Source organism: Oncorhynchus mykiss, chromosome 8 (genome assembly GCF_013265735.2).
Source record: "Oncorhynchus mykiss isolate Arlee chromosome 8, USDA_OmykA_1.1, whole genome shotgun sequence".
In the NCBI taxonomy this organism is placed as follows: Eukaryota; Metazoa; Chordata; class Actinopteri; order Salmoniformes; family Salmonidae; genus Oncorhynchus; species Oncorhynchus mykiss.
The window spans coordinates 77,073,977-77,145,172 of record NC_048572.1 but is presented as its reverse complement, the minus strand read 5'-3'; the positions used below and the strand labels follow the sequence as shown (position 1 = coordinate 77,145,172).

The 71,196-nt window shown below is 44.1% G+C and overlaps 4 protein-coding genes and 1 long non-coding RNA gene across 9 annotated transcripts in view; 3 read left to right on the top strand and 2 right to left on the bottom strand.

Moving 5' to 3' along the window:
* slc25a12 (solute carrier family 25 member 12) overlaps positions 1-17,687 on the bottom strand; it is a 28,079-nt gene extending 10,392 nt beyond the window's left edge. The window contains exons 1-10 of one of the 2 annotated variants that reach the window (XM_036986302.1): positions 17,504-17,687; positions 16,686-16,739; positions 13,276-13,421; positions 4,815-4,930; positions 4,235-4,374; positions 3,964-4,110; positions 3,728-3,866; positions 2,919-3,012; positions 2,695-2,779; positions 288-372 (exon numbers count right to left, since the gene is read on the bottom strand). In XM_036986302.1, the coding sequence (XP_036842197.1) occupies positions 288-372; positions 2,695-2,779; positions 2,919-3,012; positions 3,728-3,866; positions 3,964-4,110; positions 4,235-4,374; positions 4,815-4,930; positions 13,276-13,421; positions 16,686-16,739; positions 17,504-17,515 (1,018 nt within the window). In that variant the 5' untranslated portion in view covers positions 17,516-17,687. Of the gene's footprint in view, positions 1-287; positions 373-2,694; positions 2,780-2,918; positions 3,013-3,727; positions 3,867-3,963; positions 4,111-4,234; positions 4,375-4,814; positions 4,931-13,275; positions 13,422-16,685; positions 16,740-17,123; positions 17,476-17,503 lie in introns of those variants that run through there. The other variant, XM_036986303.1, reaches the window with a different exon arrangement.
* Positions 17,688-25,440: 7,753 nt separating this feature from the next.
* Positions 25,441-29,783, top strand: metap1d (methionyl aminopeptidase type 1D (mitochondrial)). 4 transcript variants are annotated; one of them, XM_021613887.2, is made up of 9 exons: positions 25,441-25,691; positions 26,638-26,798; positions 27,180-27,329; positions 27,467-27,616; positions 27,698-27,861; positions 27,956-28,053; positions 28,316-28,363; positions 28,966-29,044; positions 29,142-29,783. In XM_021613887.2, exons 1-9 carry the CDS (start codon positions 25,652-25,654, stop codon positions 29,239-29,241), a joined length of 990 nt encoding a protein of 329 aa, XP_021469562.1. In that variant the 5' UTR covers positions 25,441-25,651; the 3' UTR covers positions 29,242-29,783. The 4 variants fall into 4 exon arrangements, with proteins under 4 accessions (XP_021469562.1, XP_021469561.1, XP_036842199.1 ...); XM_021613886.2 differs by having other exon boundaries at positions 25,445-25,691; positions 27,425-27,616; XM_036986304.1 differs by lacking the exon at positions 25,441-25,691 and adding an exon at positions 26,370-26,521 and having other exon boundaries at positions 27,425-27,616.
* Positions 29,784-31,821: 2,038 nt separating this feature from the next.
* LOC110530662 lies at positions 31,822-33,995 on the top strand. Its single transcript, XR_002474567.2, has 2 exons — positions 31,822-32,804; positions 33,015-33,995. It is a non-coding gene; the product is annotated as an uncharacterized LOC110530662 (long non-coding RNA).
* A 21,872-nt stretch (positions 33,996-55,867) lies between these two features.
* On the bottom strand, positions 55,868-58,038 carry LOC118965635 (early nodulin-75-like). The gene is made up of 4 exons (XM_036986884.1): positions 57,952-58,038; positions 56,288-56,839; positions 56,125-56,153; positions 55,868-56,063 (listed from the first exon to the last, which is right to left on the bottom strand). The coding sequence occupies exons 1-4, from the start codon at positions 58,036-58,038 to the stop codon at positions 55,868-55,870; spliced, it is 864 nt and encodes a 287-aa protein (XP_036842779.1).
* A 6,727-nt stretch (positions 58,039-64,765) lies between these two features.
* LOC110530660 (integrin alpha-6) overlaps positions 64,766-71,196 on the top strand; it is a 32,070-nt gene continuing 25,639 nt past the window's right edge. The window contains exon 1 of the mRNA XM_036986299.1: positions 64,766-65,104. Within this exon, the coding sequence (XP_036842194.1) occupies positions 64,923-65,104 (182 nt within the window). The 5' untranslated portion in view covers positions 64,766-64,922. The remainder of the gene's footprint in view (positions 65,105-71,196) is intronic.

Below are 71,196 nucleotides of genomic sequence, written 5' to 3'. Positions count from 1 at the left end.
TCCCTTACCCCTCCCCAGTGCCTTACTGCATCACCCCCTCCCCAGTCCCTTACTGCATCACCCCCTCCCCAGTCCCTTACTGCATCACCCCCTCCCCAGCCCCTTACTGCATCACCCCCTCCCCAGCCCCTTACTGCATCACCCCCTCCCCAGTCCCTTACCCCTCCCCAGTCCCTTACTGCATCACCCCCTCCCCAGTCCCTTACCCCTCCCCAGTCCCTTACTGCATCACCCCCTCCACAGTCCCTTACCCCTCCCTAGTCCCTTACCCCTCCCCAGTCCCTTACCTCCAGCAATTGAGCCCAAGCTGAAACGGTAGGCTGACTCTGCAACCTGCAGCAACACTGACCTGGAACCATCACCCTGGCTCTGCTATAGAGGGACAGAGAGAGAGAGTCACACATGCATGCTCATTTACTTGAGCGCGCACACACGCGCGCGCACACACACGCGCGCACACACACACTATCACACCCACCCACACACACTAGCACACCCACCCACACTAGCACACCCACCCCCACACCCACCCCCACTAGCACACACCAACCCCCACTAGCACACCCACCCACACACACTAGCACACCCACCCACACACACTAGCACACCCACCCACCCACCCACACCCACCCCCACTAGCACACACACACACACAAACACACTAGCACACACACACCAGCACACACAAACTGAAAGAGCGAACCACTGCTTTTAATCAGGGCAAGGCGACCGGAAACATCACAGAATACAAACAGTGTAGCTATTCCCTCCGCAAGGCAATCAAACAAGCTAAGCGTCAGTATAGAGACAAAGTAGAGTTGCAATTCAACAGCCCAGACACGAGAGGTATGTGTCAGGGTCTTCAGTCAATCACGGACTACAAAAAGAAAACCAGCCCAGTCGCAGACTTCTATGTAAGAATGCTGTTCAGACTACAGCTCAGCATTTAACACCATAGTACGCTCCAAACTCGCCATTAAGCTCGAGAACCTGGGTCTCGACCCCGCCCTGTGCAACTGTGTCCTGGACTTTCTGACGAGACGCCCCCAGGTGGTGAGGGTAGGAAACAATATCTCCACCCCGCTGATCCTCAACACTGGGGAGAAGATGGAAAGTTAAGTTCCTCGGCGTACACATCACGGACAAACTGAAATGGTCCACCCAGACAGACAGTGTGTTGAAGGCGCAACAGCGCCTCAGGAGGCTGAAGAAATTTGGATTGTCACCACTCAAACTTTTACAGATGCACAATCGAGAGCATCCTGTCGGGCTGTATCACCGCCTGGTACAGCAACTGCTCCGCCCACAACCGTAAGGCTCTCAAGAGGGTAGTAACGCATCACCGGGGGCAAACTACCTGCCCTCCAGGACACCTACACCACCCGATGTCACAGGAAGGCCATAAAGATCATCAAGGACATCAACCACCCGAGCCACTGCCTGTACACCCCGCTATCATCCAGAAGGCGAGGTCAGTACAGGTGCATCAAAGCTGGGACCGAGAGACTGAAAAACAGCTTCTATCTCAAGGCCATCAGACTGTTAAACAGCCACCACTAACATTGAGTGGCTGCTGCCAACACACTGACTCAACTCCAGCTCACTTTAATAATAAAAAATGTGATGTAATAAATGTATCACTAGTCACTTTATATAATGTTTACATACTCATCTCATATGTATATGCTGTCCTCTATACCATCTACTGTATCTTGCCTATGCCGTTTGGCCATCTCTCATTCATATATTTTTATGTACATATTCTTATTCATTCCTTTACACTTGTGTGTATAAGGTAGTTATGAAATTGTTAGATTACTTGATAGATATTACTGCATGTTTAGAACTAGAAGCACAAGCATTTCGCTACAATCACATTAACATCTGCTAACCATGTGTATGTGACAAATAAAGTTTTATTTGACACACCCACACACACTAGCGCGCACACACACACTAGCGCACAAACAGTAGCACGCACACACACACACACACACTAGAGCACACTAGCGCAAACACACACACACACTTGCGCACACTAGCGCGCGCACACACACACTAGCGCACACTAGCGCACACACACACACACTAGCGCACACACACACACACTAGCGCACACGCACGCACTAGCAAGCACACACGCACGCACTAGCAAGCACACACGCACACACTAGCAAGCACACACGCACGCACTAGCAAGCACACACGCACGCACACACGGACAGTGGCGCGCGCACACACGGACAGTGGCGCGCGCACACACGGACAGTGGCGCGCGCACACACGGACAGTGGCGCGCGCACACACGGACAGTGGCGCGCGCACACACGGACAGTGGCGCGCGCACACACGGACAGTGGCGCGCACACACGGACAGTGGCGCGCACACACGGACAGTGGCGCGCACACACGGACACTGGCGCGCACACACGGACACTGGCGCGCACACACGGACACTGGCGCGCACACACGGACACTGGCGCGCACACACGGACACTGGCGCGCACACACGGACACTGGCGCGCACACACGGACACTGGCGCGCACACACGGACACTGGCGCGCACACACGGACACTGGCGCACACACACGGACACTAGCACACACACTGACACTAGCACACACACTGACACTAGCACACACACTGACACTAGCACACACACTGACACTAGCACACACAGACAGGTCTCTTACCTGTTTCTGTATCTCAGCCAGGTGATAGGGCAGTGCTCCCTCCTCCAGTGGGGCTATCCTCTCAATGTCAGAAACGTTCAGACGTCTGAGGCAAAACACAGCTCCATTACCAGACAGTATACAATAAGCTTGCCCCAGCATTCTGAACAGGTATGTTTGGTAAGGCACACATACATTATGCATACAGTGCAAGGCTGAAGAGCGATACTCATGCATGTGTTTACCCAGAGTGGGAGTGAAGGCCTGATAACTGGTACAGGATGTCGATCTCCATGGGAGAGATCTGGCCAAACTTGTTAGCAGCAAAGATAAACTCCTCTAGAGAGAGGGAGATCAAGAGGGAGGAAGAGGGGAAGAGAAACAGTGTGAGAGAAAAAGAGATGGTTAACAAGTCTGCATAACACAGACATACTACATAGAGATTGAGAGAGCTCGCCAAGACTCTTCAACATGACAGTTCCTCTGCTGGCAGCTAACAGATGACTGGGAAGGGTGATCCCACTACTCCTCTCACATGTCCGGAACAGGGTACTCCCCAGGATTTTTTAACAAGGTGGTTCTGCTGAGTACGGCCGGGGAGGAGACCCAGAGGGTGGTAGTGCCCCCTTTGGACTAATTGGACTAAAAATTTGGACTAAAAATGCCTAATGAGAAAAACGCAACAAAAAAGCTAATATTAAATAAAAGTAGTTAATTTTGTATTTGTTGTATTACATAGTGGAGCAGCCAGTCCACAAAGGTGGAGCAGTGCCTCTCGCATTCTTTGGGGAGAACCCTGGTGTGTCGGTACAGTACAGTGTGTGTGGAAGGGTATACGATTGGTATGGATGGGAATACGTGTTACCCCTAGTGACCAGTGTGTTACCCCTAGTGACCAGTGTGTTACCCCTAGTGACCAGTGTGTTACCCCTAGTGACCAGTGTGTTAACCCTAGTGACCAGTGTGTTACCCCTAGTGACCAGTGTGTTACCCCTAGTGACCAGTGTGTTACCCCTAGTGACCAGTGTGTTACCCCTAGTGACCAGTGTGTTACCTTTAGTGACCAGTGTATCCTTGCGGCTACCGGCCAGTGTGCTGTAGATCTTGCGGATCAACTCCATGTTGTTTAGGAGAGAGTTAAATGCATTGAAGTAGGAGAAGCTGACCATGTGAGAGGTGCTGCCCCCCGCAGCCTGGGAGAACAATCACACAGAGGAGGGTTAGAACAGCCAGGCCTCCCCCTGACCTCCCCAACACACCATCACATTTACAGTACACACACGCTCTTACCGAAACCAGGTTTTCCTCCACGAACGGTGTGAGCACGTGGTGTCGGATGGTGGCCATGATGTCACTAAAGTCCATGGCAGAGATTGTGCCGCTTTTGTTCTTGTCCTTCTGGGCAAAGGCCTGGCGCGCATGTTCCAACTGTAACTCCTGTAGACAAAGAAGACTGTGTGTGTGTATGTGTGTGTGTGTGTGTGTGTATGTGTGTGTGTGTGTGTGTGTGTGTGTGTGTGTGTGTGTGTGTGTGCGCGTGCGCGCGTGTGTGCGTGCGTACCTGTAGGAACTGGGTGAACTCGAGGTAGCTAAGGCGTTTTTTGCGATCGTGTCCAAAGTGCAGGCGGATGAACTCACAGTCCCAGTTAAAGGGGATGTGGTGGTGCACTGTGGTCTGGCTGAAGATGTCCCGCACATTCTCTGTTAAAGGGGAGGATAAAGTGAGAGAGAACCATAGAATTGGAATGAGTAGAATGGGCTTGCCATTGAATGCAATGTTGTGTTGGGAGAAAAGGCGGCCATATTGGGTGTACCATTTTAAAATGTCTTCACATCTCAGAAATCTGTTTCTTTCTGTGAACACAGGGACAATCTGTTCTACTCATTCTGATTCTATGCCAGATTCATCAGATTTAGAATTACAGTAACCTTTAGGCTGAGTGAGTATACTAACAATTTGTATTAGGCATGCCAGGCACACACACCCCCTCTCAAGCACTAAAAAGTGTGTGAGAGAGTGGTTTAGAGAGAACGTAATAGTGTGCTAAATCGTAATCCCATGAACAATTAAATTATTGCAACATTTTCTGGGCTGAAACCATGGGAACAGTTGACGAAAGCATGTACACACAGTAACGTACCAAAAGAGATGTCTCCAGTGCCAGTCTTGTCAAACAGCTGGAAGGCTACGATGAAGAGGGCATCCGGAACACACAGCACCGACTCAAATGCTAAGAACTCCTGGAACGAGATCAGCCTGTGTGTGTTTTGTGGAAAGAGAGAAAGAGAGGCAACATTAAAACACATTACACACATGAAGTCATGCAGGACAAAGCTTCAGTTACACAACATCCAATCAGAAGGAGAAAGGCTCAGCTTTCGCTGAAACATCAGAAAAATGTCAACAATGATGTAGGGTGAGATTAGACCATGCAGTATTTCTAAAAATACTGCATGGTTTCTCCAGACTGAACTAAAATTAGAAGGTTCATTGGGGATTTGCTGCTTGTAGGTCATTACTTTTAATCAGCTCTGAATGACACAGATGTGTGGTTCTGCACCGTGCCAAGCGTGTGCAAAGCCGCCATCAAGGCAAAGGGTTGCTATTTTGAAGAATATAAAAATATATATATATTTAGATACGTTTAACACTTTTTTGGTAACTACATGATTCCATGTGTGTTGTTTCATAGTTTTGATGTCTTCACAACTATTCTACGATAGAGGTCGACCGATTAATCGGAATGGCCAAACAATTAGGGCCGATTTCAAGTTTTTCTAACAATCGGTAATCGTCATTTTTGGACAATGATTATGACCGATTACATTGCCCTCCACGAGGAGACTGCATGGCAGGCTGACTACATGTTATGCGAGTGCAGCAAGGAGCCAAGGTAAGGTGCTAGCTAGCATTAAACTTATCTTATAAAAAACAATCTTAACAATCACTAGTTAACTACACATGGTTGATGATATTACTAGTTTATCTAGCTTGTCCTGCGTTGAATATAATTGATACGGTGCCTGTTAATTTATCATTGAATCATAGCCTACTTCACCAAACGGGTGATTAACAAGCGCATTCGCGAAAAAAAGCACCGTCTTTGCACCAGTGTACCTAACCCTAAACATCAACGCCTTTCTTAAAATCAATACCTGCTGTCGTGGCTGAATCAGAATTAGTTAGGTAACATAGATAAATAAGATGTTTTATCTTATTTTTGGACTATACTGGTAGTTGCAGTTCTCTCTTCTCCAGGGCTTAGTCACTAGGGGCCCAGAGAGGGGAGAGGTCAGGCTGGTCTTCATATGTCATTGTATCTGTTAAACCATGTGATGCTATGAAGAATATCAGAAGGGGAGGAAGACAGAATGGAGGCTTGTCTTCTTATGGGAATGTGTCTAACTATTGTATGTCCCCTCTGAGGTTGCCATTATCTTGATTTAGTTTATGACCTAAGATGCTCACTGTCTCTGTGAGCTTGTCCAGGAGGGGTTGTATTTGAGATGGGAGTATCTAGAATTGACAATTGATATATGCCATTGGATGAGGTAATGTTTTGGTCCTAAGTGGTACCAAGAACGAGATTAGAATCTCATCTAAGAGAGCAAACTGAACAATAATTTATAGCTAATGCTATCTAGCTATGGGATACTCCTCTCTCAAGTAAAGTCTTCCTTTGTAATGTTCCTAAGTGTTTCGTCATGTGAGTTCAGATGGGTGTGTCTTAGCTATAAATGATACTAAGAATTGTTTTGTAAGCACTCTCAGAGAATTCATTTATAGACACTGAATTGATCTGAGAGTCACAGGGCTATGGCGAAGCTCATATATAATTAAAGATGGACTTTATAATATAACTCTGACTTGTGTGGTTTGCTCGCTCAATGTTTAGTAATACAGGAAATTACCACGACACTGCATATTTAGTTAATATTGTCTGCTAACATGAATTTCGTTGAACTATGAAATTGTTTCACTTCTCTTGCGTTCTGTGTAAGCAGAGTCAGGGTAAATGCAGCAGTTTGGGCCACCTGGCTCGTTGTGAACTGTGTGAAGATAATTTCTTCCTAACAAAAACCGTCATTAATTTGCCAGAATTGTACATAATTATGACATAACTTTGAAGGTTGTGCAATGTAACAGCAATATTTAGACTTACGGATGCCACCCGTTAGATAAAATACAGAACGGTTCCATATTTCACAAAGAATAAACGTTTTGTTTTCAAAATGATAGTTTGCGGATTTGACCATATTAAAGACCTAAGGCTCGTATTTCTGTGTTTTATTATATTAAGTCTATGATATGATAGAGCAGACTGACTGAGCGGTGGTAGGCAGCAGCAGGCTTGTAAGCATTCATTCAAACAGCACTTTCCTGCATTTGCCAGCAGCTCTTAACTGTGCTTCAAGCATTGCACTGTTTAGGACTTCAAGCCTATCAACTCCCGAGATTAGGCTGGCAATACTAAAGTACCTATTAGAACATCCAATAGTCAAAGGTATATGAAATACAAATGGTATAGAGAGAAATTGTCCTATAATAACCTCAACCTAAAACGTATTACCTGGGAATATTGAAGACTCATGTTAAAAAGGAACCACCATGTTTCATATGTTCTGAGCAAGGAACTTAAACGTTAGCTTTTTTACATGGCACATATTGCCCTTTTACTTTCTTCTCCAACACTTATTTTTTGCATTATATAAACCAAATTGAACATGTTTTATTATTTATTTGAAACTAAATAGATTTTATTGATTTATTATATTAAGTTAAAACAAGTGTTCATTCAGTAGTTGTAATTGTCATTATTACAAATATATATAAAAATCGTCCGATTAATCGGTATCGGCTTTTTTTGGTCCTCCAATAAATCGGTATTGGCATTGAAAAATCATAAAATCAGTTGACCCCTATTCTACAATGTAGAAAATAGTAAAAATAAAGAACTACCCTTGAAAGAATTGGTGTGTCCAAACTTTTGACTGGAACTACTGTACATCAGATAGGTGCAGTGAAATGTGCGGTTTTACAGGGTCAGCCATAATAGTAGTGTGCCTGCCCCCTGGGGAATGTTAGGGTAAAGTGCTTTGCTCAAGGGCACAGGCAGATTTTTTTTTACCTTATTGGCTTTGGTATTTGAACCAGCAACTTTTGGTTACTGACCCAACACTAACTTCTAGGCTACCTGACGCTAGGCTACCTGACGCTAGGCTACCTGACGCTAGGCTACCTGACGCTAGGCTACCTGGAAACTGCTTGTGTCTGTGTAGCGGTATTGTAAGAGAGGGGTAAAGATAAATATTATGCAGGTATTAACCCTGCTGAAAGGAAAAGAGGAGGATAGATGGAGTACTGCTACCAGACACACATCAGCCGAAGAGAGGGTAGCCTGTTTGCCAGAAATCTTCTCTCTCCACTGGCTAACACACACGTCACAGCACAGGGGTAATCCAAACATTAATACCGCATACAATAGTAATGGCTGAGCAATTTAAACACAACTTCATAGATACAATGGACAAGAAAGAACCCAGTCATTAACATTAGAGGATTTGCAATATTCTGTATTACCTCACAGTGGGGGGATGTTCATAGACAAAACAAAGAAGGCCTTAAAAAAAATGTAATTACATTTCTTTTTTTTCAAAAGGAGTCTTGGCCAAATGCAAATAGTCCCACACGAACAGTGGGGGGGAAGTGACAAACCCTTCAACACCAAAGGGGCTGTGGTATTGATGGTACCCTAAATGAAATTATAAAATATACACCCCACAAGTTGGCTGTACTTAAACTCTTTAATATCATCCTCGGCTCTGGCATATTCTCCAATATTTGGAACCAAGTATTGATCACCCCAAGCCACAAAAGTGGAGGCAAATTTGACCCCAATTACTACCGTGGGATGTGTGTCAACATCAACCTTGGGAAAACCATCTGCATTATCATTAACAGCAGACTTGTACATTTCGTCAGTGAAAACAATGTACTGATCAAATGTCAAAAATTGGCTTTTTACCAAATGACCGTACGACAGAACAAATATTCCCCCTGCACACCCTAATTGACAAACAAACCAAAACAAAGGCAAAGTCTTCTCATGCTCAGTTGACTTAAAAAATGCTTATGACTCAATTTGGCAAGAGGATCTGCTATTCAAAAGTTATGGAAACTGGTGTTGGGGGAAAAACATAAAACATAATAAAATGAATGTACACAAACACAAACAATTCTTCCCACAAGGTCGTGGGGTGAGACAGGGATGCAGCTTAAACCCCACCCTCTTCAACATATATATCAATGAATTGGCGAGGGCACTAGAACAGTTTGCAGCACCTGGCCTCTGAGAAACACTTGCGGCTTGGTAGCTGATATTTGTGGTTAATTGTACCTAGCAGCTTTTTAAAGCCTGGCATTTCTACTGTAAAGATTGGAAGCATATCTTTCGCTATAAAATAGGTCACTGCATCCGTTATCTCAAATTTTTCTTGTCATAAGGGTTTACGTTTGAAACTAATTTGGGTATGGTAGTTTGTCTTTTAGCAGACATTTTGGGAATTGGGCGACTGGAATCGGCATAGTCTCACGCATTCCTCCCATTCCTGATGTAAAGGGTTTGTTGTACTTCTGCTTTTCGTAGCAATTGTCTTTCGACACATTTTGCACAGGACATTCGTTTGCTGAACATCAGACCCCTTAAACCCAAACCATTTCCATATGTCTGAAAAAACATTGCTGCCCTTTTTGGGATGATTTCAGCTTCACAAGAGGCTGAGCTGGCTTCCTCACTTTCCATTTTGGTGGAACTCTTACCGCCGCTACACTTCTCCGGTGTGGTTACGATTTGTGAAAGGCTGTCTAGGGTTGTGATTGGTGGATAACCTCTGTGCACGTGTTGTCAGGCAACTTGGACATGATTAGACTTTGGGCTGACAGAGACGAGACAGTGAGATGCTGCTCGTGCTGCTGGTGGTTCTCTGATCCACCTCTATGCAGACGACACCATTCTGTATACTTCTGGCCATTCTTTGGACACTGTGTTAACTAACCTCCAGACGAGCTTCAATGCCATACAACTCTCATTCCGTGGCCGCCAACTGCTCTTAAATGCAAGTAAAACTAAATGCATGCTCTTCAACCGATCGCTGCCCGCACCTGCCTGTCCGTCCAGCATCACTACTCTGGACGGTTCTGACTTAGAATATGTGGACAACTACAAATACCTAGGTGTCTGGTTAGACTGTAAACTCTCCTTCCAGACCAACATTAAGCATCTCCAATCCAAAATTAAATCTATCATCGGCTTCCTATTTCACAACAAAGCATCCTTCACTCATGCTGCCAAGCATACCCTTGAAAAACCGACTATCCTGCCAATCTGTGACTTCAGAAATGTCATTTACAAAACAGCCTCCAACACTCTACGCAGCAAATTGGATGCAGTCTATCACAGTGCCATCCGTTTTGTCACCAAAGCCTCATATACTACCCACCACTGCAACCTGTATGCTCTCGTTGGCTGGCCCTCGCTTCATATTCGTTGCCAAACCCACTGGCTCCAGGTCATCTCTAAGTCTTTGCTATGTAAAGCCCCGCCTTATCTCAGCTCACTGGTCACCATAGCAGCACCCACCCGTAGCACGCGCTCCAGCAGGTAAATTTCACTGGTCACCCCCAAAACCAATTCCTCCTTTGGACGCCTCATCTTCCAGTTCTCTGCTGCCAATGACGAACGAATTGCAAAAAATAAATCACTGAAGCTGGAGACTCATATCTCCCTCACTAGCTTTAAGCACCAGCTGTCAGAGCAGCTCACAGATCACTGCACCTGTAAATAGCCAATCCAACTACCTCATCACGATACTGTTATTATAATTGTTTTGCTTCACAGTATCTCTACTTGCACATTCAACTTCTGCACATCAATCACTCTAGTGTTTAATTGCTAAATTGTATTATTTCGCCACAATGGCCTATTTACTGCCTTACCTCATTTGCACACACTGTATATAGACCGTTTCTCTATTGTATTATTGACTGTATGTTTGTTTATTCCATGTGTAACTGTGTTGTTTGTGTCGCACTGCTTTGCTTTATCTTGGCCAGGTCGCAGTTGTAAATGAGAACTTGTTCTCAACTGGCCTACCTGGTTAAATAAAGGTGTTCTCAACTGACCTACCTGGTTAAATAAAGATGTTCTCAACTGACCTACCTGGTTAAATAAAGGTGTTCTCAACTGACCTACCTGGTTAAATAAAGGTGTTCTCAACTGACCTACCTGGTTAAATAAAGGTGTTCTCAACTAGCCTACCTGGTTAAATAAAGGTGTTCTCAACTGGCCGACCTGGTTAAATAAAGGTGTTCTCAACTGGCCGACCTGGTTAAATAAAGGTGTTCTCAACTGACCTACCTGGTTAAATAAAGGTGTTCTCAACTGACCTACCTGGTTAAATAAAGGTGTTCTCAACTGACCTACCTGGTTAAATAAAGGTGTTCTCAACTGACCTACCTGGTTAAATAAAGGTGTTCTCAACTGACCTACCTGGTTAAATAAAGGTGTTCTCAACTGGCCGACCTGGTTAAATAAAGGTGTTCTCAACTGACCTACCTGGTTAAATAAAGGTGTTCTCAACTGACCTACCTGGTTAAATAAAGGTGTTCTCAACTGGCCTACCTGGTTAAATAAAGGTGTTCTCAACTGACCTACCTGGTTAAATAAAGGTGTTCTCAACTGACCTACCTGGTTAAATAAAGGTGTTCTCAACTGACCTACCTGGTTAAATAAAGGTGTTCTCAACTGGCCTACCTGGTTAAATAAAGGTGTTCTCAACTGGCCTACCTGGTTAAATAAAGGTGTTCTCAACTGGCCTACCTGGTTAAATAAAGGTGTTCTCAACTGACCTACCTGGTTAAATAAAGGTGTTCTCAACTAGCCGACCTGGTTAAATAAAGGTGAAATACAAAAATATTTTAAAAATATATATAAAAATATGGAAAAAACTTGATCGCCCTAACTAGAATCTGAAGTCAAATGTCTACTGACATTTGACATCTGCCTGCATTCATTCAAACAGCACTTTCATGCGTTTTGCCAGCAGCTCTTCGCAAGCACAGCGCTGTTTATGACTTCAAGTCTATCAGCCTAATGGCTGGTGTAACCAATGTGAAATGGCTAGCCAGTTAGCTGGGTGTGCACTAATAGCGTTTCAAACGTCACTCGCTCTGAGACTTGGAGTAGTTATTCCTCTTGCTCTGCAAGGGCCGCGGCTTTTGTGGAGCGATGGGTAACGCTGCTTCGAGTGTGGCTGTTGTTAATGTGTTCCTGGTTCGAGCCCAGGTAGGGGCGAGGAGAGGGACGGAAGCTATACTGTTACACTGGCAATACTATAGTGCCTATAAGAACATCCAATAGTCAAAAGGTATATGAAATACAAATGGTAGAGAGAGAAATATTTGTATAAATACTATATTAAAACTTCTTAGCTTGGAATATTGAAGTCTCATGTTAAAAGGAACCACCAACTTTCATATGTTCTCATGTTTTGAGCAAGGAACTCAAACCCTAGCTTTTTTACATGGCACATATTTCACTTTTACTTCTCCAACACTTTGTTTTTGCATTATTTAAACCAAATTGAAAATGTTTCATTATTTATTTGAGGCTAAATTGATTTTTATTGATGTATTATATAAAGTTAAAACAAGTGTTCATTCAGTATTGTTGTAATTGTCATTATTACTTTTTTTTATTATTAATAATATATATATATATATATATATATATATATATATATATATATATTTTTATTTATTTTTATTTTATTTTTTTTTTTTAATCGGCCGATCCCGATTTTTGGGGGTCCTCCAATAATTGGTATCGGCGTTGAAAAATCATAATCGGTCGACCTCTAGTCCCAAGCTTGTAGCGTCATACCGAAGAAGACTCGAGGCTGTAATCGCTGCCCAATAATTACTTGACACATTGGGGGGGGGGAAAAAAGAAAAAAAATGAGTAAACTACAATGCTATTTGGCACAGAGAGTACTCAGTGTACAGACTCAGTGAGCTTAGCCTTGTTATTGAGAGGCCACTGTAGGCAGACCTGGCTCTCAAAACAAATTCAAGATTTATGACCTGTTGCCACAAGAAAAGGGCAACCAGTGAATAACAAACACCATTGTAAATAGAACCCATATGTATTTCCCTTTTGTACTTTAACTATTTGCACATTGTTACAACACTGCATATAGCCATAATATGACATTTCAAATGTCTCTATACCTTTGGTACTTTTGTGAGTGTAATGTTTACTGTAAATTTTGTATTTCTTATTATCTATTTAATTTGCTTTGGCAATGTAAACATATGTCCCATGCAAATAAAGCCCTTTGAATTGAAATGAGACACAGGAGAGAGAAATAGAAAGGGAAGGAGACAAGTCAGGATGCTTGAGCAACTGTTCCACAGAAAAGGAGAACAGAGAGAGAGAAGGGAGGCAGCTCTTTACCCATCTTTTGGTGAAGAGAGGGTGTGCGAAATAAAGATAGACATAGAGGAGGATGACAGAGAGAGGGTGAATGTAGGCAGCTCCTTACCCGTCCTTGGTGGTATCAGCTACACCTGCGATGAGCTGGACAGTTTTGGGGTTGTGATGGATCTGTGTGTGTAGGCCCAGGTATTTCTGCACAAAGTCCCCCGGGGTCATCAACTTCTCGCCATCTGCATCCACCACACTGGCATGCTGGAGGGGTTATGACAGAGTCACACTGGGTCCCTTCCTTGTACTGTTATAACAATCATAACCCTGAGCATTATCAACTCCTCTGTCATGCTTAGAAGGGTTACGACAGAAACCCACATCACGTCATTTTGAGTTTCCTGCTAAACACTGACATGTTGAGGGGGGTTAGGATAGAATGCATACAGGTGGAGTTTGAGTTTCCTGCTAAACACTGACATGTTGAGGGGGGTTAGGATAGAATGCATACAGGTGGAGTTTGAGTTCCTGACTTAACGCTTATCCAACACACTGGCACGCTAAGGTGGTTCTAAATGTGACGCTATAATGTGGCTCTTACTTCTTCCCGGGTAGACACACACGATTAGGGCATTGATTTTGTTAAGGCCTCACACTCTGGCAGTATAAACTGTGCACTGTGTGTAGACACTGTCTGAACAACTGGAAAGCCTATATATACATAAGATATACTCAATCAATGAGCATCACTCTCCAAATATAACTACGTATGACAATAGCCACAGAAAGTAGTTTGGGGGTGCTGCGATTTTTTTTCTTGCCCATGTCTTTATCAGACCACTAACACAGGACTAGCAAAGGCCCAGTGCACTACTTTTGTGAAAATAATTTAAACTAAATGTGTGAGTGTTTACCAGCATGTGACTTGAGTTTGATAATTATCTGTACAAAACAGTTAATATGAAAATACTTATGGACTATAAAAATACTTCCTTGAAATGTTTTCCAGTCTCTTGAAATACTTTGCAAATGCAACTTTTTCTACATTAAAATGAACATTTCAGTTTCCTTTACATTTTAGTAGATGCTCTAATCCAGAGCAAATAACAGTAGTGAGTGTATACATTTTCATACTGGCCCCCCATTGGAATCGAACCCACAACCCTAGCATTGCAAGCGCTATGCTCTACCAACTGAGCCACATCACCACAAACCACTTGATGTCTCAATGCACTAAATGTTTTTCCATCATGGTGATGGAAAGTCTACAGGTACAAACCAAGATGACCAGTCTATGTACAATACAGTAATATACATTTACATTTAAGTGGTTTGTAAGGATGGTAAATTAATACTGTACAAAGTGGTTGTTTTTCATGTTATTTGATCAAGAAAAATATTTAATTTGATGTAAATGTTTGAGAACAGGGTTTTGTTCTTTCTGGATTCCATTAGAATGACATCACAGATAAAGGGACAGGGCAACAACTCTTACAATTCCAACTATTGAATCCTGCAAGATACTGTTCTTCATTATACAAGTAACTTTCTTGCTAAAGCGGAGATTGAATGATTTTTTTGCTGCGCAACAAATATTGGTCTGCTAATACTGGTAAAGGCCCAGTGCACCATTTTTTTAAATACAGTTCATTTTTTAAATTCTGATTTTTCAGGGGGTGCTACAGCACCCTCAGCACACCTACCCGCAGTTATGCATATGACTTGACATGTCCGACTGACAACTAAAGGTGAACTAGCCTATTTACAAAGATTCCTTAGAGGAATAAGAACTTTGTAGAAAGTATTTTGTGTAAGGTATCTTTAACTAACCTTTCATTTTAGTAATTTAGCAGACACTTTTATCCAGAGCGACTGACAGGAGCAATTAGTGTTAAGAAACTAGCACAAGGGCACACTGACCAATTTTTCATCTAGTCGGCTCGGACTAGCTGTCGCCCCAGCTTTGTGAGCTAAGCCATCTTAGGCTTTATGTTATGTTTTCAGTAGCTCTATTAGCCCATACAAGGCACGGACTGCTGTTTCATCCACAGAGCCATGAAGGATCAAGCACAACAGTGTGCAACTGTGAATACACTTTAGAAGAGCCCTTATTTATGTTCAACATGGAACTCACAGCTTCAGCGGGTTCTGAGAAATTCTGAATACTAAATGCTGTAAATCTTTCAATGTTTTGACTAATACATGACCTCTAAACTCTCACATGACATACAGTATGTAAAATGTGTATAACCCCCTTTGTATAGCCTAATGTACCATCGGCTAACTGACCAGGTGAAAGCTATGATCCCTTATTGATGTCACTTGTTATATCCACTTCAATCAGTGTAGAAGGAGAGGAGACAGGTTAAAGAAGGATTTGTAAGCCTTAAGACATTGTGTATATCTGTGTCATTCAAAGAGTGAATGGGCAAGACAAAATATTTAAGTGCCTTTGAACAGGTTATTAGGTGCCAGGTGCACTGGTTTGAGTGTGTCAAGAATTGCAACGCTACTGGGTTTTTCACATTCAACAGTTTCCCGTGTGTATCAAGAATGGTCCACCACCCAAAGGACATCCAGCCAACTTGACACAACTATGGATACCATTGGAGTCAAGATGTGCCAGTATCCATGTGGAATTCTTTTGACACCTTGTAGAGTCCATGCTCCAATGAATTGAGTCTGTTCTGAGGGCAAAAGGGGCGCAACTCAATATTAGGAAGGTGTTCCTAATGTTTTGTACACTCTGTGTATAGGTGCCCTGCCAGGAAGGGAAACAGGCAGAACTGACAGCCCTCCCACAGTGTGAACACAGGCGTTTAGCTTTGTAATTCAGCCGATAGATGCTTGCTTACTCCATCACAGAATGCCTGCCACATTCAAACACAGGCAAATGTCACATGACTCAAGCTATGGCAGAGGGATTTCTTGTGGCAAGGTTAACTGACACTGATGTTTGCTACCAGCCGGGCACTCATGCCATGCCCATACATGTTACAGCCTACGCTTCTCAGTGATTTAATGCATAGGGTGCATTAATACTCTATAGCCTCTTGTCCATGTAGAACAGATGAAGTGGAAACACTTGAGATACACCTTTCACCATGAATGTGTATGTTGTGTGTATTTTGGTATTTTATTAGGATTCCTATTAGCTGTTGCAAAAACTGCTGCTACTCTTCTTAAGGTTCACACAAAACATGTAATAATACTTTACATTAATAGTCAAGAACAGCTCAAGGACAGAACTACATAAAGTGTGTGGGTTGGTCTTTAAAGAGCATGGTGACACAGCTCCCCACAAGATTCCCTCAAGCTAAATCATGACTTCAGTTCACCCTGGGGGGATTGTGACCCTAGATGTTTCCCCAAGGAACTCCATTTCGCATCATCTTCCTGATGGCGGAGGTTAGGATTTAGGGAGGGTAGCTGATTCCAAGCTGAGATTGTGAGTCACTTTGCATATAAACTGTGCATAGTGATTATTTGAGGCAGGCTAAAAATTGAAGGACAAATAGTTGTTCTTACCTTCTGAAAGATAACCTTCAATTCGCTCGGGTCTGCCCGTTTGGTGGATTGCACCTGCCAAGCAATATGATTAAGATAAAAATGTTAAGGTAATGACTCGTTCTGCAGAAAGTACACAGCGACTAGTTACATTTACATAATGTAAACGGTTAACTAACTAGCTGTTTGGTTTTGTAATCAATACTAGCTAGCTGACACTGGGATAAAGTGTGTCTCCTTGCAATTTGAAATTTCAAATGAAAAGATTCCAAAAGCAAAGAGGACTTGAAAGACTGCTAACCTACAAGACATATAATTATTGTCAAAACGAATGCTAATGTAAAGTATCACACCAACTGTTCCTGCAGGTGAGTTGACCAGGAAACACTGCTACTGCTAACTAGCTAGCTACTGGCTAGTTAGCTACAGTAACGTTACTCAAAAGATGAAGACACAAACCCTTCTTCAAATGACTCGTTAGGTTTAAAACAGCAAAGAGCAGAACGGATAAGAGGGTATTTAGACACACGATGGTAGTTGAGTGATGCGGTTGTCATTATTGCACAATCTTGTGAGTTCGTAAATAGCTAGTATCGCAATGTTAATCAGATGTAGACGCTAGCCTTATCGCTAACTCCGCCTTGTGGATATTCATTCAAGGCCAGAGACCGGGCGTTACCGCAGTGATGCACGGAGCAATGAATGCCCTACACCCGACAAAAAGAGACTCAAGTAATCCTTTAAACGATATAGTCATATACCCAATACAAAACAGATCAAACATGCAGACAACATTAAAAGCGATTTCTGAAACGTAAAGCAAGCGATGCCGAAGTCACCTTGACCGCCATGTTGGTTTTGACGTCACGTACAGTTAGCTGGCGCAGGCGCTTTCACTGCAGAATTCCAAATAAATTAATTGAAAAGCAAACTCCGGTCTAATGTGAGACGGTTGTATCAACCCCACTATTCTAGTCTAGTGCGTGTCTGTTCTAAAAGTGGGTGTGTGTGTCTCTTCGGCTGTAGCGGTCGTGGTTCGAGCATTCCAAGGGTGATGTAAGGACACGTTTCTATTGCACAGTGTCTAAGCCTGAGTGAAAAGTGAAAATAGACTGCTAGCTATTCAGACCAATCGAATAATTAACCTGGCCACACAAATACAGTAGCCTATTTGTGGGAGAACAAATATTGCATAGCATAACCGTGGGTAGTAGAGGTGCTGAGGGTGCTGCAGCACCCCCTGAAAAATCATATAAAATATATATATATATATATATATATATATATTAATACTTTTGATATTAATATTTTTGCACTGAGCCTTTAATTCTCTTGCAAACTACTTCCTATGTTGCATATATCAATATGCTACACATCATTCAATCATTGAATGACCTGTAGGCTCTCTCAGAGGCTGAAACTCACTCAACCTGATTGACTGGAAGAAAAAAACATGAAGCAGGAGCCTAAACCAATAACACACATCTTGTAATGTTATGTTAGGCCTAACTTGTGAAAGCTTTATCAACTAAAGGTTATGTTGACTATTTTATTGATAGGGCCTAAATTCAAATGGAAAGTTTTCCCATCCTATTGTTCTCCAGGTTGAAATAAAAATTGGAAACCAAACCTATAAGCAATGTGTGTAAACACATTCCCATCCCCTTTTCGAAGATCTGAAATCAGTTTAAAGCTGACACCCTTTTGCCAAGCCCAGGCCAGAACACAGAGTATGTGTGCCTTAACTCTGCTGCAATCCAGTTAAGTGCAGAGGGCTTTAATGGGAACTGTCTCATGTGTAATGAGGAAAGAGGAGAATAGCCAACTGGGACACTCTATCTGCTCTGTCCTGTTTTCCTCTCTCTCTCTCTTAAGGGGATTTTTCAATTTCAACTTAAGGGGAAACATATGTTTACAGTGACACAGAAAGTGAAATAGATAATAAACAAAAGTCAAATTTAACAATAAAACATTTACAGTAAACATTGCACTAATAAAAGTTCCAAAATAATACAAATATTTCAAACGTCATTACGTCTACATACAGTGTTGAAATAATAAACAGTTAAAGTACCAAAGGGAAAAGAAATTAACATAAATATGGTTTGTATTTACAATGGTGTTTGTTCTTCACTGGTTGCCCTTTTGTTGTGGAAACAGTTCACCAATCTTGCTGCTGTGGTTGCCCACTGTGGTATTTCACCCAATTGATATGGGTGTTTATCAAAATGTATTTGTAGGTCTGTGTAATCTGAGGGAAATATGTGTCTCTAAAATGGTTATACATTGGGCAGGAGGTTAGGAAGTGCAGCTCAGTTTCCACCTCATTTTGTTGGCAGTATGCACATAGTCTGTCTTCTCTTAAGAGCAAGGTCTTCCCTTCGACAGCCTTCCTCAATAGCACTGAGTCACTGAGTCTGTAAATAGTCAAAGATTTCCTTAATTTTGGGTCAGTCACAGTGGTCAGGTATTCTGCCACCGTGTACTCTCTGTTTAGGGCCAAATAGCATTGTAATTTGCTCTGTTTTTTTGTAAATTCTTTCCAATGTGTCAAGTAATTATCTTTTTGTTTTGTCATGATTTGGTTGGGTCTAGTTGTGTTGCTGTCCTCGGGCTCTGTGGGTTCTGTTTTTGTTTGTCCATATCACCGGATTCCTATCGCAAACTCTGAACCCTTTCATCTGGATCATGGCAGCTAGCTAACCGCAACCCGGGTTGACTTCTCCTGGCTAACGTTTCTGTCCCAGAGCAAGCACCAACTGGCCTGGGGCAAGCCCATGCTAGATCCATCTCCCGGCTAGGGCTCCTGGGCTACTCCTGAAGCCCACTCCTCGGCTACAATATCTGGACCCCTTCTACTGCCGGTACGGGGCACGGAACCCCGCTGATCCTTCACAACTGGAATACCTACATAATCTGCCCAAGGATCCCAACAGGCCCCTCAGGCGTGACATCCCCTGAAGGATCCCCTCTCTCCACTGGGATTCTCTGCCTCTAACTCTATTACAGGGGCTGAGTCACTGGTTTACTGGTGCTCTTTCATGCCATCCCTAGGAGGGGTGCGTCACTTGAGTGGGTTGAGTCACTGACGTGATCTTCCTGTCTGGGTTGCCCCCCCCCCCCCCCTTGGGTTGTGCCGTGGCGGAGATCTTTGTGGGCTATACTCAGCCCACAAACCACTCAGGTGGTTGAAGATATCCCTCTAGTGGTGTGGGGGCTGTGCTTTGGCAAAGTGGGTGGGGTTATATCCTTCCTGTTTGGCCCTGTCCGGGGGTATCATCGGATAGGGCCACAGTGTCTACTGACCCCTCCTGTCTCAGCCTCCAGTATTTATGCTGCAGTAGTTTATATGTCGGGGAGCTAGGGTCAGTTTGTTATATCTGGAGTACTTCTCCTGTCTTATCTGGTGTCCTGTGTGAATTTAAGTATGCTCTCTCTAATTCTCTTTTCTCTCTTTCTCTCTCTCTCTCGGAGGACCTGAGCCCTATGACCATGCCTCAGGACTATCTGGCATGATGACTCCTTGCTGTCCCCAGTCCACCAAGCCTTGCTGCTGCTCAAGTTTCAACTGTTCTGCCTGCGGCTATGGAACTCTGGAACTACCTGTCCCAGACCTGCTGTTTTCAACTCTCTAGAGACAGCAGGAGCGGTAGACATACTCTTAATGATCGGCTATGAAAAGCCAACTGACCTTTACTCCTGAGGTGCTGACTTGCTGCACCCTCGACAACTACTGTGATTATTATTGTTTGACCATGCTGGTCATTTATGAACATTTGAACATCTTGGCCATGTTCTGTTATAATCTAATACTTTATATTTGAGATCCTTCAAAGTAGCCCCCCTTTGCCTTGATGACAGCTTTGCACAGTCATGACATTCTCTCAACCAGCTTCACCTGAAATGCTTTTCCAACAGTCTTGAAGGAGTTCCCACATATGCTGAGCACTTGTTGGCTGCTTTTCCCTCAGTTTGTGGTCCAACTCATTCCAAACCATCTCAATTGGGTTGAGGTCGGGTGATTGTGGAGACCAGGTCATCTGATGCAGTACTCCATCCCTCTCCTTTTTGGGCAAATAGCCCTTACACAGCCTGGTGGTGTGTTGGGCCACTGTCCTGTTGAACAAATAATAGTCCCACTAAGCGCAAACCAGATGGGATGGCATATTGATGCAGAATGCTGTGGAGCCATGCTGGTTAAGTGTGCCTTGAATTCTAAATAAATCACAGACAGTGTCACCAGCAACGCACCATCACACCTCCTCTTCCATGCTTCACGGTGGGAACCATACATGCGGAGACCATCGTTCACCTACTCTGCATCTCACAAAGACCGCTGCTGTTGGAAAGAAAAAACTCAAAATTGGACTCATCAGACCAAAGGACAGATTTCCAACGGCCTAATGTCCATTGTTCATGTTTCTTGGCCCAAGCCAGTCTCTTCTTATTATTGGTGTCCTTTAGTAGTGGTTTCTTTGCAGCAATTAGACCATGAAGGCCTGATTCACACAATATCCGCTGAACAGTTGATGATGAGATGTGTCAGTTACTTGAACTCTGAGAAGCATTTATTTGGGCTGCAATCTGAGGTGGAGTTAACTCTAATGAACTTATCCTGAACTTATCCTGCAGCAGAGGTAACTCTGGGCCTTCCTTTCCTGTGGCGGTCCTTATGAGAGCCAGTTTCATCACAGCACTTGATGGATTTTGCGACTGCACTTGAAGAAAATGTAAAAGTTCTTGAAATGTTCCGTATTGACTGACTTTTATGTCTTAAAGTAATGATGAACTGTCGTTTTCTCTTTGCCTATTTGAGCTGTTCTTGCCATAAAATGGACTTGATCTTTTACCAAATAGGGCTATCTTCTGTATACCACCCCTACCTTATCACAACACAACTGATTGACTCAAACGGATTAAGAAGTTCATAAATTATTTTAAGAAGGCACACCTGTTAACTGAAATGCATTCCAGGAGCTTCCTCATGAAGCTGGTTGAGAGAAATCTAAGATTGTGCAAAGCTGTCATCAAGGCAAAGGGTGGCTACTTTGAAGAATATGAAATATAAAATACATTTTGATTTGTTTAACACTTTTTGGGTTACTACATGATTCCATGTGTTATTTCATAGTTTTGATGTCTTCACTATTATTCTACAATGTAGAAAATAGTAAAAATAAAGAAAACCACAGCAGTGTCTCGCTGGTCTGGGCGGGGTGTCTGTTGATCTGTTGCTCCTGTGTGAGGTGTTGGGGCTGTGGTTGAGGGCAAAGTCCTTTAGAGTCCTGGCGAAGGTGGGCACTGCTGCCTTGTATAGGTGGACCTGGTCATAGAGGCTGTTCAAGTCTAGGGTGGAGTGGTGGGCCAGGTAAACTTGTGGTTTTGAGGCACGGTCGTGGGAAATACTTGCGTTTACCCGCAGTATGGTAGCAGGGTGGAAGTCTTTTCGTGGTAGCAGGGTGGAGATAACCACTTGTGCATTGGGGAAAGTAGAAGAAGCTTTTTCAATCACTCCCTTGAGTGCTGTGGCCAACCTTTCCTGCTGTATTCTCAAGTTGTTTGTGCCTGTGTGAATTATTATGTGGCTGGATGACCCTAGTTGGTCCTCAGACAAAAGGTCTAGGACGGGCTGGTTATTTGGACACTAGAGTTTCTACACTATGTGTTTGAGAAAAAGTATATGTTCTTGTATATATTTCCCATTTGAGTCCATCTCTCTCTCTCAAGGCCATAGCTAGGGTCTGAGTTTAGTCATCTGTTAGCAGACATTTTTTGGGGGGGAGTTTTAAAGTGAATTTCCTGCATATTTTTACTGTTATGAATAAAAGGCTCATCAGTTGCTCCTTTATAATACCAGAGACCAGTACACCCTACTGGACAAAAACCTTGCAGCACCTGGAATTCCCAGACAGTCTCCAATCCAAGTATTTACCAGGCCTGACCTTGCTTCTGACAACGGACGAGATTGGGCGTATTCAGGCTGGTATGGCCGTAAGCGAAGGAACGTGCACTCTATAAAAAGCTGATGAGCAGGCAGGGTGGCGCAGTGGTTAAGGGCGCTGTACTGCAGCGCCAGCTGTGCCATCAGAGTCCTGGGTTCGCGCCCAGGCTCTGTCTTAACCGGCCGCGACGGGAGGTCCGTGGGGCGACGCACAATTGGCCTAGCGTCGCCCGGGTTAGGGAGGGCTTGGTCGGTAGGGGTGTCCTTGTCTCATCGCGCACCAGCGACTCCTGTGGCGGGCTGGGCGCAGTGTACGCTAGCCAAGGTGGCCAGGTGCACGGTGTTTCCTCCGGCGCATTGGTGCGGCTGGCTTCCGGGTTGGATGTTCGCTGTGTTAAAGAAGAAGCAGCGGCTTGGTTGGTTGTGTATCGGAGGACGCATGACTTTCAACCTTCGTCTCTCCCGTGCCCGTACGGGAGTTGTAGCGATGAGACAAGATAGTAGCTACTACACAATTGGATACTACGAAATTGGGGAGAAAAAGGGGTAAAAAAAAAAAAGAAAAAAGAAAAGCTGAAATAGATTTACAAGTGGATTTACAAGATTTAGATTTACAAGTGGGATGCACTGTTGAGCGCTACATCCCGAGGGGTTTGTGCTGATTGTACAGAGATTGTGACAGCTGGTTAAATAGCGTCCCTTGACAAGGCAAGAACAAGAAGTATGTCAGGAGAAATGCAGTATTATTGTAAGGAGACTTATACTTGGAATACGGAGGAGTGGAGGAAAAAAGAGAGGCAGAGGAGGTCTAAGAGAGAGAGGGAGGAAGAGGGTGAGCTGGTTGGTTAAAAATGGTGGAAAAAAGGGAGATGGTTTGTTAAAGAAGAATGGTAGCAGAGTGAGTTTAAGACAGGAGGAGAAATGGAAGTGAATGAGGGCGAAGTATCGGAGGTGGTAGGTGTGGTGAATTTCTTGGAGCCTAAGGCTTGCAACAAGGGTTAGGATAAAGATGAGTCTCTGACAGTAGGAGTGAAGTTTTAGGAAAAAATGTACCTTTGCCTTCTGGCTGATTCCTTTATGGTTTCAGGGTGGGTGAAAACCGAGTTGGGTGCTGTGGAATCGTTGAGGGTAACCAGAAGAGATCTTGTGATAATTGTTTGTGTTTCTGCTGGTCAGAGGGAGTCAGGAACTCAGTGTTAAACAAATGGGGAAAGGAGATTTGAACTGTGTTGCTGTCAAGGAGTGATCACTGGGGTAGGGGTAAATGTCAAAGCTGACCAACTGAAGGGGAAGATTCACGGTGTTTGTGATGCTTGCCGTTTGGTGCGACGCAGACAGGGTGGCCTGAGTGGTGAAACAGAAGAGTCAATGTCTGTTCTTTTGAGTTTTGATGTTGAGTCTTTGCCCAACAAAGTGATGTTAGGATATATAAGTTATCCTGTATGAGCTTTGTGCCGAATACATTACGTTGTTACAGGTGTCACGCTTATAGGCATGTGGCAGCAGTGTGTAGGAGGGAGGTTCCTAGGCGTGAGAAGTGTGCAGAAGGGCATGAGACAAAGGAATTTATAGCATTGGGGAAAGTAGCAGTATTGCAGGGGTGCCCATGGGGCTGGGGATCAGAAATGTCCCGTGCGAGAGAGGCAGGTTGAGGTTTCCAGGGTTAGAGTAGTGCAGAAGTTGTCATATGCAGAGGCAGTGAAAAAAGTAGAGGAAGATGGGTCAAGAGGGAGGGATCCTGAGAGGAGTGGTGTGAGTAGTATATCTGTACCAGTACAGAGGGATAAACCAACAAGTGATATATGTTTCAGTAAGATTGGATTTTTGGCATTTATAGTAATGGTTATCAACTGTACTGCAGGGATGGAGCGTAAGTCGCAGAAAAGAGAGTTTGTGGTGGCAGCTGCAGAGATGTATTTTTTATTTTCTTTATTTTATTTCACCTTTATTTAACCAGGTAGGCAAGTTGAGAACAAGTTCTCATTTACAATTGCGACCTGGCCAAGATAAAGCAAAGCAGTTCGAAACATACAATGACACAGAGTTACACATGGAGTAAAACAAACATACAGTCAATAATATAGTATAAACAAGTCTTTATACAATGTGAGCAAATGAGGTGAGAAAAGGGAGGTAAAGGCAAAAAAAGGCCTTGGTGGCAAGGTAAATACAATATAGCAAGTAAAACACTGGAATGGTAGTTTTGCAATGGAAGAATGTGCAAAGTAGAAATAAAAATAATGGGGTGCAAAGGAGCAAAATAAATAAATAAATTAAATACAGTTGGGAAAGAGGTAGTTGTTAGGGCTAAATTATAGGTGGGCTATGTACAGGTGCAGTAATCTGTGAGCTGCTCTGACAGTTGGTGCTTAAAGCTAGTGAGGGAGATAAGTGTTTCCAGTTTCAGAGATTTTTGTAGTTCGTTCCAGTCATTGGCAGCAGAGAACTGGAAAGAGAGGCGGCCAAAGAAAGAATTCGTTTTGGGGGTGACTAGAGAGATATACCTGCTGGAGCGTGTGCTACAGGTGGGAGATGCTATGGTGACCAGCGAGCTGAGATAAGGGGGGACTTTACCTAGCAGGGTCTTGTAGATGACATGGAGCCAGTGGACCCACATTTGAGGTATTTGTGTGTGCGAGATTTGACATCAGAAGAGTTACAGGGTGTGTTAAGTGGTGGTGCCCCATCCTTTTTTTTTTTGTGAGTATAGTATTAGATGGTAGGGTATTTGTAAAATTTAAGCAAGGTATAAGGGAATTTTACTCCAGTCCAGTAGGTGGCGGTAATGCAACATTTTGTTGGATGCCAACCGCCATTAAACCTCGAAGAAGAAGGAATAGATCGTATTTCTCTCAAAGACATTCAGTATTTGATTGGTCAGTACATTCGACTGGGAGATGGACTGGAAAAATGGCAGTTCCCAAAGAAAAAATATATATATGTGTGTGTGTGTTTGCTTGTCTTCAACATCATTTTATGGCCCTGAGTGAATCTATGCAAATCCAATCCATGACGTAAAGTAATTTGATCCTCCACTACAAACAATATGGCGGCGCCCAGTGGTGTTAAACTTCTATCAAGAGCAGGTAAGAATTCGCGAATAAGTCAATAATCAGATAACCATCAACCTATGTTGATCCGAAGATGGCGAATGAGCGATATAAAAACAATGCTTCTAATAGAACTTCAAATAAATAGATGACAACCTCTGAGAATTACTGATCAGAGGACGCTTGTTTCATAACGTGAGGTTGTCAGCTGTAATCTATATTGACAGTTGTGTAATTGAAATAAAACTACATGTCTCATTTGGATATACTTTAGACCTATGGGATTGGCAGGCTTGACGGCCTGTCAGGTGGGTGCTGTCTTTGGCGGATGCAAACAAACGTGGGGCGCCTGTCGTGTCTGCACCTTGCAGAAGTAGCCCTTGACGAAAGCTCTAGGATTAGTACTCTAACCTTTGCCATTAGGGTGGAAACCAGATGTACTATCCTTAGATCAGTTCCTGGGCAGAGCTGACATTTGCAAATGTTGTCTCAATTTGCTTTGAGTTGATTAATATAGGCCTTTACATGTCATATTGAGTCAAATCAATCAGTGTCAAAGTCACTTGACTTTCACGTGACTGATCAATTAGTTAAGCAGCCGGCAGACCATGAGTGGATGAGCTAATATTTAAAGATATTACTTTCTATTAGAACCCTCTCAGAGAGTCTATAATGGAATGGCTGTCTGTAGTCCAGAGTCATATAGATGTCTGGCGTGTCATAGTTATATTTTGACTACATTAAACCTTATTGGCTAATAATATTATCTTCGCTCTGTAATTGGTGGGAGTGTACCACTGAAATACTCCACAAAGACCCACAAGCAGTACTATTAGGTGATCATGTACTAGAGGAGAGCTGTTTTTGTGAGTGTGTTTAAAGTAAAAAAGTGATACTGTTTAGCAATTTTCATAATGGCAATCTAGGTGTTTCGTTTCCTTTTCAGTCTGATTTATCTGTATGTGTGTCTGTCTCTTTCCAGGATTGGGGGGTTTCCTCCAGAGGGTGTATGGTCTGTGGGGGTGTGGCTCACCCTGGGGTGTCCAATCCCAGCAGCACCGACAGTTCTTCTGGAGGAAGTGGAAGAGCTCTCGCAGTGTAGTCAGACCGGCTGTCGTCAGACCAGCCTACTCAGTGCCCAAGGTAGGTACAGTATGTACTCAATATCCCACAATGCATCACATATCTCGCTCTGCCAGTCACTGCCCAAGTTACAATGGATCACTTACCTCAAACATTGGGCGCGTTCAACATTGCAGCTGACTTGAATAGCGAGTCGAGACTGACTGATCTACAAATCACTTTGCATCATGAATAACTACTCAATATGATTTGTAGATCAGTCAGTCAATCACAATTTACCCAGGATATTTACCCAGGATATCAGTTTTGATGCTCTCAAACTTGTGATGCAATAAAATGACTGTCCTCTCCCCCCCTTCCCCATCTCACTCTTCCCCCTCCTTTTCTCTCTTCCTCCCTCGCTCTCCCTTTCTGTCTCATTCTATCTCTGTCTGTCTGTAGCATATCCTGAGGCCTGACTATGTGAACAGTGGTCAGGTACCAGACTGGCCAGACTACATAGAGATCAAAGACCAGGAGCAGATCCAGGGCCTGACCAGAGCCTGCCAGCTAGCCAGACAGATACTGCTGCTGGCCGGACGCAGTCTCAAGGTGTGTGTGTGTGTTATAGAGAGTAAGAGAGTGTGTCTGTCAGTTTGCTGACATTCCAAATTAATAACGTCATAGCTTTAACCTCTGACCCCCAGATTGGCATGATGACAGACGAGATAGATTTTATTGTCCACCAGGAGACGATTCGTCACAACGCGTACCCCTCTCCCCTGAGATATGGGGGGTTCCCCAAATCAGTCTGCACCTCTGTCAATAATGTGGTCTGCCATGGCATACCTGACACCCGACAACTGCAAGATGGCGACATTATCAACGTTGATGTGACTGTGAGTTTTACCCCCCTTCACATACACACACGGGCACGATCCACTGTTCCACATTCCTTACCACCCCAACCCCTTCATCAGGTCTATCTGGAGGGTTACCATGGTGACACTTCAGAGACGTTCCTGATTGGCTGTGTGGACGAGGTGGGGCGAAAGCTAGTGAAGACAGCCAGGAAGTGTAGAGATGAGGCCATTGCTGCCTGTAAACCTGGGGCTCCACTGTGTGTTATAGGTAACACTATCAGGTACACACACACACACACACACACACACACACACACACACACACAACCCCTTTGTTGTTTTGTATAATCTACTGGCCCTCTCTTCCTTCTACAGTGAAATAGCCCATTCCAATGGTTTCCATGTGTGTCCCTACTTCATTGGGCATGGCATAGGCTCCTACTTCCATTGCCATCCTGAGATCTGGCACCATGGTAAGAGTTGGTATCTCACAGCAATCCTACAGTTTTAGATGGTCCACTCATTCACCATTACCTAGAGTTAGGGTTGAAAAATTACAGGAACCTTTAATAAACTCTCTGGTTTTCCTGAAATCCCAGTTGAAGGAATAAGCAGGAAATCTAGACTCCAACCCGGATTTCTGCAAAACTGGGGAATTTATTGAAAGTTCCAGGAATTTTGCAACCCTACCTACAGTATTTTGACCTAAATATCACTTTCTCATTTATCTGACAGCTAATGCCAATGATATGACCATGGATGAAGGGATGGCCTTCACTATAGGTCAGTTACATGTCCAATGTCTGTCAGTGTATGTTAAAGGAAAACTCCACCCTAAAACTATCTTTTAGTATTTGTTTCATTAGTCCAATGTTGATATAGTCCCAAAATGTTTAGCAGCAGTCAACTTTCAAGATATACAACTTTAAAAATACAGACATAAAGCCAGTATGATGAATTTAGCATCTTATGATGAATATCTAGCTGCAGGTGTGTTAAAGGGATACTTCGGGATTTTTCCTTATTTCACCTTTTATCTATTTAACTAGGCAAGTCAGTTAAGAACAAATTCTTATTTTCAATGACGGCCTAGGAACAGTGGTTAACTTCCTTGTTCAGGGGCAGAAAGACAGATTTGACCTTGTCAGCTCGGGGATTCGATCTTGCAACCTTTCGGTTACAAATCCAACACTTTAACCACTACCTACCTACATAGTTTGTATGTCTCTACATCCAGTATGAAGGAAGTTGGAGGTAGAGCCAATGCTAACTAGTGTTCGCGCAATGACTGGAAGTCTACTAGCATGCTAGCAGATACCCATAGACTTCCAGTCATTGTGCCAAAATCCCGAAGTATCCCTTTAATGTTAAATCTGTGTATGCAGAGCCCATATTGATGGAAGGATCATCAGAGTTCAGAATCCTGAAGGACAAGTGGACAGCAGTGTCTGCAGACGACAAGAGGTAGGTCACTTACAGCCTACATACGACTGACATAAAGGGTTATAGCCCAAAGTGTCACTGATACCCCGGATTAACCTGTATGTGTGTGTGTGTTCAGGTCAGCCCAGTTTGAACACACAGTAGTCATCACCTCTGACGGTGTGGATATTCTCACCAAACTACCCGAGGAGGATGAGCCATCGCCAATAGGAGTCTAATCACTCTTTTCAGATCAGCTGTTCACACCCCAGTCACATCAACATCTATGAAGAGGTAAAACACCAAATTGACCCAGGGTTAGCACCACAGAGAGACTAGAAAAACTGGGCATTGATATTGACTCAAATGAGACTGCACTAGTGCATTATTTTGGATGACTTCTGTGTAGAAAATACGTTTTATTATTTAAATAAAGCTTTAGTTCACATTTAATTAGAAACAGTGTCTATCTTTGAGTCATTAGCATATCATATTTTACCTTTCACTTTTTTTGTCTGACAAAATATTAGCAAACTATGTGGTCATTGCAATGTTACTTTAACACATTTGACTTTATGTTTCAGGAAATCAAATGAATTCTAATCTGGGGAGCACATTATTTTCTGATTGACGGCATCATAAGATTATCTTGTGTTAACGTTGTTAGGACTGCAAGGTTTGCAGAGTATCATACGTTCGCTGGACTGATTATGTCATGATGTTATTGATGCTGCGTTGTTTGGCTGCATGTGTGACGTATTCAGCCCTACTAATAGTCTCTGATCACATCAACCTCCAGCTCTACATTGTTAGTAATTTATTTAGTTTTTCCTCTAGACCAATTAGATACCGTGCTTTAGGTATTTCCACTAATTCTATTGAAGCGATGCCTTTTAAGTTCCTTAGGCCACATTCTTGTCATACGTACAATATGGCACATTTATTACACAATATTCAATATCAATGTTATTCTCAAACATACAGGAATTTGTTGAAATAAACTGGTCATAAACTGTTTATCTGCTAAATAAAAATTGCTCATATTCCTGCCAGGTGAAAGCAGAGTCCACACACAGATTTTCCCATTAGCAGGTTTTCATTATCTTTAGTCCTATATATCAATAAATTGAACCCACATCAACTGAAGGATTCTGTGGCTGATATAGTACTGGACTCTGCTGGGAGAGTGCCACAGAGTCTGTTGCTGAGTACCAAGAGTAGTTACTGTAAAAGGATGGGTTGCTTGGAGGGATACAGTTCTGCTCATTGCTTGAGCCTCCTGTCTCGGTAATACCATGGGGGGCCCAGTGCACCGTTGTAGCCTGAGGAGAGCTGCTGGACCTAGGGGAGTCACACGGGGTCTCCGGCTGTTCCAGTGGCATCTGGCCGTTTCTACATAGCTTCTTCAACTTTGAGCGACGGTTCTGGAACCAGATCTTCACCTGGGAGAGGAAGTATAGATGGTGTTTGAAATTCCAGTCGTACAAGCACACTGCTACCTCCAGACAAGTGCCTTACTACTCCAGACCTCTTGGCAGAAAGCGTAGTGCACTTGTATACAATACAATGCACTTACTGTACATATGAAATACATTTAGCATATAATGAAAATAATAATATTTGAAATCATACATGATTATCATTGAAGTCCATCATGGTCAGAAAATGAACATGGCGCACCTGTGTCTGTGTGAGTCCCAGTGAAGCGGCCAGCTCCGCACGCTCAGGTAGCGCCAGATACTGCCTCGTTCGGAACCTGCACTGGAGCGCGCACAGCTGCAGGCTGGAGTAGATGGTTCTGGGCTTCCGGACTTTCTTTTGTTTTCCCTTTACCATTCGGACTTCTGGCTCCTTCTCTTTCTCTGAGAAAATGTGTATGACCATTAATAGTAGTACTATCATTGATTAACACAATGTATCCTGTAATATGATTAAAACAAAACCTGGCATAAAGAGCCAACACAATATTTCTGAAAAGTACAGTAATGACCAAATTATGGGTTAGTTATAAAAGGAGAGTATTACACGTTTGCGTACACATTTGGATTTGCATACAATTGATACATACACATTTAACCAAGATAAAATTAGTTTTATATTGGATATTCTGTGGATATTCTGTTTTCTCTCGTCAATAGCTATTGGACCAAGCATGCCGTGGTGATTTTTTTTTTTTGGGGGGGTAGGCTTTCATTCTTCAATGGCTCTTACACAAAGCATGCCATCACTAAAATTGTGTGGCACTCTCTTTTGCCTTCAGACCAGCCTCAATTCATTAGGGCATGGACTACAAGGTGTAGAAAGTGTTCCATAGGGATGCTGGCCCATGTTGACTCCAATGCTTCCCACACTTGAGTCAAGTTGGCTGGATGTCCTTTGGGTGGTGGATCATTCTTGATACACACAGGAAACTGTTGCGCTTGAAAAACCCAGCAGCGTTGCAGTTCCTGACACACTCAAACCGGTGAGCCTAGCACCTACTACCATACCCTGTTCAAAGGCACTTAAATATTTTGTCTTGCACATTCACCCTCTGAATGGCACATGCACACAATCCATGTCTCCATTATCTCAAGGCTTAAAAATCCTTCTTCAACCTGTCTCTTCCCCTTCATCTACACTGATTAAAGTGGATTTAACAAGTGACATCAATAAGATATTATAGTCTATGTCATGGAAAGAGCAGGTGTTCTTAATGTTTTGTACACTCAGTGTATTCTTCATCAGGTAGGATGGACAAAAATCCACCGCTTTTTATTTTGTCCAAATTATTATAAAACATTTTTTTGGGGGGGGGGGGGGGGGGGGGTCTTCAATAGCTCTTAAACAAAGCCTGACTATGACCATATGACCTGACCATGACTATGAAAAGGATATATTCTGAATCAGGGGAGGATGGAGAAAAATCCACTTTTTATTTGTATAGAGCCGTGGATTTTTGTTTATCCTTCTCTGATTCAGAATATAACATTTTCATAGTCATGGCACGCTTGGTTCAATAGCTATTGATGAAATAAAACACAATTTCCACCAAATATCCAATATCAAACTACTTTTACCTCGGTCCACACTTAGGAGCAGACAAATAGTGGCATTCAATCAAGGGCACAGCCACATTCAAATCAACAAATAGTGAAATACTGTGATAATGTTGCCCACCTGTGTCCGTGGTGAGAGGTGAAGAGCCCATATAAGATCCGTAACAACCGTAAGAGGTGGGGAACCCAAACTCATACATCCCGGAACTGTAGAGACCGTTATTCCCATTATATTCCAGCAAAGAATGAGAGTCAAACTTCAGCTGGCCATGCGGTGGATCCGAGCAGTGTCCGGTTGGTTGGTTAGGGAAGAAGTTGTATCCTGTAGCCCTTGAAATGGGTAAGATTTGAGATTCCTTTGAGTCGTGCATGGTGTAGTGAATCGAGGTAGTCTGAGTTGATTGCATAGCTGTGTCAGCAGTCTGTAAAACTCCAGTTATGGCACCATAACGCTATGCAGACCTGCAAACAACTGCCGAAATTAAGTCTTTTAGGATAATATTTCTATTCCATTCTATTCTAAAAGTAGTTCTCCAAGGTAATTGTCCACTGTCTAAGTCTCCAATGATTGCCTACACGTGGCAAATTATGATCAAATAGCCCACTGTTATCATGAGAGTTTACCGTTTATCTGTTTCTACTCTATAGCCTAGATATGTTGGAGTGGTGTCATCTCCTATTCAAGCCATGGAATGACTGAAGCTTCAGGTGTCTGCTCTTCAGGATGAGACGGTCTGGTCTGACGTGAACCAGGAGACTGATGGGTGGGCAAGAAGCCAAAGAAAAATCCCCTTGACTGTGACACCTTGTACACCTTAATACCAATTCATGTTATCAGGATTCAATACCCTTATTATACAATCTGTTATTATGACAAAGGTTTTATATATTTTGTAGTTTTTTTGTTTTGTTATAACTTTTTCACTTTTTTTTCAGCTTTTTTGTAAGCTTTTGGATATTTGTTTCGCCCTCAGTACGCTCAACTCGCACTCACCTTCGGATCAGCGAGAGGTTATGGCGCCATCTGGGGGTCTTTGTGTGATGTTGCTACAACCCGGCAGACACATACCAATAGTCTACTCCACCTTACACACTTCATAATTACCAACGGCGCCAGTGCTCACCCACACAGGCGAGCAAAACAACCATTAAGGGTGACTGAGGGTATATTTACACTGTCTATGTGTGCCCACCACGCATTAAGGCTTACCTCTGACTCCACTGTAAATATAAATCATGATCTTGAGACCACAGCAGCAGCTGCAAGTGGGGTATAGGCTAGGCTGTGTCTCAATAGTCTGAAGTTGCTTCCTCTCCTTCCTCTGCCTTTATCTGAAAACACAGGCTAGTTGAAAGCGCACCATTAATATATCATCACCTGTCCATATGAAGACTATCAATATGGACCCCTCCATTTCCTTTACTTCACATTAGTGTTGAGTCATGGGGGACATTTTTACTGTACTTGATAACCACATGGCCACTAGATGGCCTTGCACGGCTCTTTATGTACAGCGTGTAGCCTTAGTAATAACAGTATCCCTGTATGCATAAAAGCCAAGGCCCTTTACCAACATGTCAGGAGCGTTATGGCACTTGTGGTAGTGCACTAGCTATATTTCCGCAGGGTCACTGGTTCAAACCCAGCTCTGGCTGTCGCCACAGTGTGTTGTTTAGGAGGAAGATAAACGCAAACATAACATTTACTGCTATTACATTGTCAAAGTAATGTAAGCCACACTGATGCCTCAATGGAAATGTCTAATTATGAAATGTTAGATACTTTAGCTGTATTGTTCTGTAGTCGTAGTGTTCTTTGTTTTTAAATTTGTGTTGCTGTTCTTGTCTTTTGGTGTTCAGTATTATTTCATGTTTTGTGTGGACCCCAGGAAGAGTAGCTGCTGCTTCTTCAACAGCTAATGGGATCCTGAATAAAATCATGAATCATAAAATGACATTTCAAATCAAGGTTTACAGTTATCAAGAAACACCAAGAATCTTTGGCAGGGCAAATTCCTGGAATAGTTAAGAGGCAGTTGGTGCATTCTTCATCTGTTTGTATGTATTTGATAATGAAGTATTTTTTTAAATGAATTACCTATCCAATATTTGATCAAAGAAGAGCTGGCTGGGTGTGATGTGAAAGTTTTGCTTTGACCTGGTATAGACAATCCATACAGCATGTTTATATTATCCCTATAGTACAGTGTTGTGTAAAATAACTCCACTTTGAGGCTATTGTAGCCAGACTTAAACATTTGAGAGAAACTCCTTGCCCCCTGGGTGTGTTTGTACCTAGTGCCAGTGTGCCAGTCACGAGGGTGTGTTATTCCTGTGGGAATGGCAGGATCAAAGGAAGTAGATATATTGCTCGTTTGTCCTCTCTGTGCGGATTCACTCATCTCAATATCGTAGGGATCCATGCTTCTTCATCTGCATTGTTTGCTCTCTGGGGTTTTAGGCTCGGTTTCTGTATAAGCACTTTGCAACAACTACTGATGTAAATGCATTTCACTGATTGATTTGGTGATGCTCAGTTAACTGTATATCAGGTGATTTATAGAACAGATGATCAGATTTATCTAGGCGACACCTTGCTAAGGAGAAGCATAATTCCCTTCTGCTGAAAAGACAGGATGCACAAAGAAGGAGTGAAGTGGATGATTGAGTAGATAATATGAATACATATCAGATGTTGCTGATGTTTCAGCATTGCCTGTCTCAAAAGAAGCTTTAATCCAACTGTGTCAGCTGATGCAATGCTCGTTGAAACAGTTTAGAACAAACTTCCTGAACCGCTGTACCATAGCAAGACATTCTTTTCATACTTATTATATTTTCTGGGCAATCAACCTGGTCTCATAGACTTGATGTAACTTTTTAAACGTAAATCTGGTACACTCAAATGAGTATGATATGTTACGTTTGGTATAGTTAGATAAAACAGAAGGTGACTTAATAAATCTGGTACACTCAAATTAGTATGATATGTTACGTTTGGTATAGTTAGATAAAACAGAAGGCAAATAAGGCAAATTAAAACCAAATCAACATTTTATTTCTAACATGTGAATATGTATGTGTGAATATGTATGTAAATGAGACATTTCTGCATTTCATTTTTAATACATTTGCACAAATGTCTAAAAACATGTCCCCCCCAACAATGCACTGCTCAAAAAAATAAAGGCAACACTTAAACAACACAATGTAACTCCAAGTCAATCACACTTCTGTGAAATCAAAGTGTCCACTTAGGAAGCAACACTGATTGACAATACATTTCACATGCTGTTGTGCAAATGGAATAGACAACAGGTGGAAATTATATGCAATTAGCAAGACACCCCCAATAAAGGAGTGGTTCTGCAGGTGATAACCACAGACCACTTCTCAGTTCCTATGCTTCCTGGCTGATGTTTTGGTCACTTTTGAATGCTGGCGGTGCTTTCACTCTAGTGGTAGCATGAGATTGAGTCTACAACCCACACAAGTGGCTCAGGAAGTGCAGCTCATCCAGGATGGAAAATCAATGCGAGCTGTGGCAAGAAGGTTTGCTGTGTCTGTCAGCGTAGTGTCCAGAGCATGGAGGCGCTACCAAGAGACAGGCCAGTACATCAGGAGACGTGGAGGAGGCTGTAGGAGGGCAACAACCCAGCAGCAGGACCGCTACCTCCACCTTTGTGCAAGGAGGAGCAGGAGGAGCACTGCCAGAGCCCTGCAAAATGACCTCCAGCAGGCCACAAATGTGCATGTGTCTGCTCAAACGGTCAGAAACAGACTCCGTGAGGGTGGTATGAGGGCCCGACGTCCACAGGTGGGGGTTGTGCTTACAGCCCAACACCGTGCAGGACGTTTGGCATTTGCCAGAGAACACCAAGATTGGCAAATTCGCCACTGGCGCTCTGTGCTCTTCACAGATGAAAGCAGGTTCACACTGAGCACATGTGACAGACGTGACAGAGTCTGGAGATGCCGTGGAGAACGTTCTGCTGCCTGCAACATCCTCCAGCATGACCGGTTTGACGGTGGGTCAGTCATGGTGTGGGGTGGCATTTCTTTGTGGGGCCGCACAGCACTCCATGTGCTCACCAGAGGTAGCCTGACTGCCATTAGGTACCGAGATGAGATACTCAGACCCCTTGTGAGACTATATGCTGGTGCGGTTGGCCCTGGGTTCCTCATAATGCAAGACAATGCTAGACCTCATGTGGCTGGAGTGTGTCAGCAGTTCCTGCAAGAGGAAGGCATTGATGCTATGGACTGGCCCGCCCGTTCCCCAGACCTGAATCCAATTGAGCACATCTGGGACATCATGTCTCGTTCCATCCACCAACGCCACGTTGCACCACAGACTGTCCAGGAGTTGGCGGATGCTTTAGTCCAGGTCTGGGAGGAGATCCCTCAGGAGACCATCCGCCACCTCATCAGGAGCATGCCCAGGCGTTGTAGGGAGGTCATACAGGCACGTGAGGCCACACACACTACTGAGCCTCATTTTGACTAGTTTTAAGGACATTACATCAAAGTTGGATCAGCCTGTAGTGTGGTTTTCCATTTTAATTTTGAGTGTGACTCCAAATCCAGACCTCCATGGGTTGATAAATTTGATTTCCATTGATCATTTTTGTGTGATTCTGTTGTCAGCACATTTAACTATGTAAAGAAAAAAGTATTTAATAAGAATATTTCATTCATTCAGATCTAGGATGTGTTATTTTAGTGTTCCCTTTATTTTTTTGAGCAGTGTATTTTATTTTGAATTCAGCCTGTAACACAACACGTTGTGCAATAAGTAGGGGGGGTAGGGTGAGGTTTTGGGAGGGAGAGGGAGGGAGGGGTAACTGCAGGGAAGGGAGGGGTAGGGTGAGGTTTTGGGGGGGAGGAGTAACTACAGGGGGTAGGGAGTGGTAGGGTGAGGTTTTGGGAGGGAGAGGGAGGAGTAACTACAAGGTTAGGGAGGGGTAGGGTGAGGTTTTGGGAGGGAGAGGGAGGGAGGGGTAACTACAGGGTAGGGGAGGTAGGGTGAGGTTTTGGGAGGGAGAGGGAGGAGTAACTACAAGGTTAGGGAGGGGTAGGGTGAGGTTTTGGGAGGGAGGGGTAACTACAGGGTAGTGTTCCCTTTATTTTTTTGAGCAGTGTATTTTATTTTGAATTCAGCCTGTAACACAACACGTTGTGCAATAAGTAGGGGGGGTAGGGTGAGGTTTTGGGAGGGAGAGGGAGGGAGGGGTAACTGCAGGGAAGGGAGGGGTAGGGTGAGGTTTTGGGGGGGAGGAGTAACTACAGGGGGTAGGGAGTGGTAGGGTGAGGTTTTGGGAGGGAGAGGGAGGAGTAACTACAAGGTTAGGGAGGGGTAGGGTGAGGTTTTGGGAGGGAGAGGGAGGGAGGGGTAACTACAGGGTAGGGGAGGTAGGGTGAGGTTTTGGGAGGGAGAGGGAGGAGTAACTACAAGGTTAGGGAGGGGTAGGGTGAGGTTTTGGGAGGGAGGGGTAACTACAGGGTAGGGAGGGGTAGGGTGAGGTTTTGGGAGGGAGAGGGAGGAGTAACTACAGGGTAGGGAGGGGTAGGGTGAGGTTTTGAGAGGGAGGAGTAACTACAGGGTTAGGGAGGGGTAGGGTGAGGTTTTGGGAGGGAGAGGGAGGAGTAACTACAGGGTTAGGGAGGGGTAGGGTGAGGGTTTGGGAGGGAGAGGGAGGGAGGGGTAACTACAGGGGTAGGGAGGGGTAGGGTGAGGTTTGGGGAGGGAGAGGGAGGAGTAACTACAGGGGTAGGGTGAGGTTTTGGTAGGGAGAGGGAGGGAGGGAGGAGTAACTACAGGGTTAGGGAGGGGTAGGGTGAGGTTTTGGGAGGGAGAGGGAGGAGTAACTACAGGGGTAGGGTGAGGTTTTGGGAGGGAGAGGGAGGAGTAACTACAGGGGTAGGGTGAGGTTTTGGGAGGGAGAGGGAGGGAGGAGTAACTACAGGGTTAGGGAGGGGTAGGGTGAGGTTTTGGGAGGGAGAGGGAGGAGTAACTACAGGGGTGGGGTGGGGTTTTGGGAGGGAGAGGGAGGAGTAACTACAGGGTTAGGGAGGGGTAGGGTGAGGTTTTGGGAGGGAGAGGGAGGAGTAACTACAGGGTTAGGGAGGGGTAGGGTGAGCTTTTGTGGGAGAGAGGGAGGGAGGAGTAACTACAGGGTTAGGGAGGGGTAGGGTGAGGTTTTGGGAGGGAGAGGGAGGAGTAACTACAGGGTTAGGGAGGGGTAGGGTGAGGTTTTGAGAGGGAGAGGGAGGGAGGAGTAACTACAGGGTTAGGGAGGGGTAAGGTGAGGTTTTGGATTGCGCTCGGGGAAATAATTTCTCTCTCTGCATGTTGGAACAGCTCCTCTGCTCTCTTCTCTGTTGTCTCTGGTCCCTTTCCATCCCTGACTCAGGGAGCTGTAAACCAACGGAATGTCACACACACACATTTTTAGATTCACAATATCTTTAGGGTGTGTCTGTCAATGCTGTGAAGAAGTGTTTGCTCAAGGTGGGTCACTAATAATTCCTCTAGGATGACAGTCTATTTAGTATGTTATGGGTAGAAGCATGATTTTTGTCCATTCCAAAAACCTTTTGGTCCAACTGTGTTTTGACCTCGTCGCTGACCCCTGCACACTCAGTAGTATGGGTAAACATATGTTCTTTTCACACACTGGAATCTATGTACAGTTGCGCACAAGCCCTGTGCATACTGCTTACTGTGTACTGAGTACGGAATACTGCATATGAAATACTGAATACTGCATGCTTAAGCTCAATATGATCCATATGACAGAGCCAGGCCATGTACGGTATGTGTCTCCATATGACATATGACTATCTCCATATGACAGGGGGAGGATTAAGAGAGGATGTTCCCTGTCTCATACCTAGCTGCTCTAGGCAGGAGAAGGTGCACAGTCCCCACTATGTGGAGGGGTCACCATCTACAGAATTAGGAACAAGTAGAACAGATATTCACTGCGCTGTTCCATGATACGTCAAAAGGCAGCTCAATGTTACTGTGCATTTAGGACTATGCTAGATATGGTCTTTTCTCCCAAATGAGGATAAGGGGGATTAGGTGTAACACACAAATACAGTATGCACACATGCACAAACACACACACTCCCACACGGTAGGCGGAGTGTGAAGAATGGAGATTATAGGAACGTTATGAGTGACTGTCCCCTGAGGATTAACATGCCCAACTAGAGGGGATGTCTGTCTGTCTGTCTACCCGTCTGTCTGTATGATCTCAAACCGCTAATGAAAGATAATTCTCCACCCATCAAATGTTAAATAATGAATAAATATATCAGACATTCGCAGTACAGTTGTGTATATGGTGCATGGTAGAAATGTGTGTCTGAGTCTGTGTGTTAGTCATCCTGTGATATCACATCTACCTGAGACTGCCCTTGGTCTCCATGGTGATCCATGGAATCCTTGGTCGTCGTAGTTACTGGACATTCTGGGGGACTTCTGTGGGCAGGTACTGATTAAAAACATGTGTACTGTGTGTGTATGTGTGAGTGTGAGTGAAAGAGTGAGAGCTCTGTAGGTAGGGTGTGTCTGCAGATGGGATAACCTCTCCTTTCCAGTCAGAACATACCGTAATGAGGACACACCACCTTGATCTGACTATGTTGTGAGAGTACAGAACCTGTGGGCAGGTTGAGGCAAGTGTGAGTGTCTGACAGTCGCCAGATACACATTCACTCATCCTTCTGTCAGAACACCCACACATGCACAGTCACATGCCAAGGGGAACGTCCAGTTCATTAAGAGCATGGGGGGTTGGCCTGTTGACCATAACATTTAGCCTGCAAAGAGCCTGTCTCTAAAGGGTGTGTACAGGCCACATGCGTTGTCATTGGACTGATGGATTCTGGGTACTAACTCCTAAACTTGGGATAAGGTTAATTATCAGGTATAACTTGGGATAAGGTTAATTATCAGGTATCCTATTGAAATATTGAGTGCTTAGGTTTAGAAGGGCTACACCAGAAGTTAATGGTTATCTGTAGGAGGAAGGTATATAGGAGAAAGGGTTAAATATCAGTGCTTAGGTTTAGAAGGGCTACACCAGAAGTTCATGGTTATCTGTAGGAGGAAGGTATATAGGAGAAAGGGTTAAATATCAGTGCTTAGGTTTAGAAGGGCTACACCAGAAGTTCATGGTTATCTGTAGGAGGAAGGTATATAGGAGAAAGGGTTAAATATCAGTGCTTAGGTTTAGAAGGGCTACACCAGAAGTGAATGGTTATCTGTAGGAGGAAGGTATATAGGAGAAAGGGTTAAATATCAGTGCTTAGGTTTAGAAGGGCTACACCAGAAGTGAATGGTTATCTGTAGGAGGAAGGTATATAGGAGAAAGGGTTAAATATCAGTGCTTAGGTTTAGAAGGGCTACACCAGAAGTGAATGGTTATCTGTAGGAGGAAGGTATATAGGAGAAAGGGTTAAATATCAGTGCTTAGGTTTAGAAGGGCTACACCAGAAGTGAATGGTTATCTGTAGGAGGAAGGTATATAGGAGAAAGGGTTAAATATCAGTGCTTAGGTTTAGAAGGGCTACACCAGAAGTGAATGGTTATCTGTAGGAGGAAGGTATATAGGAGAAAGGGTTAAATATCAGTGCTTGTGTGAACATGTCTTCGTCCAATGCAGCTGTATTCATCCTCTGGGAAGGATAAACGTGGTTTAACCTTTCATAGTGTCCTTACAGTTTTTACTCTGAGAATTATAACTTAATAAGATCATTTGAAGTGAGAGCACTGTCATTGTTAAACCAAACCAACTCAGTGAAAGTAAGTTACTGTTAGGGTACAAAAATCCAGTAATTTTGCAATTCACTTCTGGTGTAGCCCTTTCTCGAAAACCAGGACATTTGGGTAAAGTTACTGGATTTTTGCAACCCTAGTTACTGGAAACTACTTAAGAGAAGAGACTGGGTTTATTACAGGGTGTGGTTAGAGATTGAGAGAAGATTTACGCCTGGAAAAACAAGTCATAGTGATATATTTAAGAAGGGTAGGGGGGGGATATAGCAAGTATGTGGATGAGGAACACATCATGCATGCACACACATGCAAACACACCCTCATACAGAGGTAGGATTTTAATTTGAACCAGTTTGTTACAGCATGAAAATAATCCTGCAGCAACAGAACATGTGAATACATTTTTTTGCTTCAGAAGCCTTTTTAAACATTACAAACTTCAGAAGCCTTTTTAAACCTCAAATACACCACGAGTCCTGCTGCAACAGGCTGATCAAATTAAGATCCTACATCTGTAGTCACTAGCTACCAATGACCTGAATCTGTCAGTAGAGGAATGAATATTGCATGCTCTCCCTCATTCAGATTACCTGTTGCATGTCCTCTGTTCTTAGATGGATTGATCAGCAGGAGCACACCTGGACATTCCCCCAAAACAAACAACACACACACACACACACACACTCTTACTTACTTACTTCAGCCCTCAGAGGGTGGGGGGGGGGGGGGGGGGGGGGGGGGGGGGGGGGGGGGGTAGGTCTCACTGATGTGTTTGGGGCTTGTTTGCAGCGAGCATAGTCCTGTGTGGTGTGAAGAGATCACCCTTGAGACCTAAAGGACAGTAACTGTTACCTCTGAATCCTGCTTTAGTTTGGTTGACTTACTGTGAATCAAAGGGTCAGATACACCGAGAAATCGGACTGCTGATAGTTACTTCACAGCTCAGCCCAGAGTGTTGGCAGTTAACTTTTTGTTGATCACATTGAACAGTTCTAGTCCCATCTGCTTTGTTTAAATACTCCAGACCACAATGTGGCAGTAGCTTGTTTGGCTTGTGCCTGCTGTAGCTAACATAAGCTAACTAGCTAACTAGCATGCTGCGCTAATGTTGTTGCTAGCTAGCTAAAATTGGTAGTAAGCCCTTGTTGATACTAACCAGATGGCACAACTAGATAACTAGCGTAGCATGCCACATTATAATTAAATCACAATGGATTCATTTTTGAATGAAGAGGCTGCCTGTAAGATGTCCAGAGTCAGTGGAGTAGCTGGCTAGCTGTTGTGCTAAATGGCGATACTCATCATTCAGCTAATGTTAGCTAGCTAGTGAACTGGCGCTGGCAGTATGGGAAAATTGAGAATTAATAAAAAAATGTACAGCGAGTACAACGAGATCCTTGATGAAAACCTGCTCCAGAGCGATTAGGACCTCAGACTGGGGTGAAGTTTCACCTTCCAACCAGACCACGACCCAAAGCACACAGCCAAGACAACGCAGAAGTGTCTTCGGGACAAGTCTCAATGTCCTTGAGTGGCCCAGCCAGAGCTCGGACTTGAACCCGATCAAACATCTCTGGAGACACCTGAAGATAACTGTGCAGCAATAATCCCCATCCAATCTGACAGATATTGAGGGAATCTGCAGAGTAGAATGGGAGAAACTCTCCAAATACAGGTGTGCCAAGCTTGTAGCATCATACCCAAGAAGACTCAAGGATGTAATTGCTTCAACAAAGTACTGTTTTGATTACATAAATGCTTAAAAATTCACAAAAAGTGATGTTAGATGATGAGAATATCTCATAGAACAAAACATATAGGATCTCCTAAACCTGTGTTTACCACAGACCGTACGTTTATCCAAAAACCCTCCAACAAACCTGTTGATTTCCCCATAGGTTTTGTCCAACAAGCTATGACGGAGTTAGCCTCTGTTAGTGTATACAAAAAAAATGCCATTACTCTTGCTCTCAAATCAAGTCAAATCAAATTTTAGTTGTCACATAGACATGGTTAGCAGATGTTAAAGCGAGTGTAGTGAAATGCTTGTGCTTCTAGTTCCGACCATGCAGTAATATCTAACAAGTAGTGATGGCTGTTTAACAGTCTGATTTCCTTGAGATAGAAGCTGTTTTTCAGTCTCTCGGTCCCTGCTTTGATGCGCCTGTACTGACCTCACCTTCTGGATGATAGCGTGGTAAACAGGCAGTGGCTCAGGTGGTTGTTGTCCTTGATGATCTTTTTGGTCTTCCTGTGACATCGGGTGGTGTAGGTGTCCTGGAGGGCAGGTAGTTTGCCCCCGGTGATGCGTTACTACCCTCTTGAGAGCCTTACGGTTGTGGGCGGAGCAGTTGCTGTACCAGGCGGCGATACAGCCCGACAGGATGCTCTCGATTGTGCATCTGTAAAAGTTTGTGAGTGTTTTTGGTGAGGTTGAAGAGGCCCTGCTGCGCCTTCTTCACCACCCTGTCTGTGTGGGTGGACCGTTTCAGTTCCCACATCTCCCGTTCAGGGGTCATGTCTAGAAGCTGTTTTTCAGTCTCTCGGTCCCTGCCTGCCCTCCAGGACACCTACAGCTTTTGTCAAATTGACATCAAAAGTTAATTTTTTTAATATTTTAGCTAACCCTAACCCTTTCCCTAACCTTAACCTAATTCTCCTAACCTGCTACATTAATTCACCTAACCTGCTGCGTAAGTTCTCCTAACCTGATACGAAAAGTCCATTTTGACTAAAGCTTTATGCCACGAGGCATAAAACCTTTCAGGGATGCCAATATCGCTGCCATACTAAAGCCCCTCAGAGTTATGGGAAATGTATTCATTGATCAAGAAAGATATCTACCTAACTGGAGTATCATTTAGCCTGTGGTCTCTGTGGTGGTACCCCTGTGCATGCATGTACACATTACATATTGATGCTATGCTGTGGCTATTCTGTAGTGTTTCAGTCTGATGTCTATGATAAAGCACAAGGTCAGCACTATTTGACTGCATGGTCTCACCTTGTCTGTCCCTGTATTAACGCATACTCTACTGTCTGTGTCTAGACAATGCTAACTGAGATATAGTCTCTCGGTGATACATTTTCAAAAAATGCAACCACGGTAGTCTATGTAAAAAGCAGTGAGTCTGAGGCTAATAAAAACATTCAAAAGCTTCTCGGTTTGACCTGTTATATAGTAATGAAAAGTTTACAAAGAAAATACATCTAACATGTGAGGAGAAGTAGTCACATCTACAGGTTCATTCCCATTCTACAAGATAGAGTACTGAGACTAGGTGGATGACTGAATATTGCTACTTTCATTCTTCAGCACATCCACAGAGAAGTTGGACACTGTGGACGGAACCACAAGCCCGCGAAGCTACGGCAGAGGTATTGGATTCCACAAGCTAACAATGCAGTAAGAAGAATACTATCAGAAGGCACAGTATGCAGAAGACTTCATGCTAAAGTTGGAGAGCAGAAAATGCAGAAACCTATGAGAAGACCCCTTGTTACTAGACAAGGCCCCCTTCACGAATGTCGGAGTGGATTTCTTCGGACCCTTCGAGGTCAAGAGAGGATGGAGCCTGGTGAAATGTTATGGTGCGATTTCTACCTGTCTGATTATCAGAGCAGCTCACATTGAAGTTGCCCACTCTCTAGACGTTGATTACTGTATCAACGCTCTGGGTCACTTCATTTGCAGAAGAGATCAGGGGACTGTCATGCGATCAGACAATGGGACAAATTTTGTCGGAGCAGAGAGAGAGCTGCGTGAAACCATCGAACACCTGAACCAGAAGAAGATAAAAGATATAATGATGAAAATGGAATCAAGTGTATTTTCAACCCACCTGCTGCTTCCCACCACAGCAGTGTTTGGGAAAGACAGATCCGCACTGTGAGGAAAATACTTGCCTCTGTGCTAAGGCAACAAACGCTGGATGATTAGGGTATTCAGACCATCCTGTGTGAAATCGAAACCATCATCAACGATCACCAAGACATTGGATGACCCCAACGACCTTGAAGCTTTGACGCCTAATCATCTGTTTATTCAAGAAAGTCAATCACTGATCTATTCTGGACAAGATATACCTGTGAATATTTACCTCTCCTACAGGAGTTCCAAAATTGGTCCAGACTGAAGATTAACTTTGAGGAAGGAGACATCATTTTGATCGTGGATGATCAAGCACCCAGGGATTGATGGACAATGGGAAGAATCATGAAGATGATGCCGGACTCCAGCAATGCTTTCCTCGATGTGAGTGTAAAAACAAAGCTCAGCACATTAGCGCTAGCTATCGCTAAGCTCTGGGTACAAGAAGCAGTGTGCGCGCTTAGTGATGGTTCGCTCTAGTGTGCTATGTTTTTACACTCATGTGACAGAGTATAATATATATGAGTATAAAATATATTATTATATATGGTTCTTATATAAATTTAGTGGCACAGCCTTCTCAAAAAATGCAACCACAGTAGATATAAAAAAATAAGTCAGTCTGACGCAAAGAAAAACATTCAAAAGCTTCTCCGTTTGAACTTTTATGTATATATATATGAGTCCATTTTTTGACTCTTTTTTTAAACAGGTACATTAAATATGATCAAATTCTCAAAGTGTAATACATAGCAGAAGGTCAAAAGTCTGCAAAACAGTGAAATCCAGATGTGAAATGCTTTAGAACATAAAATAATAAAACATATTGAAAGCTGAAAAGAAAAGTTTAAGTTTATTTTGTCTCCACTTAATGGATGTGAAAAAAATTATCTAAATTCATATTTTATCTTAAAAATCTAACCCTGAAACATAAAAAGGCCCTTATTTGCAAAATCACAAACAAAACTCTGTTAGGGGGTATCATCGGATAGGGCCACAGTGTCCCTGTCTCAGCCTCCAGTATCTATGCTGCAATAGTCTATGGGACTAGGGTCAGTCTGTTATATCTGGTGTAATTATCCTGTCTTATCTGATGTCCTGTGTGAATTTAATTATGCTCCCTCTAATTCTCTAATTCTCTCTCCCCCTCTCCCTCCCCTAACCAGAGGACCTGAGCCCTAGGACCATGCTTCAGGACTACCTGGCCTGATGACTCCTGGCTGTCCCCAGTCCACCTGGTCGTGCTGCTGCTCCAGTTTTGACTGTTCTGCCTGTGGCTATTGCACCCTGCGTGTTCACTGGACTTGCTACCTTATCCCAGACCTGCTGTTTTCGACTCTCTCGCTCTCTACCTCACCTGCTGTCTCGACCTCTGAATGCTCGGCTATGAAAAGCCAACTGACATTTACTCTTGAGGTACTGACCTGTTGCACCCTGTACAACCACTGTGATTATTATTTGACCCTGCTAGTCATCTATGAACGTTTGAACATCTTGAAGAACAATCTGGCCTTAATGGCCATGAACTCATCTGCATTGCTTGCTGTTTGGGGTTTTAGGCTGGGTTTCTGTATAGCACTTTGTGACATCTCCTGGTGTAAAAAGGGCTTTATAAATACATTTAATTGATTGATGCCAGAGTAATTAGAGGGACAGTAGAGTGCTGAGTACCAGGCAGTTAGCAAGTTTGGTAGGCTACTAATGACCATTAGCAGCATCAGAGCCCGGAGAAGCCTAATTATCGTGACTAATTGGTCACGTGGACTTTGACTGCTGTCATGACTCGTGACCTTCATGACTCGTGTGCCGTTAATAGCCCTAAGTGCTGCTCATGATCATCTTGTCTAGTTGGCTCATTTATTAGCGCTTTCAGAACATTTAGTCAGCATGTTATGTAGCTTAACAAGTGGATAATTTGCTTTTCACTTGCAGTTGCTCAGTAGTCTAGGCCTAGTCCCAACCAAAAGCCTGTGACTGGTCTTAACCAATCAATGTCATGTTGTTTCACTGAATCTCCGTCTGTGTATTTGGTTAATTCTCTGCTTGGGCAAATAAGTAGAGGTGGTTTAGCTCATCTATTCGGTTGCTCATCTATCAGCGATCAGAAACATTTAGAATGCTGTAATGTAGCCTAAATCAAGTGTAGGCCTATTATTTTGCTCCATCTTGTATAGGCAACTCCAAAAGCCTACGGAGTTTGTGAAATATGAACACGAGACTCACACGCTTTTGAAAACATAGATAGCTGTTATCAGGGCGGTATCATGATGATGATAACTATGAAGGTACTCTCGATGTAAGACCCTACCGCTGCTCCCAACAAAGCGGAGTGACAGCAAGAAAAAAATAAAAAGCATGGTTACCGAGTGGCGCAGTGGTCTGAGGCACTGCATCACAGTGCTAGCAGCGTCACTACAGATCATGGTTTGATACCGGTCTGTGTTGCGACTGGTAGACCCATGAGGCGGCACACAATTGGCCCAGCGTCGTCCGGGTTAAGGGAGGATTTGCAAAACCTAGATGTCCTTGTCCCATCGTGCTCTAGCGACTCCTGTGGCAGGCAGGGCACATGCACGCTGACATGGTCGCCAGGTGTATGGTGTTTCCTCCGACACATTGGCGCTGCTGGCTTCCGGGTTAAGCGGCGGGCAGTGTGGCTTGGTGGGTCGTGTTTTGGAGAATGCATGGCTCTCGACCTTCGCCTCTCCCAAGTCCGTACGGGAGTTGCAGCGATGGGACGGAGCGGTGCTCCGGACCGTGTTTACCCTGTGTTTGGGTTGGTCAGCGTTTGCGCCCTGTGCTTTGGGCAGAATAAAGTGCATTTTTTCCCCTGGAACTCTCTGCTCTCTGCACCTGATTCCTACCTACACACCTAGTCAGCCGTGACACTTACTACAAAATATATGTGTGTTGACTGTAATAGGGGTAGGTGTGTCTTGAACAAAATAATAAATTCATTAACAAAATAAGGAACCATTGATTTCAGTCATTTGTACATGACATAATTCAACTCATACGATATATGCCATTATATTGTTTTGAAAATACATTTGATGGTGTATATTCAATGAATTTATTAAAATAGAGGCCTACCCACATCTGCACAACACTACTACCACTCCTCACCGGCATGCCAGCATGCGCACAGGACATATAAAATGCGTATGCAGGCAAAAACATGGTAAAAAGGGACTGTTTGTAAGGGGGTCATATAAACATTGACACATTTTTTTACAGCAAAATACCATAAAGTGAATGGTATTTGAAAGCAGTATGTAGTATATTTGAGTTTTTAAAAGGCTTCTAAAGTATTTTGAAATTCCAGACTTGATTTGCCCTAATGAAAAATGTATCAACCCCTACAAAAATGTGAATGAATTATAATCCACATAATAATTCACATTTCCTGTTGCTGCAGGATTATTTTCCTGCTGTAGAAAACTGGCTCAAATTAAGACCCTACATCTGTAGATTGGCAAAGTATGTAAGTGAAACTGATCTCTGTGTTAAAACCTGTTTGTCTTTATGTGATGTTGAAACAACTCACTGTGTTAAAATGGTGCCCTCCAGCTGTTTCTTTGTACTGTTTTATACAGACACACCTTGACAACACACAGCTCTTGTCTTTGTGGCACTGCAGGTAAGTGCACTCAGAGCTGGGGCTGGCTTGTGAAGGTGTGAGTGTGTGTGTGGAATGTGCCTCAGGTGCTGTTTTCACTCCACACACACAGCAGCCATCGAGGATGAGGGAGTGGAGAGTTTATTGAAACATAATTAATAGAACAGATATAGAAAACCTCTGAAAACTCACCTCCCACCCTGATAACTACTGATAACCCCCCTCCTGCCCTGATAACTGCTGATAACCCACCTCCCACCCTGATAACTACTGAAAACTTGATAACTGCTCATAACCCCCTTCCTACCATGATAACTACTGATAACCCCCCTCCTGCCCCGATAACTACTGATAACCCCCCTCCTGCCCCGATAACTACTGATAACCCCCCTCCTGCCCCGATAACTACTGATAACCCCCCTCCTGCCCCGATAACTACTGATAACCCCCCCTTCCCCGATAACTGCTGATAACCCCCCTCCCACCCTGATAACTATTGATAACAGCTGATAACTGCTGATAACCCCCCTCTCGCCCTGATAACTACTGATAACTGCTGACAACTCCCCTCCTGCCCTGATAACTACTGATAACCCCCCTCCTGCCCTGATAACTGCTGATAACCCACCTCCCACCCTGATAACTACTGAAAACTTGATAACTGCTCATAACCCCCTTCCTACCATGATAACTACTGATAACCCCCCTCCTGCCCCGATAACTACTGATAACCCCCCTCCTGCCCCGATAACTACTGATAACCCCCCTCCTGCCCCGATAACTACTGATAACCCCCCTCCTGCCCCGATAACTACTGATAACCCCCCTCCTGCCCCGATAACTACTGATAACCCCCCCTTCCCCGATAACTACTGATAACCCACCTCCCACCTGATAACTACTGATAACTACTGATAACCCCCCTCCTGCCCTGATAACTGCTGATAACCCACCTCCCACCTGATAACTACTGATAACTACTGATAACCCCCCTCCTGCCCTGATAACTACTGATAATCCACCTCCCACCTGATAACTACTGATAACTGCTGATAACCCCCCTCCTGCCCTGATAACTGCTGATAACCCACCTCCCACCCTGATAACTACTGATAACTACTAATAACCCCCCTCCCACCCTGATAACTGCTGATAACCCCCCTCCTGTCCTGATAACTACTGATAACCCCCCTCCTGCCCTGATAACTACTGATAACCCACCTCCCACCCTGATAACTACTGATAACTACTAATAACCCCCCTCCCACCCTGATAACTGCTGATAACCCCCCTCCTGTCCTGATAACTACTGATAACCCCCCTCCTGCCCTGATAACTACTGATAACCCACCTCCCACCCTGATAACTACTGATAACTTGATAACTGCTCATAACCCCCTTCCTACCATGATAACTACTGATAACCTCCCTCCTGCCCTGATAACCCCCCTCCTGCCCCGATAACTACTGATAACCCCCCTCCTGCCCCGATAACTACTGATAACCCACCTCCCACCTGATAACTACTGATAACCCCCCCCCTGCCCTGATAACTACTGATAATCCACCTCCCACCTGATAACTACTAATAACTGCTGATAGCCCCCCTCCTGCCCTGATAACTGCTGATAACCCACCTCCCACCTGATAACTACCGATAACTACTGATAACCCCCTCCTGCCCTGATAACCCACATCCCACCCTGATAACTACTGATAACTGCTGATAACCCCCCTCCTGCCCTGATAACGACGGATAACCCACATCCCACCCCGATAACTACTGATAACTGCTGATAACCCCCCTCTCGCCCTGATAACCCCCCTCCTGCCCTGATAACTACTGATAATCCCCCTCCTGCCCTGATAACTACTGATAATGTCATATCATGTGTGTAGGTGGCAGGGAAGTCAGGCGCAGGAGAATCAAACCTGGTATAATGGAGTAGTTTAATAACGTAAAACAAACTCCAAAACCAAAGTCCATAATAAAATAAATGTGGGTACAAGAACCCGTCGCACACCAATCCATAAAACATGAACATAACAATAAACAATCTCTGACAAGGACATGAGGGAAAAAAGAGGGTTAAATACACAACAATTAATGAATGGGATTGGAACCAGGTGTGTAGGAAGACAAGACAAAACCAATGGAAAATGAAACATAGATCAATGATGGCTAGAAGACCGGTGACGTCGACCGCCGAGCACCGCCCGAACAAAGAGAGGCATCAACCTCGGCAGAAGTCGTGACCGATAACTACTTTATTGGGGAACATTTTAGTTACTATGAGATATGTGGATGACTTATCTAGTTATTTGAAAATGAATGTCAATGTAAATTCCACATCATCTTGAATGGAATCAGTGTGGCACCATATGGTAATGCAATTTATCACAGAACACACAAACAGTAGTTTAGAGAAATGCCTAGCTTATGAATTGTCTCTAAGAAAATCAGACTGAAAAGATGAATATGGATACATGGAAATATGAAGAAGGAGCCATTTGAAACAATACAAATATACAAAGTTAATGGCCATGGGTGTGTTTATGTGTGACCTTCACTATCAGCAGAGCGAGAGGGGGATGAACTCCCAGGATATGATGGGAGGGACGAACAGAAGATTGGAAGGGGTGGAGAGGAATGGAGACACTGTGTACTTTGGAAAATGTGTGTGAGTGCATGTTTTCATGCTTTTCAGTGTGTGTTTGTGTGTGTGTGCGTGTGCATGCGTGTGTGTGTGCGTGTGTGCGCTGAGTGCCACCTCTCAGTGTACATCCCCTCAGGGAATGCATTCTAACAGTCACTGCCCCTCCCATTCTCTCTACTGCAAGACAGGATGCACTGATGAGAGATGACTGATGAGAGATGAGTGTCACTAGAGAGATAAAAAGGAGTAAATCTTCTCCGAGAACTTCTCGTTAGAGAGAGAGAGAGAGAGACAGTAGGGGTGTCTAACGTCCATAAATCACCTGCTAGTGATTTGAGTTCTTCGTCCCTGTCTCGCTGCTCTCACTACTACAATCCTCCTCAGTGAGATTTCTGTCAGTTCAGCAGAGATACAGACTCACCCACACTCACACACCGCACACATACGCGTCCACACCCCACATACCTGGCCCACTGCCTCAGCACATCAGACCTGAGAATGATCTGTTTTTATGAAATACTATCAACCCAGCCCGAGGCAGCCCAACCCAGCCCGAGGCAGCCCAACCCAGCCCGAGGCAGCCCAACCCAGCCCGAGCCAGCCCAACTCAGCCCGACTCAGCTCAACCTAGCCCAACCCAACTCGACCCAGCACAAACCAGCCTGACCCAGCCTGACCCGGTCCAACCCAGCCTGGCCCGACCCAGCCCAACACAGCCTGACCCGGGCCAACCTAGCCCAACCCAACCCGGCCCAACCCAGCTCGACCCGGCCCGACCTAGCCCAACACGGCCCAATCCGTCCCAACCCAGCCCAACCCAATCCGGCCCAACCCAGCCCGACCTGGCCCAACCTAGCCCAACCCAATCCGGCCATGACAATACTTACTGTATATAACATGATGCTTCTTTTCAGCGATTTGATTGAATCACATTTCTTTCCTCTTTCCTACAGGATGACAAATTATTACTGAACAAGGAGGAGCTGGGTGCAAATGACCCCTGCCACTCTCTGTTCACAAAGATCCAGTCAAGTCAGATCAGATCAGCCATTGCTTCAGGAAGGAGAGGAAGGAAAGATGCATTTTATAAGCAAATAATATACTTCATTACAGAATAGATAGATTAGACATTATATTAGATTTTACATTAACAAAAGATATCAATAATTTCCTGTAGTTGAGTTTGAGTGGAGAAGCCAGGTGAGGAAAGCAGAGAATTACTGTACTGTACTGTAAGGGTCTGTACTGTAAGTGTCTGTACTGTAAGGGTCTGTACAGTAAGGGTCTGTACAGTAAGTGTCTGTACTGTAAGGGTCTGTACAGTAAGGGTCTGTACAGTAAGGGTCTGTACTGTAAGGGTCTGTACTGTAAGTGTCTGTACAGTAAGTGTCTGTACTGTAAAAAATGATGCTTGTGAAAAAAAAGTGTCTATCTTTATATCTTCACTCCCGCTCTCACGGTCTCTGGTACAGTATATGGCAGTCAGTCTGCTCTCTGAGGGGAGGACAACATGTTGTGTTGTCCTGCTGTTGTGTTCTGAGGACAGGACAGGCTCTGGGTCAGTGTTTCATGGAATGCCCTCAAGGCAATCTGGTGTGTGTGTGTGTGTGTGATGCCCTCAAAGCAAAGAGCAGAAGTACAGTCTAGCCCTCAGTCCACCCCCCTCTGACTCATCTAATGGGGAGTGAGTCACAGCTCCAGAGAACACAGAGCTCCGTTATGACACTGTGATGACTGAGATGATTGAAAACGAGTCAGGTCACGGCACATTGAACAACACAATGATCTTTCCTTCATTTTATATCATGCCTTGTCCGCTTATTCCCTGTCCAGAGAGGCAAAGAACGCCAAACGGGACTGTGTTCTATTACTATAGTGTGTATCTCTCCCTCCCTCTCTTGCCCGATTACCAGTTGATCCCTAGCCCCTACACCCATATATGAAATATGTTAATAGTGGCTACTAGCTGTAAGGGCAATAGGGGTCCATTTTGTTATTAAGAATCAGTCTGTGTATGGTCTCAGCTCAGGCACTGAGGTCACCATGGGCTGTAACTGTAGCTTAGAGCCGGCCCTAGCCTTTTGGGGGTCCTAGGTGATATTTGGTGTTGTGTGCATGTGTGTCCGTGTCTGTGTGTTTCCTCTCCAAGAAGCCACGAAGAGCGGAAATTGTGTCACTGTTGCCAACCTGGTGCCCAAACTACCCCTCTTCCACTGACCTCTGTTAATCATCAACTCTAACAGTTGTCAGTCGAAGGTGGATTTAATCAAATGCAGATGCTACTCTAGTTTTGAGGCCTTGCAAACAGGTGTGTGTGAAAGAAATCTGATCCTGTATCAGTTTTTTATAGGAGCTATTTTATCTTCTTGACTGATGGACCTGTGGAATTAATTAGAATTGTGTTCTATTAATTCTTATTAAGTTTGTTTGGCTGTGTTGCACAACACCCAGTTCTGCCAAAACAGGATCCAGCACCTCTCAGTTTTAGATTGGTTCATTCAGGAACCTATTTGGGCTGATCTGGTCCCACTCATGGCAGTAACATTTTTTTTTTGCGTGACATTGTAGCCATGTCTGAGACCAACGCATGGCTGTTGCTGTAGTGCGCCTGTACCTCAATCACAGAACTAGAATGAGATTAACTTTCTATAATCTCTCCCCCTCTCTGCTCTGATAGACAGGAGCCTACAACTCTCATCTCTCCCACTCTGCTCTGATAGACAGGAACCTACAACTCTCATCTCTCCCCCTCTCTGCTCTGATAGACAGGAGCCTACAACTCTCATCCATCCCCCTCTCTCCTCTGATAGACAGGAGCCTACATCTCTAATCTCTCCCCCTCTCTGCTCTGATAGACAGGAGCCTACAACTCTCATCTCTCCCTCTCTGCTCTGATAGACAGGAGCCTACAACTCTCATCTCTCCCCCTCTCTGCTCTGATAGACAGGAGCCTACAACTCTCATCTCTCCCTCTCTGCTCTGATAGACAGGAGCCTACAACTATCTCTCCCACTCTCTGCTCGGATAGACAGGAGCCTGCAACTCTCATCTCTCCCCCTCTCTGCTCTGAACGACAGGAGCCTGCAACTCTCATCTCTCCCCATCTCTGCTCTGATAGAGAGGAGCCTGCAACTCTCATCTCTCCCCCTCTCTGCTCTGATAGGCAGGAGCCTACAACTCACATCTCTCCCCCTCTCTGCTCTGATAAACAGGAGCCTACAACTCGCATCTCTCCCCCTCTCTGCTCTGATAGACAGGAGCCTGCAACTCTCATCTCTCCCCCTCTCTGATCGGATAGACAGGAGCCTGCAACTCTCATCTCTCCCCCTCTCTGCTCTGATAGGCAGGAGCCTACAACTCTCATCTCTCCCTCTGATAGACAGGAGCCTACAACTCTCATCTCTCCCTCTGATAGGCAGGAGCCTACAACTCTCATCTCTCCCTCTGATAGACAGGAGCCTACAACTCTCATCTCTCCCTCTGATAGACAGGAGCCTACAACTCTCATCTCTCCCTCTGATAGGCAGGAGCCTACAACTCTCATCTCTCCCTCTGATAGACAGGAGCCTACAACTCTCATCTCTCCAGCGTTGCACTTTATTTCTTTGTTTTAACAATTTAATATGGCCATTAGTTTTCCAAGTATAATCATAGCTCCGTGAAGGGTGCTGGAGGTGCTGCGATACCCCCTGGTACATTTAAATACAGGACTAGTAAAACATTTGGACACACCTACTCATTCAAGGATTTTTTAAACGTTTGGACACACCTACTCATTCAAGGATTAAATTTTTTTTTCTTCTATTTTCTACACTGTCGAATAATAGTAAAGACATCAAAACGATGAACTTACACATGGAATTATGTAGTAACCAAAAAAGGGTTAAACAAAGCAAAATATATTTTATATTTGAGGTTCTTCAAAGTAGCCACCCTTTGCCTTGGGACAGCTTTGCACACTCTTGGCCTTCTCTCAACCAGCTGTGGAGGCCAGGTCATCTGATGCAGCACTCCATCACTCCATCCTTCTTGGTCAAATAGTCCTTACACAGCCTGGAGGTGTGTTGGGTCATTGTCCTGTTGAAAAACAAATGATAGTCACCTGGTCAGTCTAGGTCATGGAAAGAGCATGTTTTGTACACTCAGTGTATATGTGATTATTGGAAAAAAAATCTGTGCGTTTTCTTCATTTACTATCATTCTAAATTAAGATAATGTATTATTTTGCCATATCTAATTAATGTATATTACGCTTCTTTCCATGATGTGGACAGTACTGTATGTCTTAGTACCTTACACATTTGACCGCATCAAATTTGGGGGAATTACACATGTTTTGGAGGAGAGTGACTACTATTTATTTTCTCATGATGTTAACATCTTTGTCTGTATTTGAAAAGACAATCGAAGCCTCCTTCAGAACACATTCAGCAAACTGGGGGAAAAAAATGTGATGGGCATTTCAGTCTTCCCCCAAAGAATTGTGTTACACTTAAGATTCTAATTTGCAACGTACAGTATTTCAAGGCCTACCTTCAAACTCAGTGCGTTTTTACTTGACATCATGAGAAAATCGTAAATTAGCCAAGACCTCAGAAGAAAAATTGTAGACCTCCACAAGTCTGGTTCATCGATGGGATCAATTTCCAATTCTATGGGATCATTTCACATTCTTAAAATAAAGTGGTGATCAAGACTGACCTAAGACAGGGAATTTTTACTAGGATTAAATGTCAGGAATTGTGAAAAACTGAGTTAAATGTATTTGGCTAAGGTGTATGTAAACTTCTGACTTCAACTGTATACATATTTTCCTCCCCAAGCCTCTGCAACACCTGGAAAAATGTACCTGTAAGTGTACTAAGAAATATAAATGGATAAACCTGACATGATTACATACATACATGGTGGTGGTGGTCGCTGGTGTGGTGGCTGAGGAGGTGGTGGTTGCTGGTGTGGTGGCTGAGGAGATGGTGGTCGCTGGTGTGGTGGTGGCTGAGGAGATGGTGGTCGCTGGTGTGGTGGTGGCTGAGGAGATGGTGGTCGCTGGTGTGGTGGCTGAGGAGATGGTGGTCGCTGGAGTGGTGGCTGAGGAGGTGGTGGTCGTTGGTGTGGTGGCTGGTGTGGTGGCTGTGGAGGCCGCACCTGCTGGTGTGGTGGCTGAGGAGGTGGTGGTCGCTGGTGTGGTGGCTGTGGAGGTTCACCTGCTGGTGTGGTAGTTGTGGAGGCCGCTGGTGTGGTGGCTGTGGAGGCTGCACCTGCTGGTGTGATAGTTGTGGAGGCCGCTGGTGTGGTGGCTGTGGAGGCTTCACCTGCTGGTGTGGTAGTTGTGGAGGCCGCTGGTGTGGTGGCTGTGGAGGCTTCACCTGCTGGTGTGGTAGTTGTGGAGGCCGCTGGTGTGGTGGCTGTGGAGGCTGCACCTGCTGGTGTGATAGTTGTGGAGGCCGCTGGTGTGGTGGCTGTGGAGGCTTCACCTGCTGGTGTGGTAGTTGTGGAGGCCGCTGGTGTGGTGGCTGTGGAGGCTTCACCTGCTGGTGTGGTAGTTGTGGAGGCCGCTGGTGTGGTGGCTGTGGAGGCTTCACCTGCTGGTGTGGTAGTTGTGGAGGCCGCTGGTGTGGTGTCTGTGGAGGTTGCACCTGCTGGTGTGGTAGTTGTGGAGGCCGCTGGTGTGGTGGCTGTGGAGGCTTCACCTGCTGGTGTGGTGGCTGTGGAGGCTTCACCTGCTGGTGTGGTGGCTGTGGAGGCTTCACCTGCTGGTGTGGTAGTTGTGGAGGCCGCTGGTGTGGTGGCTGTGGAGGCTGCACCTGCTGGTGTGGTGGTTTCGGAGGTGGAGGTTTTTGGTGTGGTGGCTGTGGAGACTGTACCTGCTGGTGTGGTGGATTTGGAGGTGGAGGATTTTCATGTGGTTGCTGTGTAGGCTGCACCTGCTGGTGTGGTGGTTCTGGGGGCTGTTGATTTTATTTTATGAGGGATCCGAGGAGACTCCTCTCCATGAGGCCTCAGGTGATCCATGCTTATTTTAGGGAAGATAACCACCTTGTCATTTTCCAAGTCCACACTTTTCCCTTCGAGACCTCAACATGTTTATGGGTCAAGAAAGTTGGGATCCAGTTTTCCCCCTTTCCTATGCTGGCTTTCCCCCTTTCCCACACTCTTTCACCCGAATGAAGTTTTGGCACTGTGCCTTTTGTTTTTTTAGAGGATTTCCTCTGGACCACAGCAGTGTTGTCCATGGCAGTCTGGAGAACCTTGTTGAGCTTCAGCCTAACTTCTGTTAAGTCTTTCCCTGCTAAGACCTTCTCGACACTGCTGTCAATCTTTAGTATACATTTCTGATATTAATTTAAACGTACAAAGATACAGTCTGCATTTCTCAAATCAACTAGAATGTAAAATGACCAACCCTGTAATGTTCTGGAACCTGTGACGGGTAGCGAGCCTCTCTACCAAACATCAGGAAGAAGGGGGAGTATTTTGTTGTCATTTGATTCTTGGTTCAAGATGCTTGTCCCACTCTTTTGGTTTTTGACTCAATAATTTAGAGATGGATCTGAAAATATGATTGAATAAAAAATGATATGGCACAAGTTATTCTTAGAATGTGAACGTTTTTAGAACATTTTTAGAACATTACAATTGAACTCAAAACTTCTACTGCCTATTAAATGTTACAACATCAGTCTACAGATGTTACTTATACCTCTGCATTGTCCCGTTCAATGCAGAGACTTTTTCGGATCGTCAGAGCTTTGCAGACATTAATGTTGATCTTTTATTATAAAAGGGAAAAATACTTTTAGAAAGCTGAAGACATTTAACCAAATATTAAAGTTGAGTAACACAGTTACTATTTACGTCATTGACAAACTCGTTCCCTTGGTCTGTGATATACATTTGGGTGCCTCAAACTGATGCCTCAAAATTTGATTATGCAGTCTGTGACCTCCTTAGCAGACTTTATGTGGAGGGGGTATACCTGTGGCCATTTAGTGAGGTAGTCAATCATAACACAGATATACTGGTGTCCGCTGTCTGTCTGTGTCAGTTTGCTGATGCGGTCCATCCCAAGTAGTTCAAATGGCTGCGTGACCTTGAGGAAACATTGAAGACACTTTACATTAAGTGTGTATTAGCTATGCTTTAAGTATATATCAACACCTGTAGTAACAACATTGTAGATGGAATTGCTATGTAATTAACCTATCTGTTAGGTTAGGGTCACCTACATCACACGCGCTAAGACACACACACATTTAAACACACTGAAAAACAACTGGCTTAAGTGGCTCTGTCCAGGCAACCAGGGCAATAAATCAGAAGAGTGACAGGGGGAGAGGTCTCCACACGGTCACCCCCTAATCTGTTTCACCTGTCCTCGTTATTGTCTCCACCCCCTCCAGGTGTCGCTTGTTTTCCCCAGTGTATTTATCCCTGTGTTTCCTGTCTCTCTGTGCCAGTTTGTCTTGTATGTCCAAGCCTACCAGTGTTTTTTCCCGGTTTCCAGCTTTGCCTCCTTATTCTAGTCCTCCCGGGTTTTGTCCCTTGCCTGTTCTGGATTCTGTACCCGCCTGCCTGACCATTCTACCTGCCCTGACCTCGAGTCTGCCTGCCACTCTGTACCTCCTGGACTCTGATCTGGTTATGACCTTTTGCCTGTCCATGACCATTCTCTTGCCTATTCCCTTTGGATTAATAAACATTTTAAGACTCCAGCAATCTGCCTCCTGTGTCTGCATCTGGGTTTCACCTTGTGTCATGATAGTACGAACTGGCCATGCCAGACCCAGCAGACTTGGACCAGCTCTACCATGCTGTCTCCCTGCAGGGAGCCACCATTAAGAAACATGAGGAGTTGCTACAGGGCCTTTTGGAAGGGCTCAGATCCTTGACAGAACGCCACTACCATGGGTTAAAGGCTATTATGGAGCAAATCAGGGAGTTAGCTCAGAGACTGTCTGCCACCTCTGGAAAAAACCCAATCACCCAGTAATTTTTTCCCTATCTGTGTACAGCCTATCCCGACTCCCCGTGAACCCCGCTTACCTCCTCCAGAGCGATATTCTGGAAATCCTTGTACCTGCCGGGGTTTTCTTTCTCAGTTCTCTCTTATTTTTGATTTACAGCCATCTTCGTTTTCTTCAGACCGATCGAAAAGATGGAGTATATAATTACGCTAATGTGGGGATCTGCCACAATCTGCCATTTGCGTTCATCTGGAGGAATTCATGGCAGAGGTGAGAAGTTTTTGAGTCTCCGGTATCAGGGAGAAAGGCAGCCAGCAAACTGCTTGACTTACGTCCAAACTCCCTTTAGTGTTGCAGACTACACGGTGGACTTTCGCACCTTGGCCGCCGAGCGTGCCTGGAATCCAGAGACTCTTTTCCATACTTCTCTGCACTTATACTGCCCCCTTTGGAGGAATTGCGTGCCCACAGTAAACTGAAAAATAATCTGTCAAAAATTGCTAATATATGCATATAATAATTATTATTGGATAGAAAACACTCTAAAGCTTCTAAAACCGTTGGAATTATGTCTGTAAGTATAGCAGAACTCACAGGGCAGGCATTCTTCTAAACTAGTTTTGTGGTCATGAAAGTTGGGGCAACTTTGACGTGATCGCCCCCACCCTTCCCAACCAGCTATGTATCTGGGGACACTTTCTATGTCTTCCACTAGATGTCCTCATTCAGTAGAGCGTTTAATCGTTCAAATCCCGCAAGTTTTGGCCCTATGGGAGTGAATTGAGTGAGTGCCGCGAGAAAATACCTGTGCGTTAGGGCGCGAATTGGTCCCATCCATTCCTTTGTTCCAGCACTCCGGAGGAGAACTAACAATGACCGGTTGAATTGAAAATTGTTTTGTACGTTTAGAACATCCTAAAGCTTGATTCTGCAATTAGTTTGACCTGTTTAGTCGACATATAATATGTAATTTTGAAGTTTTGATGCGCAACTTTTCCGGACCAGAGGACATTTTGGGTGCATTTCAGCTGATATTGTTAGCAGATGCTAATACAAAGACACAAGACTTGAAACCAAACAATGTTTTGGGTAAGTATGAACCCTTCCAGTACATTCTGAACGAAGACCATCAAAGGTAAGGGAATATTTATGCTGAAATTGTGTGTTTCTGTTGACTCCAACATAGCGGAGAAATATTGCTTATATCTGAGCGCCGTCTCAGAATATTGAATAGTAAGCGATTTCTGTAACGTTAAAAAGAAATGTAACAAAGCGATTGCATTAAGAAGCAGTGTATCTTTCTAACTATATGTAGAACATGTATATTTAGTCAAAGTTTATGATGTCAATTTACGTTATCTTGTGGCGCTACCTATATTTTCTGCGGACATTTTTGAGTATTATGAATTCAATGTAAATGGACATTTATGGATATAAATGGCATATTATTGAGAAAAAAAAATGTACTGTGTAACATGTCCTATTACTGTCATCTGATGAAGATTTTCAAAAGGTTAGTGAATGATTTATTTTTTAATCCTGCTTTTATAATTAAAAATTTCTGTGACAAAATGGCTGCCTCTTGTCTTCGTTTCGGTGGTGGTCTAATATAAATATGTGGTGTGTTTTCGCCGTAAAACATTTAAAAAATCTGACATGCTGGGTAGACGAACAAGGTGTTTATCTTTCATTTGAGGAATTGGACTTGTTAATGTGTGGAGGTTAAATATTTCTAAGAATATTTTTGCGTTCCATGCGCCACGTTCCAGCTGAATGTGGGAGGGGTCGTTCCCAAAAGGGAACCCTAACCCGTCATCAGGTTAAAGATGAGCTAGTTGCTCGGGAACTGCCGGTGGACCTGGACTCCCTTATCGCTTTAACCAATAAAATTGATGGATGCCTAAGGGAACGTAGGAGTGAGAGGAGGTCTGGTCTGGTGCTCTCCGAGTGATCTAGGGCTGATGAAAACCTTATGGATGCCCCGATAGCTTCGGAGCTTGGTATTCCCACTCAGCCTCTCTCTGTGCCCATGAATGCTAGGGCACTAGATGGCCGCTCTATAGGTGAGGTCACCCATAGTCCTGTTACTAGTTTCTGGTTAACCACAGTGAGACAATTCAGTTCCTCCTCATTACATCTCCCCATGTTGTTGTTTTGGGATTTTCCTGGCTCCAAAAGCACAATCCTGTGATTGACTGGACCACAATCTCCATCCTGGGTTGGAGCCCATTTTGCCATTCCCACTGCCTTCAAGCAGCGCAGCCTTCCTCAAGTCATCTTCCTCAGGATGTAAGCAAGACTGTGGATGTCTCTGCTTTCCCCACAGAATACCATGACCTCCTGGGAGTGTTCAGTAAGGTACGTGCTACTTCCCTTCCCATGCACCGTCCTTATGATTGTGCCATCGATCTTCTCCCAGGCACTACACCACCTTGGGGTTGATTTTGATTCCTCTGTCTGGACCAGAGACCAAAGCTATGGAGGAGTACATAGAGGAGTCTCTGGCCACTGGGGCCGTCCGTCAGTCTGCATCTCCTGCCGGTGCAGGGTTTTTCTTTGTGGAGAAGGACAAGACCCCGCGTCCGTGCATTGACTACCGGGGACTTAATGACATTACTGTCAAGAATCGTTACTCCCTAACTCTCCTCTCCTCGGCATTTGAACCTCTCCAGGGGGCCACCATATTTTCTAAGTTGGAACTTCGAAATGCCTACCACCTGGTTTGGATACACGAGGGGGATGAGTGGAAGACAGCCTTCAACACAGCCAGTGGACATTATGAGTACCAGGTCATGCTATTTGGACCCACCAATGCCCGCGCTGTTTTCCAGGCTTTGGTCAATGATGTGCTTCGGGACATGCTAAACCGGTTTGTGTTTGTGTACCTTGATGACATCCTGTTTTTTCCCCAACCTTCACAAGAACATGTTCTTCATGTCAGGCAGGTCCTTCAGTGCATCCTTAGAGAACCAACTCTCCGTGAAAGCCGAGAAGTGTGAGTTCCACCGCTCTTCTATCACCTTTCTGGGATATGTCATTGCAGAGGGCAATGTTTAGATGGATCCTGGAAAGGTGAAAGCAGTGGCGGATTGGCCTCAACCAATGTCCAGGGTGCAGTTGCAACGATTTCTTAGTTTTACAAACTTCTACCGCCATTTCATTCAGGACTACAGCACCCTGGCGGCCCCCCTCTCGGCACTCACCTCTCCCAATGTATTGTTTGAATGGTCTCCAGCTGTCGACAAAGCCTTTATGGACCTGAAGCATCGGTTCACAACAGCACCCATGCTCATCCATCCGGACCCTTCGCATCAATTGGTGGTGGAAGTGGATGCTTCAGATGTTGGAGTGGGTGCCATCCTGTCCCAGCGATCTTCCCAGGACCAGAAGCTTCATCCCTGAGCCTTCTTGCCCCATCGTCTCAACCTTGCTGAAAGGAACTACTATGTCCGTAAACCGAGAACTTCTGGCGGTGAAGTGGAGGCACTGGCTGGAAGGAGCAGATGAGTGGAGGCACTGGCTGGAAGGAGCAGAACTACAGCAGACCGACCATAAAACCTGGAATATCTCCGTACAGCCAATCGCCTCAACTCCAGGCTGGCCTGGTGGGCCCTCCTGTTAACCAGATTTAACTTCACCATTTGTGAAGTATTTGACGAACTCCCCCCTTCTAATTTCCTTAATTCTGTGGCTAAAGTCAAATAATTTCTGTGGCACACACTACTGGTCAACATGAGCTACCAAAATGAAAATAAAAAAAAATCTAATGAAACACTGCCTAACGCGATCAGAAATCTCAACTAGCAAGCAAGTCACAGCAATGAAGAATTGAGTGTGTACGCGAAGGGGGCGGGGGGGAATTCTGTCAGGGGGGAGTTTTCGGCAAAACACCGGACTCTCTATAAAAGTTGCTGGCCACACACCAATACATGGATTTGAAAGTCAAACTATCACTTACTTACAGGCTCTAACCAATAGTGCAAAAAAGTATTAGGTGAACAATAGGTAGGTAAAGAAATAAAACAGTAAAAAGACAGGCTATATACAGTAGCGAGGCTACATACAGACATCGGTTAGTCAGGCTGATTGAGGTAGTATGTACATGTAGATATGGTTAAAGTGACTATGCATATATGATGAACATAGAGTAGCAGTAGCGTAAAAGAGGGGTTGGCGGGTGGGACACAGCGCAGATAGCCCAGTTAGCCAATGTGCGGGAGCACTGGTTGGTCGGCCCGTTAGCCAATGTGCGGGAGCACTGGTTGGTCGGCCCAATTGAGGTAGTATGTACATGAATGTATAGTTAAAGTGACTATGCATATATGATAAACAGAGTAGCAGCAGCGTAAAAAGAGGGGTTGGGGGGGCACACAATGCAAATAGTCCGGATAGCCATTTGATTACCTGTTTAAGTGCAACCTGATCTCCCCCCTCTTGCGCAATTGATGTCAACATGATAATTGATATGAGTGATTGACAAAACAGTGTTGCCTTTCTCTTTTTGTTTTGGTGACCCCCGTATCAAAATGAAACATTCCAGAATGTAGCTGACTGTGTTCTGCAGGTTGTCCTCTAACCAGTGATGTGAAACTATATCCAGTTTCCATGTGTTTTTTTGTTGTTGTAGTTTCAACAGTGCGTATCCCCCCTAATAACTGGACAAAACAGGGTTTTGGTGCGTGTGCCATTTATAAGATGCTCAGTAAAAAAAAATATATGTATGTGTCGATAATGAATTCTATGTTTAGGTTTTAAATATATTGTCACGTCGTGTATGTAGGTGGCAGGGAAGTCAAGCGCCCGGAGGATCAAACCTGGTATAATGGAATAGTTTAATAACTTAAAACACAAACTCCAAAACCAAAGTCCATAATAAAATAAATGTGGGTACAAGAACCCGTCGCACACCAAGCCATAAATCACGAGCATAACAATAAACAATCTCTGACAAGGACATGAGGGGAAACAGAGGGTTAAATACACAACATGTAATGAATGAGATTGTAACCAGGTGTGTAAGAAGACCAGACAAAACCAATGGAAAATGAAACATAGATCAATGATGGCTAGAAGACCGGTGATGTCGATCGACGAGCACCGCCCAGACAAGGAGAGGCATCGACTTCGGTAGAAGTCGTGACATATATCACAAACTGTTTCTGCATATGGGTTATTGATTTGAACACTTTAAAACTGTGTTTTGACATTGGGCTATTTATCAGTGTATCTTGTCAACAGGAAGTAGCGACACCATCATTGTCAAGTTTCAAGTTTGATTTTCAAGTTTTAGGAATAGAAATTAAGTTAACAGTAATTAACAATGCTATTGTACTTAATCAGGTCAAAACTGCTGAATGAGTCCAAAAACGTACTGTGATTGATTGATTTAGATGATTTAACAGAAATCACCGAAACGGATTTATCCTGGCTATTGTTAGTGATCATAGTTTGTCAGTGTCAAAGTAGCCTGTCATTTCGATCATGTGTACGGTAACAAAAAAAGTCATGTTAAATGATGTAGAATTGCATGAAATACCTTTATAAAAGGTTACATTTTTCCCAAACCCTTACTACAAAAACATTTCCCCATGTGTAGCAACTTTTACTCTACTCTATGCCACTATGAAATGTGATGATATGCATACAATGCTCTATTATAAAGGTGGAAAAAATTAGCGATTGTGTTCTTTTACTTCTGAGCCCCCTAGGTCACCTCCCTAGTTACAAATGAAGCACTGACAACACCTGAGGTAAGAGAACAGAGGAAGGACAGAGAGGTAGAGGGAGAGTGGGGGGGTAGGAGGGGCGCGGCACAAGCTTCCAGTGGGCAACATCCTACCCAAAACCCAGAGTGAGCAAGCATGCTACATTCAGACATCACTTAACTGGAGCGTGAGTTCTACCACAGATTAACTGGTGGAGTCATCGGGAGACATAACAGTGTTCATTTTCAATCACACAGAAATAAACTCTCCTTGCTGCCATGGGGGATAGATGGATACAATTCCTCTCATCTCTATCGCTTCTCTTTCTCCTGGAATGGACGCAAATATCATCTTTCAACCTGGACACAGAAAACGTCCTGATAAAGAATGGAGAGCCCGGGAGTCTTTTCGGCTTCTCTCTCGCCATGCACCGACAGTTAGCTCCGGTGGATAAGATCATGTAAGTATCCTCACTTTAAAAAGAAATGTCAAAAATATATTTAGATTTGTTTTCTTTTGTTTTCCATTCCAGCTGTGGAACCAAATGTTTACCAGGTTACTGCTACTGCAGTCTACTTCACAGGCTCGCAGGTTCTTTGCAAAAGTTTCTTGTCTCAACCTCATTCTTACTTTTAGTCAGGAAATATTTGAATGAGTTCACTCTAATTTAGTTGTCTAAATGTAGTTCAAGTTTCAGACTGGCATGTTTGTCTTACCGGTTCATTATTGGTGGGTTTTCACTGCCTTTTGCAGGTTTGTGCCTGTCCGCGAGCTCCTCCAATCTTACTGCAGTTCATGACTTAAAGGTAGACTCAGCGATATGACGTAGATGCAGAAAGTAAACAGAATAGTGGGTCAATTTCCGCAACAACTAAGGGCTTTGAAGTGGGAGGCTCAACTTGTCTGCTGTTTTGGTGCCCTGATGAAGACAGCTTGTCTGTCGAAAAGTTGGTTATTTGGTTATTGAATCTGAGCTCCTATAGTGTGTGGCTCTCCTTTCCTTGTCCAGGTGTTCTAGTCCGCTAGGCAGCACCTCGCTATAAGAAGTGTGCGTTTCATTCGCCTTCAGATTGGTGCCCTGGCTACCACGCTGTAAACAGCGTGAAGCGAACCTGTGCTCATGTGCAGATACTATGTGTGATTTTGTGAGAGGGAAGTCTTGCATCTCACTCAACATAATATATCCTGGGCTGCTGCTTATTTTTTATTTTATTTACAATGACCGCCTACCTCAGCCAAACCCTAACCCGGACGACGCTGGGCCAATTGTGCGCTGCACTATGGGACTCCCAATCACAGCCGGTTGTGATACAGCCTGGAATCGAACCAGGGCCTCTAATGCCTCTAGCACTGAGATGCAGTGCCTTAGACTGCTGCGCCACTCGGAAGCCAACGTCATGGCAATGTCATTTGGTGAAGTCTACCTTCACAACTAAAAAGTTACCTGATTCCAAAACGACATATTCCTCTGCTCTACAGAGATGTACAAAATGGGGGGTTCGAGCCCTGAATGATGATTGGCTGACAGCCATGGTATATCAGACCGAATACCGCGGGTTTGACAAAATCTGCTCTAATTACGTTGGTAACCAGTTTATAATAGCAATAAGGCACCTCGGGGGTTTGTGATAATGGTGATATCACAAACGTTGCTTTGTGCTTAAGAACAGCCCTTAGCCGTGGTATTTTGACCATATAAAACAAACGCTTGGGACGTATTGCTTAATTCTACTAGCTCTGGATACAAATGGGCCTTTGGGAGTTTCACTTAGCCACAGATCAGGGTACTTTATTTATGGCGGTACTCAACATCATATTGTTCTTTTTGTCCCTTCCTGTGCACCATATGCTGTGTTTCTTCACTCCTCAAAGTAGAGTAAAGTGAACCTGTAGATACAGAGCTTGCCGTTGTCATTTGGGTCACATAAGGTAGGCTAAGGCAGCCTGGCCTCAGAGCCATACATACCATGCTTAAGTATTTCTGAGCACCTCCAAGACATATGATACAGTACTTACTAATGGTCTAGTTACTTTAGACAGAAATTAAATTAGACAGGTTGGTCGGGGAGGATGGCTGGGGACAGCTGTAGTATTTTAGATAAGCCTACCCTTAACCCTTATTCTAAACTTAACCCAAATCACCTAGCTTGATGTGAAAGACCACTTCTTTTAGCCCAGTAAAAGACTCACAGTGTGTGTGTGTGTGTGTGTGTGTGTGTGTGTGTGTGTGTGTGTGTGTGTGTGTGTGAGAGGGAGAAATAAAAGTAGTGGTAACATTAATCTTGTGCCTAATTTAACCCTGCTCCTTCAGTTAGCCCAGTAGGAATGACTAGGCTGTTAACTATTCACTTAGGATCAGCTGCCTGCTCCGCAGACCCATTCAATACCATAATGTTATCCATGACTTATGGACAAAGCAGACATAGCGTCATTGGAATGAACAAAGCGTCATTGGAATGAATTTGCCTTTAGAATAGATTCTCCCCTTTTAACTAGGCCTGGAATGTTATAAGTCAGGTCTGTAACTTTCTGTAATGAGGAGCATTCTTAGTTCTGAACTGAACTGGACTGAACGAACTCAATCACACAATTTGCTCCAGTTTTAGACTGTCTTTATTTGAGGCAAGTGGTCATCAGCCCTGTGAACATTCAGGCGGTAGAGACAAAAACATGGTTTCATACTCTGGCTTACAGGGGATTCCCTCAATGAGTTCTCATGTAGAAAAAATGACATCAGTTTATACAGTTATCATATATGGAAGTTGAACTTCATCTAACCACAAGTACACACACACACACACACACACACACACACACACACACACACACACACACACACACACACACACACACACACACAGACACACAGACACACAGACATACAAACACACACAGTAGATGGCAGTGTTGCTGTACGTGTCTCAGAGCCATAGACCCCAGAAATTATAAACAATTGTGTTCCAACCATAGGGTGTTAATAAAGAGTGTTTTTGAATGTCCTGATGATTAAATAATGTCAACTGTGTGATCTCCTGGTGGATGTGAGAAACTCTAAATATGATCCTGTATCCTCCTGAGACCCAGCAATTTATTTTTGTCCGCTCTAATGAACATTCGTTTTTGGTCCGTATTTCAATCTCCATAAACACCTCAATCAGCCCAACTAACTGGTGTCTCTATGTAGCCTCGCTACTGTTATTTTTCACAGTCTTTTTACTGTTGTTTTTTATTTCTTTACTTACCTATTGTTCCCCTATTTTTTTTGTTGCCATTATTGGTTAGAGCCTGTAAGTAGCATTTCACTGTTGTATTCGGCGCACGTGACAAATAAACTTTGATTTGATTTGATACCACTGTGTTGGTCCTGTTATACCTTTGAGAGGACATTCTGGGATTTTCAATGATATCACCTTGATAATTTTTTCTTTATGGTTCTTCAGAATGGCTACCATCACAATTAGTAGGAATTAGCTAATGTTATAAGTGTGTGTAATTGTGTAATATTTTTTGTGAGTTTGATATTGAAACAGTTTCTAATAAGTAAGTACCTCAGGAACAGTTTGTTGAGTTTTCAGAGCAGTGTAATATATTGGTACATTAAATAAGAGCTTGTTAATACATGTCCTCTGTAGTGGACATCAGGATGCGGCCAACTATGTTTTATTTAATTTTTGTGTATTTTGTCCCCAATTTTGTGATATCCAATTGCAATACAATAACAATTTTGTCTCATCGCTGCAACTGCCCAACAGGCTCGGGAGAGGCGAAGGTTCAGTCATGTGTCCTCCGAAGCATGACCCGCCAAACCGTGACCCGCCCGCTTAACCCGGAAGCTAGCCGCACCAATGTGTCGGAGGAAACACTGATCAACTGATGACCGAAGTCAGCCTGCTGGTGCCCGGCCCACCACAAGGAGTCGCTAGAGTGCAATGAGCCAAGTAAAGCCCCCTTGGACAAACCCTCTCCTAACCCGGACAATGCTGGGCCAATTGGGCCCCCCTTATGGGACTCCCGGTCATGACACAGCCTGGGATCGAACCCGGGTTTGTAGTGACACCTCAAGCACGGCGATGCAGTGCCTTAGACTGCTGCACCACTCGGGAGGCCGCCAACTATGTTGTTTACCTACTGTCCCCATTTACTGTAATGTTAAATGTTGTTGCTGCTGGGTCTCAGGAGGCTATAGATCTCCATATGGGTCATGATTAGCTGCCAAACTCTCTGCCCCACAGCTGACACAGACACACACACACACACACACACACACACACACACACACACACACACACACACACACACACACCAGCCACCTTCGTTTCCTGGTCCAATGCACTAACCGCTAGGCTACCTGCTGCCCTATGGTGTTTCCAGAGGCTACACTTCTTAGCTGCCTGACTCAGTAGATCAGTATTGCAGAAATTACTGTCTGTCCTGCTGGGGGTGTGCTTTTTTCAATATTTTATTTATTTAACCTTTATTTAACTAGGCAAGTCAGTTAAGGTGTGTGTTCCCTGGAAGTGTTTCCTGCATCCAGGGTGTGTGTGAAATGTGAGTTAAACACCTGTGCCACGCCCGACAGGCACGCCAAGATCTGCCAACCTGACTCATTTACAATCCCATGCCCTACAGGTGTGTGTTTGCGTAAGTGTGTTTTAGATACCTGCAGGCAAGGGAGGAACTGGCTTGCAAGGTGTGTGTGTCTCAGGTACATGCTGACGTGTGAGGGATCTGGAGCGCATGTGTATATGTTACGTTCCAAAGTCTGTCAGAACTGCAGAGAGTTGGCTCTGCTCTATGTATGAGAGAGAGAGAGAGTTACTGAAAGAGTTACTGAAACAATGAGAGTTACTGAAACAATGAGAGAGAGTTACTGAAACAATGAGAGTTACTGAAAGAATGAGAGAGAGTTACTGAAAGAATGAGAGAGAGAGTTACTGAAACAATGAGAGAGAGAGAGTTACTGAAAGAATGAGAGAGAGAGAGAGTTACTGAAAGAATGAGAGAGAGAGAGAGTTACTGAAAGAATGAGAGTTACTGAGAGTTACTGAAAGAATGAGAGTTACTGAGAGTTACTGAAAGAATGAGAGAGAGAGTTACTGAAAGAATGACAGAGAGAGTTACTGAAACAATGAGAGAGAGAGTTACTGAAACAATGAGAGAGAGAGTTACTGAAAGAATGAGAGAGAGGGAGTTACTGAAAGAGTTACTGAAAGAATGAGAGTTACTGAAAGAATGAGAGAGAGTTACTGAAATAATGAGAGAGAGAGTTACTGAAACAATGAGAGATAGAGAGTTACTGAAAGAATGAGAGAGAGAGAGTTACTGAAAGAATGAGAGAGAGAGAGTTACTGAAAGAGAGAGAGTTAATGAAAGAATGAGAGTTACTGAAAAAATGAGAGTTACTGAAAGAATGAGAGTTACTGAAAAAATGAGAGTTACTGAAAGAATGAGAGTTACTGAAAGAATGAGAGAGAGTTTCTGAAACAATGAGAGAGAGTTACTGAAACAATGAGAGAGAGAGTTACTGAAACAATGAGAGAGAGAGTTACTGAAAGAATGAGAGTTACTGAAAAAACAAGAGAGATGGAGAGAGAGAGAGTTACTGAAACAATGAGAGAGAGAGAGAGAGAGAGAGAGAGAGAGAGAGAGAGTTACTGAAAGAATGGGAGAGTTACTGAAAGAATGAGAGAGAGTTACTGAAAGAATGAGAGAGAGAGAGTTACTGAAAGAATGAGAGAGAGAGAGTTACTGAAAGAATGAGAGAGAGAGAGAGAGAGAGAGAGTTACTAAAAGAACAAGAGTTACTGAAAGAATGAGAGAGAGAGTTACTGAAAGAATGAGAGAGATGGATAGAGAGAGAGTTACTAAAATAATGAGAGAGAGAGAGAGTTACTGAAAGAACAAGAAAGTTACTGAAAGAATGAGAGAGAGAGAGTTACTGAAAGAATGAGAGAGAGAGAGAGAGAGAGAGAGAGAGAGTTACTGAAAGAACGAGAGAGTTACTGAAAGAATGAGAGAGAGTTACTGAAAGAATGAGAGAGAGTTACTGAAAGAATGAGAGATGGAGAGAGAGTTACTAAAAGAATGAGAGAGAGAGAGAGAGAGAGAGAGAGAGAGAGAGAGAGAGAGAGGGAGAGAGAGTTACTGAAAGAACGAGAGAGTTACTGAAAGAATGAGAGAGAGTTACTGAAAGAATGAGAGATGGAGAGAGAGTTACTAAAAGAATGAGAGAGAGAGAGAGAGAGAGAGAGAGAGAGAGAGTTACTGAAAGAACGAGAGAGAGAGAGTTACTGAAAGAATGAGAGAGAGTTACTGAAAGAATGAGAGTTACTGAAAGAATGAGAGAGAGTTACTGAAAGAATGAGAGAGAGGGGGGGGGGGTGAGTGAAAGCATATGACAAAGAGACTGAGAGATTGTATGTGTGTGTGTGTGTGTGTGTGTGTGTGTGTGTGTGTGTGTGTGTGTGTGTGTGTGTGTGTGTGTGTGTGTGTGTGTGTGTGTGTGTGTGTGTGTGTGTGTGTGTGTGTGTGTGTGTGTGTGTGTGTGTGTGT

Excerpts from the sequence above, each read along its gene's own strand:
- metap1d (XM_021613886.2), top strand. The coding sequence starts at position 25,652 with ATGGCGGCGCCCAGTGGTGTTAAACTTCTATCAAGAGCAG. Across the intron at positions 25,692-26,637 it reads TAAACTTCTATCAAGAGCAG|GATTGGGGGGTTTCCTCCAG; the intron begins GTAAGAATTCGC and ends GTCTCTTTCCAG. Across the intron at positions 26,799-27,179 it reads CAGCCTACTCAGTGCCCAAG|CATATCCTGAGGCCTGACTA; the intron begins GTAGGTACAGTA and ends GTCTGTCTGTAG.
- LOC118965635 (XM_036986884.1), bottom strand. The coding sequence starts at position 58,038 with ATGGACCGCATCAGCAAACTGACACAGACAGACAGCGGACACCAGTAT. Across the intron at positions 56,840-57,951 it reads ACCTCACTAAATGGCCACAG|GTACAGTCTCCACAGCCACC; the intron begins GTATACCCCCTC and ends CCACACCAGCAG. Across the intron at positions 56,154-56,287 it reads CACAACTACCACACCAGCAG|CGACCACCACCTCCTCAGCC; the intron begins GTGAAGCCTCCA and ends CCACCACACCAG.